This window comes from Hyperolius riggenbachi, chromosome 1 (genome assembly GCF_040937935.1).
Source record: "Hyperolius riggenbachi isolate aHypRig1 chromosome 1, aHypRig1.pri, whole genome shotgun sequence".
Taxonomy (NCBI): domain Eukaryota; kingdom Metazoa; phylum Chordata; class Amphibia; order Anura; family Hyperoliidae; genus Hyperolius; species Hyperolius riggenbachi.
The window spans coordinates 663,374,609-663,446,697 of NC_090646.1; the positions used below are offsets into that span (position 1 = coordinate 663,374,609).

Below are 72,089 nucleotides of genomic sequence, written 5' to 3' on the forward strand. Positions count from 1 at the left end.
TAGTCAGCGTTCCTGCTTATGTCATATATCGGTTCATTGCCGATATATACATATGTTAGTCAGACGTTACAAATAGTTTCATTGATAGCTGTAATTGTAATACGCTAGGAAAACATACTTATTGTATATTTGTCTGTGTTACGTTCATCTATCTTAATCCTGCTATTTTCTGACTATCCTGTCCTGTCTTTGTGAGGCACGCCATCGCCGCAGCGCATTGGCTGCCTCATTCCAGTCTGTCTGGTTTTGGACGCTTGCTGTCGCTAAGTAGCCGCTAGCTAGCAAGCGTTCATTCTGTCTACTTGTTCTGATCTCCTCAGTCCTGGTTTATGCGCTCAGCGCTACTTTGCGCTGAGACGTTATTACGAAAGCATTGTTTGTGGCTGTCAGATCTGCACCGGCTCTGTGCGCCACAATCTCCTATTGCAGTCAGTCCTCCCCTCCACTATACTAGGGATAGCCTGTTTCCTGGTGCTAGTGTGTGTACCTCCTCCACGTCAGCTCATGCGTTGCATGCTGACTGTGGAGAATACACCACCAAGCGTTACAATAGCCTTACAATCACATATGCATTAGAAATCTTAAAATAACAGTTATATTTAAAGCGATATTTTAGTAACTATAATCAACGCATTAGAAGTGTAAAAACAAAGTTAATACCATAAGCGATGTATTTCTAATACAATCAGGTTGAGAAACGTTATTTAAGCATTATACATATGAAAAGGAATTTTAAATGATAAAAGAAGTGTAAACGAAATTTTAGTTGTTATAGTTTTGTAAGCGAAATTTTAAAACGAAAAAACTAGTTAAAACTCATATAAGCGAAATTTACAAACGAAAAAATAACTATAATACAAAGTCAAAACGAACTTGTAAACGATATTTGTTATAAACTTTATCCTGTAAACGAAAACTTTTGTTAACACGATCCCTGTAAACGCTATTTCTCGTGCGCCCTTTTTTCCTGTCGGGCGCCGAATAGCCGATATTTTGCATTGCAGTCTATGCCTTTTTGTCCACTATCCCTGTGCGCCCTTTTTTACTAGCCCGATTTTGCAGCTCTGCGTAATATGTTGGCGCTTTATAAATACAATAAATAATAATAATAATAGTGCCTATGGGGCACCCCAATAGTCCATTGGCCCCAAGTGCCCAAATTTCCTGCTTTACAATATTTGCCCGACCGCTTGCACTTTTCTATAAGCACAGATGTGACCTAGAATGGACATATACGCGTTGGGTGATCCCACACATTATGCAGAAGTCATTATTGTCCAGTAAATGATGACACCACCGGCCTCCCTCTGGTGTATTTTGCCGTCCCATCGTGCTTTGATCCTCCATAAGTGATTTCTGTGCGACTCTTGGAGTTTATTGAATTCATCTTTTTATATTTCTCATTAATCCAGCAGCTTGTATTAAGTGCACAAGATAATTAACTGCTTACTAGACATCAGTAATTGGCCATTAATTGAAGCCCGCGATGTCCCACGCCGCTCGTAAAATTGGTGGCTCTCTGACAAGCTCTCTCATCCTTTCATTACAGAAATGGCGTGTAATAGATCAACCAGGCCAAGCACAACACTCCTTAATAATAATTATCCAGCCATAATCGCAGCATTTTATGCTTTTATACTCATACCCGGGTTAAACGTCTACATTGTACTGCCTTATAAGAGAGAGAGAGGGGAGGGTGGACAGATACACTGAAATGGAGGGCGGAGTGACAGAGTGAGTGTCAGGTTAGTGTGGTCAATCAGTGGTGTGGACACGAAGCAACGTACATGTATGCAGGAACTGCGCATAGCTACGTCTACACAGGTGTCAGACTCCCCATTTTGGAGTATATGTCCTTTGGGCACTTAGCCCCCTTGAATACTGCCCCTGATTTACCTGCCGCCTTCCCTGACCTCTGCCTGAATGCTGCCACTGATCTACTTGCTGCTTGCCCCGACCTCTGGATGAGTTCGGATGCATGATGTTGTAGCGTTGCAGCCATGCACAAGCAAGTCACAGATGACAGACAATTCCCTCAGTAATCAGGCAGCAGCTTTCACAAGAAGCATAGATCTCACCAGTTAATGCAGGTACAGTACTAATAGTGTGCTCCTCTGTCCACGTTTCTGTGCAGCCTGGATGATGTTGTAGCGTTGCAGCCAAGCACAAGCAAGTCACAGGTGACAGACAATTCCCTCAGTAATCAGGCAGCAGCTTTCACAAGAAGCATAGCTCTCACCAGTTAATGCAGGTACAGTACTAATAGTGTGCTCCTCTGTCCACGTTTCTGTGCAGCCTGGATGATGCTGTAGTGTTTCAGTCACGCACAAGCAAGTCACAGATGATAGGCAATTCCCTCAGTAATCAAGCAGCAGCTTGCACAGGAAGCATAGGTCTCACCGGCTGGTGATTTTGAGGTGATCCACGCAGGCCCAGAGTAGTGTGCAGATAGTGAGCAGGCTACAAGTCGCTGCCAGCCCAACCAATGACCATGGCTCATGGGTCTCCGAATGATGTATGCCCCGCCTACTTTCCACTATAGCTGGATACAGAATACCGTAGGTGCCAAAAACTACTATACGAAAACAGAAGAAGTTCTATTATATCAGGGTTTACTATATCAGGCGTTACTCCCATATGCGTATGACTGGGCTTGGCCAGGACCTGGACACTTAGTTTACTATACCCAAATGTTTACCATATCAAGATGAATACATTTACTATATATAATTACTTACAATAACAAGATTATACTGTACTAACATTAAAAAAATAGATTTAGGATTTATATTTGTACAAGCTCACAGTGTTGCCCGCAGCAGCCTTGTATTATTAGATCCCAGAAGAAAATAAAGGTTTTCATGCTAGAATTATACACACATTTAAGAACATAATAACAACCTTAACAAACCCAGGATAACAATCAGCTGTTGCTCACAATTACACAGGGGGAGGTGTTTGAAAGATGCACCCCCACCACAGGAAATGCACCTAGCTGCGGGGCTGCCACACCGCTTCAATGGTACAAGTTGCTTCTGAAAAGGTGATCAGAGTTCAAAGTTTTGCTCATTCTGTCCATCGTGTAAATCCATTTGCAGTTCAGTTGAACCAAAAGCACAGCCGGGATCTGAAGAAATGTTGTGTGGCGTTCTCATCGCCTACGAAAATCCCTGACTGACCTCAGATAAACACAACACAGCGTGACGGAGATTTACCTCTCCTGCAGCAACCTTCTATTAGCAGATTCCAGAAGGAAATACAGATTCTAACTGCCGGAGCTACGTAAACAGCAAAAAGTACATAACACCGACCCCCATATAGCGTAATATAATCAGGCGTGGGTACAGATTACACGGCAGGAGCGCTTTGAAGGTCGCACAGTGATTAACAGAGACTACATGCTATCCCAGCCGCACAGCGGGCGTGGCCTGTGAAGTGTAAACCGCTTCTGTACTTACCGACTGCGTCGTACAAATTATGAATTAAACAGCAAATTTCACCTTGACTTTTAGCAAGAAGCCAGAGTTTCTTCAATTAACGTCAGACTCCCGGTGCCTCAATGCCGATAGGCAAGCAGGAATTCTGCCCCGGTGACTATTATGCATTCATGCAAAATGGGCACCAGAAATAGCGGCTAGTAAAGTATCGGTTACATTATCAACAATCTACTATTGGGCAGTGGCAATTCCTGTAAAATATCTGTATACTAACCCTATTCTCACACAAGCTCTCCCTCTACCGATGCTTAACCCTAACCGATATCCCTCCCCCCTCCCACACACACACCAAGTCCTAACCTTAGCTGGACCCCCCACCACCACCGATGCCTAGCCCTAACTGAACCCCCCCCCCACCACCACCACCGATGCCTAGCCCTAACCAAACCCCCCCCACCACCACCGATGCCTAGCCCTAACCAAACCCCCACCACCACCACCGATGCTTGCTTAACCCTAACCAATACCCCCCCCCACACCGATGCCTAACCCTAAGTGACCTCCCACTGATGCCTAACCCTAGCCAACTCCCTCCCCCCATCACCACTGCCTAAATTTAGCTTCCCCCCCCCCCCACACACACACACACACCCATGGCTAACCCTAACCCTCCCCCACCACAAACTCCCCTATGGACCACCACACACTCCTTACACTAGAGACCCCCACCTCCTAACCCTAACCCCTAATGTTAAAATTGGGTAGTAATAGCCACTATTAGTGTTTATAGCCCTTTTTGTCACTATTTACTATTTCAAGCCGCCAATCAGTGCTTTTAACATTAAGGGTTAGGAGTCCTTAGGGGGTTAAAGAGACTCTGAAGCCATTCTAAAATCATTTTTTTACTTTCTATTTATCTTAAGGGCTGCTCGGATACTCCTTTTCAAAATCCGGATTGACCCGGATCCAAATACCCAGATATCCGGATCCAGATCGGATATCCGGATCTGACCTTTTGGGTATCTGAATAGAATCGGGTATCCGACCCCAGTATCCGGGATATCCAGGCAAATTCAGATATCTGGATAGAAAAACCAGAAGTGGCCTTTAAATTGCTTTAAAAACATTTTTTAAGGTATATGAGGCATGTAGCTTCATTATTTTTTAAAGGGGAACACTAATTGATGATGTGGGGACTTAAAATTCCCCCCCCCCCAAAAAAAAATGGCTGTCAAATAACATCAGGCCTAGGTTCCAGACAGCAGTCGTGCAGCCCACATTGTGTCCAAAGTCCAACCGCACAACTGCGACATGGCAGTTTTCAGCCCAGACACCTCCAAAAATTACACAGCAATTGTGTTTTGAGTTAAAGAGAAACTCCAACCTAGAATTGAACTTTATCCCAATCAGTAGCTGATACCCCCTTTTACATGAGAAATATAATGATTTTCACAAACAGACCATCAGGGGGCGCTGTATGACTGATTTTGTGCTGAAACCCCTCCCACAAGAAGCTCTGAGTACGGCGGTACTCTGGGCAAACTGCCACAATGTAACAATGTTCACAGACAGGAAATGGCTGTTTACAGCTGTCTCTAACAGCCAAAACAGCTAGGAGCAGCTACATAACCTGCCCACAGTAAAAATGTCACCATGTAATACATGTCAGAATGTGAATCTGGGAGAGGAAAGATTTTACAATGAGCAAACACTGACTAAATCATTTATCCATAATTATGGTAAAAAATGAAGCACTTTTTTTACTACATTATTTTCACTGGAGTTCCTCTTTAAATATAGGTGGTATCAGCACAGCAGCAGTTGCCTGTGGCACCCTGGCGGTGTGAGCAGCACTGGCAGCAGGAGCAGGGCAATGCAGCAGCAGCAGGTGTAACGTCTGCCAGGAGCATGCCGGACGTGGCACTTGGCATGTAGCACTTGGCACTTGACACATGGCACTTTAGGTTTATCACTGTGTAAGCACTTGATAGGCCAGCAGCGCTGGAGCATGTCTCTCAGTGAGCATTCACAAGTAAGGACGATATGTCTCATCATGGCAGCCCTCCTTGCGTACATCAAAAAAGGGCGTCGGGAAAAAAGGGCGCGTGGTGTAAACGATAAACAGTATTATCGTTTATAGAAATATTGTGTAGAATTTCGTTTAGAAATAGTGTTTTAAGAATTTATAAATCACTAAATAATGTGTATGAGATCAGCAATTCTTAAAACGTTAATCTTCCCTGTTTGTAAACTGAAACTTATATTTACGTTTGTTAAAAACCCTCCCTGTACCTATCCCTGACCCCTAGACCCCCTGTTGGTGCCTAAACCTAAGACCCCCCTGTTGGTGCCTAAACCTAAGACCCCCCCAGTTGGTGCCTAAACCTAAGACCCCCCTATTGGTGCCTAAAGTGGCAGTTGGTGCCTAAACCTATGACCCCCCTATTGGTGCCTAAACCTAAGACCCCCCTGTTGGTGCCTAAACCTAAGACCCCTCTATTGGTGCCTAAACCTAAGACCCCCCTGTTGGTGCCTAAACCTAAGACCCCCCTGTTGGTGCCTAAACCTAAGACCCCCCTATTGGTGCCTAAACCTAAGACCCCCCTAGTGGTGCCTAAACCTAAGACCCCCTATGGATAATAATGTTTTACAGACATTAATAAATAAAAAATGTAAATAAAAAAATGTAAATAATTTTTTTGGGTGGATAATAATGTTTTAGAAATGTTTTAGAAATAGTGATTTAGTATCTTTATAAACGTTATTCGTCACGGGCTCATTTTGTAAAGTTAAATCATCACAAACATAGTTATAAATCCTTAAAAATCTCCGGGCGCCGTTTGTTAAAATGTTAATAATCTCCAGCGCCTTTGTTAAAACGTTAATAATCTCCAGCGCCTTTTTTTCCCTGTTCGGCGCCCATTAAACGATATTTATAATGGGAGTGAATGGGGCGCCCTTTTTGTCCACTTGTCTCATGCGCCCAAATCTGCTGCTTCCGCCCTCCTTATTACCCACGGGTAGTGTTGTCCCGATCATGAACGATTTGGATCTTTGATCCGAATCTATTTTGTGAGTCGAATCATCCGAATCATCAAAATGAGTGATTCGGATCGCAAAAGGGGCGGGGCCAGGAGCGACACGCCCCCTCTCAGCGGGCAGCGGGGTCCTGGAAGCAGAGCTGAGATGGATCGCTCTGTTGGATGGGAGCCAGCCTTGCAGGGAGACAGGTAGATGAGAGAGAGGGGACATGGGTGCCACTACCAGATATGTGTAGAGCACACATACACTGGCTGCAATGTGCTGCTCATTACAGGCTGTCTGTTCCGTAGTGCTGCACAGTGATCACATGGGAAGCTTTTGGCTCAGCTCAGCACAGCTCAGTAACTTTGCAGGCACTGTGATTGCAGCGCAATATGATCCTCCCAGACTCTGCTCTAAACAGCTGCACTTTACTTCTGGGAATGCTTTCTTTCACTGTGCAACGTTTGCATTCAAAGTGCACAGATGAGCATATACATAGCCCCCAACCGTCCCGGATTGGTCGGGATTCTCCCGATTTGGGGGGCCCTCCCGCTGTCCCGGGCCCCCCCTCTTGAATCCCGGCTGGCTGGGCAGAAATGCTGCGCTCACTCTGCCTACAGGGAGGGGTGACACAGACATACATAGGGGGGTATTCAGAGAGAGGGAGGGAGGGAGAAAGCAGTGAAGCTCCCGCATCCCTCATTACCGCGGCTGGAGCCTCGATCAGTTTATCAACCTCATTTCTGCCCAGCCAACCTTTCCCCCTCCCAACCTAAAGTGGCACCCTCCTCCGCACCCACGGGCATTCCCCCTACCACCCTCCTCCCCAGGTGTCAGTGCACCTTGGCTCCTTCCCCAGGCACCCAGTCCCTGTCCCTTCACCAGGCAACCTGCACCCATCCCCTGGCACCCTGGCGGCGCCACGCTGGGGCTTACCCAGGCTTAAGCCTCAGCTGGCAACTCATTAGCCCCCCTCAAAGCCCCCCCGCCGCCGCCGGCTGTGTCCGACCCGACCTGGCTCGTCGTCACTCTCTGGCTGCACTGCAGTGAGTGGAGCCGAGGGCTGCCTGGGAGTCTGGGACTCTGGGAGGAGGGCGACTGGGCAAGGGCTTGGGCTGGCACCCACCCCAGCAGCGATCCCACGGACCCACCCACCCTGGCCGGCCGACATGTCCGCTTCCGTTCTTCTGTCCCTGGGCCGGGCGCAGGCTCAGCTGAGTGAGTCACGCAGAGCGGCCCGCCCCAGGGGTAACGTGGTGGTGGCGACTCGCCGGCGCCGCGTATAGCGGCGTTATAAAAGTCACAGTCACACTCTCTCTGCGGGGCGGGCTAGTCACGCTGCCTGTGTGTGACACAGACACGGACACCCAGGCACCGACACACGGACAGCGGCAGCGGGGCTGGACTCTGGACCTGACAGCCAGGCTAGCCAGGCAGCAGGAGCAGGACTTGAAGTCGGAACTCCGCGAAAAGGTGGGTGCGGTGGGCGGTGGCTGTCCTCTCCCAGTCAACTGCTAAATTGTCCTTCTGCCGCAGCCCCCCCAGGCCTCCTGAGCCTAGCACCAGCAGCACCACCACCAACAACCCCCAGGCCTGACTCTGGGGCCCCAGCCCACCTACCAGTCCACCAGCCAGGCCTGAGCTGCCCTTGGGCCCCCCCTCCCACCATCACCAGCCAGGCCTGAGCTGCCCTGGGGCCCCCCATCCCACCACCACCAGCCAGGCCTGAGCTGCCCTGGGGGCTGGGGCCCCCCATCCCACCAGCCAGGCCTGAGGCCTTCCCACCAGGCCTGAGCTGCCCTGGGGCCCTCCATCCCACCACCACCAGCCAGGCCTGAGCTGCACTGGGGCCCTCCATCCCACCACCACCAGCCAGGCCTGAGCTGCCCTGGGGCCCCCAATCCGACCACCACCAGCCAGGCCTGAGCTGCCCTGGGGCCCCCCATCCGACCACCACCAGCCAGGCCTTAGCTGCCCTGGGGCCCCCAGCCACCCACCACCAGCCAGGCCTTAGCTGCCCTGGGGCCCCCAGCCTCCCACCACCAGCCAGGCCTTAGCTGCCCTGGGGCCCCCAGCCTCCCACCACCAGCCAGCCCTTAGCTGCCCTGGGGCCCCCAGCCTCCCACCACCAGCCAGCCCTTAGCTGCCCTGGGGCCCCCAGCCTCCCACCACCAGCCAGGCCTTAGCTGCCCTGGGGCCCCCAGCCTCCCACCACCGGCCAGCCCTTAGCTGCCCTGGGGCCCCCAGCCTCCCACCACCAGCCAGGCCTTAGCTGCCCTGGGGCCCCCAGCCTCCCACCACCAGCCAGGCCTTAGCTGCCCTGGGGCCCCCAGCCTCCCACCACCAGCCAGGCCTTAGCTGCCCTGGGGCCCGCCCAGCCTACCACCACCAGCCAGGCCTTAGCTGCCCTGGGGCCCCCAGCCTACCACCACCAGCCAGGCCTTAGCTGCCCTGGGGCCCCCAGCCTACCACCACCAGCCAGGCCTGAGCTGCCCTGGGGCCCCCAGCCTACCACCACCAGCCAGGCCTTAGCTGCCCTGGGGCCCCCAGCCTACCACCACCAGCCAGGCCTTAGCTGCCCTGGGGCCCCCAGCCCACCACCACCAGCCAGGTCTCAGGCCTCCAGCCCACCACCGGCCAGGCCTGAGGTGCCCTGGGGCCCCCAGCCCACCATCACTAGCCAGGCCTTAGCTGCCCTGGGGCCCCCAGCCTACCACCACCAGCCAGGCCTTAGCTGCCCTGGGGCCCCCAGCCTACCACCACCAGCCAGGCCTTAGCTGCCCTGGGGCCGCCAGCCTACCACCACCAGCCAGGCCTTAGCTGCCCTGGGGCCCCCAGCCTACCACCACCAGCCAGGCCTTAGCTGCCCTGGGGCCCCCAGCCTACCACCACCAGCCAGGCCTTAGCTGCCCTGGGGCCCCCAGCCTACCACCACCAGCCAGGCCTTAGCTGCCCTGGGGCCCCCAGCCCACCACCACCAGCCAGGTCTCAGGCCTCCAGCCCACCACCGGCCAGGCCTGAGGTGCCCTGGGGCCCCCAGCCCACCATCACTAGCCTGACTACATATACTGGGGACAGCTATACGCCTGGCTACATATACTGGGGACACTGGCTGTCTGTCATTATGTGCATTAACTGGTGAAACGCTGTCTCTCATTACATGCATTTACTGGGGAAACGCTGTCTGTCATTATGTGCATTAACTGGTGAAAAGCTGTCTCTTATGTGCATTTAATGGGGAAACTCTGTCTGTCATTACGTACATTAATTGGCGAAAAGCTGTCTCTTTATGTGCATTTACTGCAGAAACGCTGTCTGTAATTACGTGCATTTACTGGTGAAAAGCTGTCTCTTATGTGCATTTAATGGGGAAACGCTGTCTGTTATTACATGCATTTACTGGTGAAAAGCTGTCTGTCATTACGTGCATTTACTGGTGAAAAGCTGTCTGTCATTACGTGCATTTACTGGTGAAAATCTGTCTGTCATTACGTGCGTTAGCTGGTGAAAAGCTGTCTCTTATGTGCATTTACTGGTTAAAAGCTGTCTCCTATGGGCATTAACTGGTGAAAAGCTGTCTGCCATTACGTGCGTTAGCTGGTGAAAAGCTGTCTCTTATGTGCATTTACTGGTTAAAAGCTGTCTCTTATGGGCATTAACTGGTGAAAAGCTGTCTCTTATGGGCATTAACTGGTGAAAGGCTGTCTGTCATGTGCATTAACTGGTGAAAAGCAGGCTCTTATGTGCATTTACTGCAGAAACGCAGTCTGTCATTATGTGCATTAACTGGTGAAAATCTGTCCCTTATGTGCATTTAATGGGGAAACGCTGTCTGTCATTACGTGCATTAACTGCTGAAAAGCTGATTCTTTTCCAGCCCACCATCACTAGCCAGGCCTTAGCTGCCCTGGGGCCCCCAGCCTACCACCACCAGCCAGGCCTTAGCTGCCCTGGGGCCCCCAGCCTACCACCACCAGCCAGACCTTAGCTGCCCTGGGGCCGCCAGCCTACCACCACCAGCCAGGCCTTAGCTGCCCTGGGGCCCCCAGCCTACCACCACCAGCCAGGCCTTAGCTGCCCTGGGGCCCCCAGCCTACCACCACCAGCCAGGCCTTAGCTGCCCTGGGGCCCCCAGCCTACCACCACCAGCCAGGCCTTAGCTGCCCTGGGGCCCCCAGCCCACCACCACCAGCCAGGTCTCAGGCCTCCAGCCCACCACCGGCCAGGCCTGAGGTGCCCTGGGGCCCCCAGCCCACCATCACTAGCCTGACTACATATACTGGGGACAGCTATACGCCTGGCTACATATACTGGGGACACTGGCTGTCTGTCATTATGTGCATTAACTGGTGAAACGCTGTCTCTCATTACATGCATTTACTGGGGAAACGCTATCTGTCATTATGTGCATTAACTGGTGAAAAGCTGTCTCTTATGTGCATTTAATGGGGAAACTCTGTCTGTCATTACGTACATTAATTGGCGAAAAGCTGTCTCTTTATGTGCATTTACTGCAGAAACGCTGTCTGTAATTACGTGCATTTACTGGTGAAAAGCTGTCTCTTATGTGCATTTAATGGGGAAACGCTGTCTGTTATTACATGCATTTACTGGTGAAAAGCTGTCTGTCATTACGTGCATTTACTGGTGAAAAGCTGTCTGTCATTACGTGCATTTACTGGTGAAAAGCTGTCTGTCATTACGTGCGTTAGCTGGTGAAAAGCTGTCTCTTATGTGCATTTACTGGTTAAAAGCTGTCTCTTATGGGCATTAACTAGTGAAAAGCTGTCTGCCATTACGTGCGTTAGCTGGTGAAAAGCTGTCTCTTATGTGCATTTACTGGTTAAAAGCTGTCTCTTATGGGCATTAACTGGTGAAAAGCTGTCTCTTATGGGCATTAACTGGTGAAAGGCTGTCTGTCATGTGCATTAACTGGTGAAAAGCAGGCTCTTATGTGCATTTACTGCAGAAACGCAGTCTGTCATTATGTGCATTAACTGGTGAAAATCTGTCCCTTATGTGCATTTAATGGGGAAACGCTGTCTGTCATTACGTGCATTAACTGCTGAAAAGCTGATTCTTATGTGCATTTACTGGTGAAAGGCTACCTGTCATTATGTGCGTTTACTTCATTTTTTTCCATGTAACTACGTTAGCTGGTACAACTACATTACAGTTAGCCCCGCCCACATGACATCATGACCACGCCGCAATTCCCCCCCCCCCCCAAGCCCGGCCTGCCAGCCCTCGTGCCCCCTTTGAGCCCCCCCAAAAATCTGAAGCTGGAGCCGCCACTGCCTGTACCCTTCCCCAGGCACCCAGTCCCTGTCCCTTCACCAGGCACCCTGCACCCATCCCCAGGCACCTGGCACCCTGTACCCTTCCCCAGGCACCCAGTCCCTGCACCCATCCCCAGGCACCCTGTACCCTTTCCCAGGCACCCTGCACCCTTTCCCAGGCACCCTGCCCCCTGCACCCTTTCCCAGGCACCCTGCACCCTGCCCCATGTACCAGTCACCTTGCTCCAGGCACCCTTCCCCAAGCACCTGGCCCCTGCACCAGGCACCCTGCCCCATGTACCAGTCACCTTGCTCCAGGCACCCTGCACCCTTCCCCAGGCACCTGGCCCCTGCCCCAGGCACCCTGCATCCTTCCCCACGAACCCTGCACCCTTACCCAGGCACCCTGGCCTCTGCACCCTTCCCCAGGCACCCAGTCCCTGCCCCAGGCACCCAGTCCCTGCCCCAGGCACCCAGTCCCTGCAACCTGCTCCAGGCACCCTACCCCTGGCCCCTGCACCCTTCCCCAGACACCCAGTCCCTGCCCCCTGTCCCAGGCACCCAGTCCCTGTCCCAGGCACACAGTTCCTGCCCCCTGAGCGTCACCCTCCCTGCCTCTGAGTGTCACCCTCCTCTCTGCCCACTGGCACTCTCCTCTCTGCCCACTCGCACCCGCCTCCTCTCCACTCACACCCTCCTCCTTCCCACTGGCACTTTCCGCCCCCACCCACTGGCACCCTCCTTTCCACCCAGTGTCACCCTCTCCCACCCACTGGCACCCTCCCCCGCAAACTCCCTCCCATTGTCACCCTCTTGCAAAAGCAGGGGTGTGGCTTAAGGCCGCACAAGGGGCGTGGCTTAAGTGTCCCTCTTTCACATCTTCAAATGTTGGGAGGTATGGCATATAGGTGAAATATATGTAAAGCATATGATTGCAGCATGTGGGTATTGTGTGCAAGCAAACATTTCTGCTCTCTGCTCGTCCCTCACTCCCTGCCCTCTGTCCATCTTCTCCCCTTCCCTGTGTGTCCACCCCCCTCCCCTTCTCCTGTCCACAGCAGGGAAAGACCTGTCCTGCTATTCATTACACCCCCGAATGCTTCGGTAGTAAAATGATCCGAGATTCGGATCAAAGATCCGGATCTTTTCAATGATCTGATTCGAATCATCCGGATCATTGAAAAGATCCGAACTTCCCATCTCTACCCACGGGGGCTGGCCAGTGTTCCTTTCTGTTATTGGGTGCCAGGGCTTAGGCTGGGAGCCCTCTGATTGGCTCAATTAGGTCAGGTGGGGCTGGCCAGGGTTCCCCTCTGTGATTGGTTGCTAGCAGAGGCGTATCTAGGGATACCAGCGCCTATGGCAAGCATTGAAATTGCGCCCCCCCAAGATATTCAAAAATACTATGGAGCAGAACTATATGACGGCGCTTAAGTATGCGATGACGAATAAGCTAAGCGTGCACTGTTCTCCCGCAATAGTCGATGTTCTTTTGGCCGACCCACATAACCTAGAACCAGGACATACTGTGCTGCGTATGTACAGTATGTCCCCTGTGCACGTGCCAAATGATGTCCCTATACAGGAGAATGCTCGCTACCCGCGCTCCACTGCAGTGAGAGTACACGCAGGACAGGAGTTAGCGCGCTCCTGTATAATGACATCATTCATGCACAGGGGAGAAGGACATACTGTGTATACACAGTATGTCCGGGTCATGCGAGTTGCCCAAAAGAACATTGATTATTGCAGGAGAACAGCAAGTGAGGGACAGGAAAAGAAAGTGGTATTTGCTTATACCACCATACCATTACCACAACATATGCCTATTTAACCAGTCTTTCGGCTCTGGTATTCTATTTGGTCAGTGGACACTGGACAGTGGTAATCAATCAGTTCTTATTACCTTATAATATTTTAAATTTCACTGCTGCCACCAGCCAGATGTGATCTCTGCTGGACTGCTGCCCATGCCCAATGCCTCACTGACACAATGTGCACACTCACCGCCAGCGCTATTGTATAGGTCCGCCGCCTGCCCGCCGCCCGCAGGAGGAGAGGAGAGGCCAAGGGATTCTGTGACATTTACTGCTGTGCCGGTGACCTGCCGTTCTGTGCCCCCCACGTGTCACCTAACCGCCTGGTGCCAGCTACATCCACGCACTATTTCCTGCTAGTGAGTCTCCCCTCCCACCTCCATTACATATGCGGCCAATCAGGAAGGGGAACGAGGATACAAGGCAGCGAGCAGCACCGCAGTTGCTATGGCGACCAGAGACGCTGCGGGGACCTCCGTCCCCGCAGTGTTTCTGGTCGCCATAGCAACGCCGGCGCCTTCTCGCTGCCTTGTATCCTCAAATCCGATCCCGCTCCTGATTGGCCGCATATGTAATGGAGGTGGGAGGGGAGAGACTCACTAGCAGGAAATAGTGCGTGGATGTAGCTGGCACCAGGCGGTTAGGTGACACGTGGGGGGCACAGAACGGCAGGTCACCGGCACAGCAGTAAATGTCACAGAACCCCTTGGCCTCTCCTCTCCTCCTGCGGGCGGCGGGCAGGCGGCGGACCTATACAATAGCGCTGGCGGTGAGCCAGCTAATACAGGGGGGATTAATTGCTTGTTGGGGATGCGCCCCCCCACAAGGGGGCGCCTATAGCAGGTGCCCCATGTGCACCCCTACAAATACGCGTCTGGTTGCTAGGACTTCTGCTGGTAGCCCTCTGGCTCAATGACGTCCTGGACCTCTTACAGTATCTCAATAGTCGGATTTTTGCGGATATCCGCATTGCCAGCCAACTATCCGCAGATAGCTATCCGGATTTCGGACCAGGTATCCGGAATCCGAATCCGGTCGGATAGCTGAAAAAAGTTTGGATATCCAGATGAGCACCCCTGTTAAGCAGTATGAGTAGACCTGAAACGCTGCATTCCCGCGGCAAAACAATGGCTTTATTCCCCCCAAATCCCGGGGCAAACATCCACGACTTTCAAAGTCACTGATTTTGCTGCCTGGGGAGGCAGAGCTTAGTGCTGCAGCACTGCCTCTACTGCAGTCAATCTCCGTGCGGATCTCTGCCTCTCCTCTCCCCGCCCCTCTCAGTGAACAAAGATTGAGAGGGATGAGGAGAGGCGGCAATCGGCGGAGATTGACTCCAGTAGAGACAGAGCTACAGCACTAAGCTCTGCCTCTATAAGGAAACGCTGCCCACATTTTGCCCCGGGGATTTGGGGGGTAATAAAACCTCATTCTGCCTCTGGAATGTGGCGTAAGTGTCAGGAAGGTAGTTTGTGTAGGATGGGGGAACAGTTAGGCTTTAGGTAGGAAGTTTGTGCGGGGGAAGGAGGTTAAGGTTAGGCGTCAGGTATGAAGTTTGTTCGGGGTAGGGGGAGGCAGTTAGGGTTAGGCATCAGGTAGGAATTATGTGCAGGGGGGAAGGAGAGGGTGCGGTTAGGGTTAGGCATCAGGTAGGAAGTTTGTGCGGGGCGGAGGGGGCGGTTAGGGCTAGGCATCAGGTAGGAAGTTTGTGCGGGGGTAGGGGGGCGGTTAGGGCTAGGCATCAGGTAGGAAGTTTGTGCGGGGGGAGGGGGGCGGTTAGGGCTAGGCATCAGGTAGGAAGTTTGTGCGGGGGGGGAGGGGGGCAGTTAGGGCTAGGCATTAGGTAGGAAGTTTGTGCGGGGGGGGGGGAGGGGGGCAGTTAGGGCTAGGCATCAGGTAGGAAGTTTGTGCGGGGGGGGGGGGGCGGATAGGGTTAGGCATCAGGTAGTTGGGGAAGTTTGCCCCATAGTGTACTTATACACTATTCTAAACTTCCATAGGATTACGTTGGATGTGGTATACAGATCAGCATACATTATCTGCACACAGAAAGGAGGGGAAGGAGGAAGATAAGTGACTATAAAGTAGCTGCAGAACAGAAGCCGGTTCTCTATTCATCTCGTTTTCGGGGAGAGCTCTGGCTGTTCCTGGCTCAGTCATGGTAAGCAGCTCCTCTGCATGGAGACGGTAATTTAGGAAGGTTTCGCTTTTCCGCTTTGTCGCTTTTCAGACAGATTAAGCCCCCGGACGCTCTGGCATTTAAGCATTCATTTAAGAGAAACTTAAAGGAAGTTTTTCTTCCTCCTCTGTGGTTTATTAGCAATTATATTGGGCTGCCTGGCTGGGATTAGGTAATATCTGCAGCCTAATTAGCGGCACAGAGAATCAGCTGTCAGAGCGCATCGCGCAGCCCGTCCCGGATTAACCTCTGCTGCACCGGATTCAGAAAAACTTACCACAACCACCGTAACCTGTAACTACCCCACAACTCTCGGCAGCTGTCACTACGATCTGATGTGACCCAGGTGGGAGTGGTAAAGCGTAACCACTCAAAGGACATCTCCATGAAGAGCCATCCGACCGAGTGCTCAGCGATTGCTGTGCAACTACAGTTGCCCTTTACTGGCAGAGATGGTCAGTGAAATGATAATTATTTCAAGTTGATGCCAACTGCATGTAAATTTAATGCAAATCCGCGTACGTTAAAAAAGGGCGCTGGGAAAAAAGGGCGCAGGGTTTTAAACGATAATCATGAATAACGTTTATAAAAAAAATTGGGGCTATATTTCGTTTAAAAATAATGTTTTATAAAGTTATAAATCATTAAATAATGTGTATGAAATGGGCAATTTTAAAAACGTTAATCTTCCCTGTTTAAAAAGTGAAATTTATAATAACGTTTTATAAAACATTAATAAGAATTTTACTAAAGCTATACCTAACCCTACTCTCACACAGAACCCTCCCTGTACCTATCCCTAACCCCTAGACCCCCCTGTTGGTGCCTAAACCTAAGACCCCCCTGGTGGTGCCTAAACCTAAGACCCCCCTGGTGGTGCCTAAACCTAAGACCCCCCTATTGGTGCCTAAACCTAAGACCCCCTGTTGGTGCCTAAACCTAAGACCCCCCTGTTGGTGCCTAAACCTAAGACCCCCCTGTTGGTGCCTAAACCTAAGACCCCCCTGTTGGTGCCTAAACCTAAGATCCCCCTGTTGGTGCCTAAACCTAAGACCCCCCCTGGTGGTGCCTAAACCTAAGACCCCCCTGGTGGTGCCTAAACCTAAGACCCCCCTGTTGGTGCCTAAACCTAAGACCCCCCTGGTGGTGCCTAAACCTAAGACCCCCCCTGGTGGTGACTAAACATAAGACCCCCCTGTTGGTGCCTAAACCTAAGACCTCCCTGGTGGTGCCTAAACCTAAGACCCCCCCTGGTGGTGCCTAAACCTAAGACCCCCCTGTTGGTGCCTAAACCTAAGACCTCCCTGGTGGTGCCTAAACCTAAGACGCCCCTGTGATAAGCATTAATAACGTTTTAAAAAAAATATGGTGGACTTCCGGTTCCGGCGCTGAGAGGAATGGTAGCATAGGCGGTGAGCTCCGCTGCAGATCTCCTCCTCACTAATCTCCCCGATCATACAGGAAGAGTATAGCAGCCAAAGATCCATGTCTGATACTGCGGGCTACCCCACCATGGACCGGTTCCTCACTAGAGCCAGCAAGGAGAAGGGGAAGGAGAAACGACAGCCGAAGGTAGGCCGCGGAGAACCGCGTGATTCTAAGATGGCGCCGATAGACTCGGAGCATGAGACTTCAGATGCGGAAACGGAGGCCGATACTAACCTTAAACAGGGACTTGACCTAGACTACCGACATCTTGCTACTGAGGTAGTGTCCTTGCTGCGCCCGGAACTTTCCACCTTGATAACGGAGGCATTGGGACAACAGATGCGTAAGATACAGGAGGAAGTCGCGACACACCAGGCCAAAATAGTTCAGCTCGAACAGCGGGTGAGCGATGTGCATGATAAAGCGGAGGAGGCAACGACCCTGGCACAAACTGCTTGTAACAAACAAGTCATTATTTTCGACCGCATAGATGACTTAGAGAACCGATCACGGAGAAATAACCTCCGCGTGATTGGTCTCCCTGAATCGGTAAAGGCGGATGACTTGGCGAATATATGTGCGGCTGATATTCCTAAAGCACTGGGCATGAATATGACCCTCAAAGTTGAAAGGGCACACCGCATCGGCCCATTGAGACCAGAGAGAAAGACACCACGCCCGGTAATAGTGAGGTACCTTGATTATTCCGAGAAAACATTACTTTTAAAAGCTTATCGCACACAAAGGTCTTTGGAGCTTCAGGGGAACAAGCTACTTTTGTTTGCAGATTATTCCGCAGAAGTCAACAAGGCCAGAAAGGCTTTTAATCCTGCTTGTCAAACCCTAGTAAAACAAAAAGTGCGATTCTTCTTGAACTATCCTGCCACTTTGCACATTTACTCCGAGGATGGGAAAGTTACAACATTTCTCTCACCGGTCGAGGCGGAGAAGTTTATTCAAACCCTGGGAAACCGCGCTACACAATCCCCACGCTCAGAGAGAGCTAGTAGTCACTCTTCTCCCAGACAAGGCCATGATTCTCCACCCAAGCTTGCCAGCATGCCACCTAGCCAAGACTCGTCCGCGTGGGATGAATGAACCTGACTTAAAGTGTTTTTTCATTTTACACCTTTCAAATTTATAGCTTCAAACTTACGCTATCTCTGACATAGAGGCATATACGTTCAACGCCATAGGGGAGATGAACATTTATCATCTATGTGAATTTACATATAAGCACAGGATAAGACTTTGTCTGTGATATAACATGGTTAAGAGCTATTCCAGTGCCTTGGCAACAGGAGGAGACTGGGAGTGTGATGCTCACAGAAATGAAAAATAGGGAGCGAGGGAAGCTCCTGTCTTTATTTTTCTCTGCACATACTGCAATTTCATGTCTTTCTGTTATGCTTTATATTAATGCCTATATGGTTTAAATCTAAGTTCCTTTCAGAAAAAAGGAAGTCGATAAGAAAATGGGTTAATGTGTTTAAAGAGGAAAAGGGGGATGCACTCATTCCTTCAGATGCACACTGGCGTTTAGTCAGCTTTGGTGCTATTTGCAGGAATTGGATTTGCTCCTTGTTCCTGACTGCTATGTATATAGTTCTTTGTTTGGTCTCCCCTCTCCCAACCCCCCTCCCAGGTCTGAGGACCTCTCACTGCTCATGTAATGGTTATTTTTATCTCTGTAATACTTGTTCCGTCAGGTCTAATATAGACTGGTGGGATGGATGCTGCTGGGACATTCACCCCACACAATCAAAAGTATCGGTAATCTTGTGCTGTTTGGGGCCCTCCACACTTTTTTTATATAAACCACCATGAAAATTGTCACGTGGAATGTGAGGGGCCTTAGAACACCACAAAAAAGGACCCAGGTCTTACGACATCTTGATAAGATGAAGGTAGACATTGCTATCCTCCAGGAATCACATTTAAAACAAAAAGATTTTGCATTGATGAAAAAATTCTGGGTAGGCCAAATTTTGGGGACCCCATCCGAGGGAAGAAAAGCTGGGATTATTGTACTTGTACATAAAAGCTTCTCAGGTATGGTATCAGTGGACGACACTGATCTTGAGGGGAGATGGATAAAATTTAAGGTTTCTATCAATAATTCTCTATTACTTGTCTGGGGAATATATGCTCCTAACTTAGATAACTCAACTTTTTTTCAGAGGCTGGCAAATGACATAAATAAAGTCCCTAGTCATACCAAAATATTGGTCTTGGGTGACTTCAATGCGGTTCCAAATCCCCACATAGACAGACAGTTGCCTCAGATGGCCATCCCCTCCCAAAGAAAGCAGGACACAACATTATATTCCTTCATTCAATCCACAGATTTAGTGGACGTTTGGAGACAAAACAATCCATTTGAAAAAGATTATTCACATTTCTCACATGTCCATAGTTCCCACTCGCGTATTGACAATATTCTCGCTTCCTCTAACTTAATTACGGCATTTCAAACAGTAAACATCAAAGCGCTGGTAATCTCTGATCATGCCCCTATTGCAGCCACTATTCATTGTTTTCCCAGACAACCCATAAATGAATGGAGATTCCCAACTTTTCTCTACACAGACGAACAATTCGCTGCTGACATAGTCTTATGGTGGAGAGATTACTGTTCTAATAACAAACAACACTGGAAGCAACCTATTTTATTCTGGGAAACAGCAAAAGCGGTACTCAGAGGACAGATTATGTCATTTGCCAGCTCACATAGGAAAAAAACTTTGGAAAATTACAACAGAGTATGCGAGGAGGCTAGACAAGCATATGTTTCATACCTAAACGACCCCAGTACTACTAAACGAGACAGTTGGGTAGCAAGTAAAAAGGAAGCGGATATTTGGCTAGAAAAATATGACAAAACGTTTAGATCTTACAGAGCAGCACATTTTTATAAATTGGGGAACAAATCGGGGAGAATGTTGGCAAATTTAACTAAACCAAAATGGACAAGATCAGTGATACCTCAAATTAAAAATCCTCAGGGGAAACTTTGTAAAGACCAAAATGAGATATTGGAAGTATTCCACTCTTATTATCAGAATTTATATCAATCAAAAACTTCAAAAGAAGTCAGTCAAAGTCAATATATACAATCTATATCTCTCCCTAAATTATCGGAACAGGACCTGACATTACTAAATTCTCCTATCACACCACAAGAAGTCTTTACAATAATCAAAAATTCCTTTTTGGGCAAGGCTCCAGGCCCAGACGGCCTTTCCATAGAATTCTACAAATTATTGAAGAAAGATGCTGTTAATACATTAGCAGCACAATACAACCATATCATTAAGGAGAATCAATTTCTCCCCACAGCCAATGATGCTAGAATTAAGCTGATTGCCAAACCTGGAAAGGATCCCTTAGAACCCTCTTCCTATAGGCCAATTTCCTTATTGAACAATGATTTCAAAATAATGTCAAAGATCATGGCCGACAGATTGGCAGAAGTTCTTCCTGATCTTGTCCTAAATAACCAGGTGGGCTTTGTCAGAGGGAGAAGTGCTGTCATAAATATCCGTAAGACTTTGGCGATTTTGGAGTATGGTAGAACACATGGGAATTGGAGGGGGTCGGAGGCCTTCTTGGCACTTAATGCCGAGAAGGCCTTCGATAGCATAGAGTGGTCTTGGCTATTTGCAGTTTTGAAATCGTTCGGATTTGAAGGAAACTTCCTCACATATGTGGATTTAATGTATGCTAATCCAACTGCTAGGGTGTCTATTCCAGGGGCCCTGGGCCCCGCCTTCTCCCTGGGGAGGGGCACGAGACAGGGATGTCCCTTATCCCCATTATTATTTAATTTAGCTTTGGAGCCCCTGTCTCGTGCCCTTTCCCTTTCGAAGATTTTTGAGGGAATTCGGGTGGGACCCAGGGTCCTTTATACATCTCTCTTTGCAGATGATATTATGCTGTACATGGCGAACCCTGAAAGGGATTTACCAAAGGTTATTGAGTATATCAATATGTTTGGCTCTGTGTCGGGACTAGCCATTAATTATCACAAGAGTGAATTATTATACTTAGGTGCTAGAAACTCTGCCCCGGCACGCACTATATGTCAGGTAAAGTTAGCCACATCTCTTATAACCTATCTGGGCATCAAAATACCGAGAGATATAACTCAACTATATGGTCTAAATTTCTCTCCACTCATCACTAAAATATTAAAGGAACTACAAAATTGGGAATCATTGCCAATATCATTAATGGGAAGGGTCCATCTAATAAAAATGATGAGTTTCGCTAGATTATTATACCCTATGCAAACCTTACCCATGCTTATTAAACATAAAGACATCCAACGACTAGAAAGTGCATTCTCTAAATTTATATGGGCCTCAAAAAAACCGCGAATCGCCCTCTGCAAATTGAAAGCCCCAATCCACCATATAGGCCTCAACTTACCAGATATTCGTCTTTATAACTTGGCAGCAATTTTCAGACATATTAGAGATTGGCTGGGGGATACATCTTATGTAACCTTAACTGACCTTGACAAAATCCTGATAGCTCCATTCTCCTTCCAAGGAGTTTTACACACAAAGCTGGGATCATTACCGCAGCATATCAGACAAAATGTAATCATTAGGGACACAGTAATATGTTGGAGAGAGGTGAGGAAAAAACTTCGACTGCATGGCCATCTCACACCTAAAATGCCATTTCTACATAATCCAGGATTCCCACCAGGTTTATTGCATTCTGCCTATATGCAATGGGCTGAGGCTGGGTTAGATCAATTACAGGGAATATTGGCCCCAGATTCTTCTCTGATGACACTTAACCTCCCTGGCGGTAAGCCCGAACTGAGTTCGGGCTATGCCGCCGGGAGGCACCGCTCAGGCCCCGCTGGGCCGATTTGCATAATTTTTTTTTTGTTACACGCAGCTAGCACTTTGCTAGCTGTGTGTAACCTCCGATCGCCGCCGCTACCCGCCGATCCGCCGCTATATGCGTCGCCGCAGCCGCCCCCCCCGCAGACCCCGTGCGCTGCCTGGCCAATCAGTGCCAGGCAGCGCCGTGGGGTGGATCGGATTCCCCTTTGACGTCACGACGTCGATGACGTTCTTTGAACGGGATCTCTTGATCTCCGATCGCCGAAGGCGATCGGAGGGGCTGGGGGGATGCCGCTCGGCAGCGGCTATCATGTAGCGAGACATTGTCTCGCTACATGAAAAAGAAAAAAAAAAAAGAAAAAAAACGTATTTGCTGCCCTTTGGCGGATTTTAATAAACCGCCAGGGAGGTTAATGATATGAAATTAAAATATCCTACATTAAAGAAACATGTATTCTTCTATAATCAAGTATCTAGTTTTATAACTTCAACATTGGGAAGAGAAGGGAAATTGGGAACCCACAAAATATTTGATGACATCTTAAAAAACCCACAAGAACAACGATCACTTTCTTGGCTCTACTCGGTTCTAAGAGAATCTGCAATAATTCCTAATCGATACAATAAATATTTAGATAAGTGGGCAGATTTTCTGTCGATTTCAAAAGAGCAGTTTATAGAGACCACACAAAGTAGTTGGCTAGCGGTGAGGAAAGTAATGATGAGTGAAGACTGGAGAGAAATGTTTTTGAAAATTATCCATAGAGCCTATATTCCAATTCAAGGCCCTTTTAAACATGACCATATGAAAACTGGAGAAAGTACAATACAACCACAACTAGATCCAGCATCCTGCCCGAAATGTTCTGATACTGTCCCTAATCTAAATCATATGCTCTGGGATTGCCCGGGGGTTAGAAGTGTATGGGAAAATGTTCTGCGAGATATGAACAGAGTAACGGGGTACAAGAGGAAAAGTGACCCACTTTTTTGCTTATTTCACGCTAAAGATCTGCAGAGTGAGAAGAATTCTCCACCAATTACCAAGTTTGAACATATGTATTTATTAGCAACCCAAAAAGCAATATTAAAACATTGGATAATGCCCGAGCCCCCTTCGATGACATTGATAAGGGAGCTAGTGGACTATCTTCTCCAAATGGAAAAGTTGAATCTGGAAAAAAATAATAAAACAAGGATACAAAAGTTTTTCAAAACCTGGAGGAAATATGTTGAAACCTTTTATAATACCTCCCAAATTTATCATCTTATGAAACCATTCGAGAACACAACATGGTATCTCCTAAATAAAATAGGGGGAAACCTGGGAATTTTGGAAATATGAGTTGGCCAGATATTACTGGCGGGACAGATATACTTGAGCTAGTGAGAAAGGGGAGGAGTGGAGTGTTGGGAGAGGGGAGGGGGTTATTTTGGTTCTGTTAAGTTTCATGGAAGCTTAGAGATGATAATGTTATGTGATAATGCAACTGATATGTGATTATTGAGATAAGATAAACAGGAGAGGCATTAATAACTTGGGACTATTATTTGGATAAGGACTGACAATGAAGTGCCCGACAACTCACAAAGTCTTGAACTAAAACCATCTACCTTATTCTTTGCCCTTATGTTTTATAACTCTCCAAACAATATAACGATGTTATAACAACATACTGTTTGAGAAAAAATGTAATTGTGTGTTAATCTCTTTTCTTTGAGTGCACCAATAAAAATGTTTTGAAAAAAAAAAAAAATATGGTGTGGTTTTTCGTTTAAAAATGTTTTTTTTAAAAAAAAAAAAAGATTGTACGATTTTTCGTTTAAAAGTAATGTTTAAAAAAAATATTGTACTGTTTTTCGTTTAAAAATAATGTTTAAAAAATTATAAATCATTAAATAATGGGTAATCATGAGAAGCAGTTATAAAACATTAAAAGTCTCCGGGCGCCGCTTTTAAAACGTTATTTTTCTCCGGCGCCCTTTTTTCCTGTTGGGCGCCCATTAAACGATATTTATTATGGGAGTGAATGGCGGCGCCCTTTTTGTCCACCTGCCTCATGCGCCCAAATTTCCTGCTTCCTGCAAATCCACCCATAGAATCATCGGCTATTGCATTTGTTTAGTCAAGTTAGCTTCAAATTAAGGTGAAACTTACATCAGCATGATCAGCTTGAAATTATTATTATGTCTTTGGCGTTGTTTATGGGCAATCTATTAGCTGCACGCTTCTGAAGGACAATTTGCTTGACAGCTGTAAGGACAATAGTGTTATAGACAATAGAAGCTGCCCTCTGTTTCCCATTCCCATGAACCAAGATAGGGGCTAGACTACAGATCTCAATGTTCAGATGTGTAAATTGCATTGCCAGTATCTGCACCCTGTACAACACCCCTGACAAAGTCCACCCACACACACACTTCTATGTTGATGGGGGAAACACGTTGGGTTTGTAGGTTATGTAAATAGATGTATAGCACTGGACAAGGCCGTCAAACATTCACACCACGCCCCTCCCGCCATGCAGAGCAGCACGTGTAATATTACCTGCTTCCAGTGCTGCGGGTCTCCTCCGTGCATCACATGACTGATGCCATTCACGTGATTGGGAGCTTGGTGAAGGGCAGCAGAGAGTGCTTCTGCTGTGATGCATAGAGACCCGTAGTGCTGGAAGCAGGTAAATATAATGTTCCCTGTGCTACGCTGTATTAAGATGACAGGAGGAGGGGCCCCTTAAAGTGGTATAAAACCCTGACATAGTATTCAATAAAAACATGTTTTCCTACTTTTTATATACCATATGGTTATCATATTTGCTTTTGTGCATAAGTATTAATATTCATTTAGAAATTACAAGTTCACAAAGTACAATTTTTTTTACTCTGAAAGCTGACTTTGCATTTTATTCATAAATGCTTTACTCATCTTCTAATGAAAGCAGAAATGCTTTCTGAGTGTCTCACTGTTTTCAGGAGAGTCTGCAGTGTCAGAGAACTGTTTACATTCCTCACTTGATACAATTAAGTAAACACAAGATAACATTATCTCCAGTTCAGATGAGTCCATCTTTCCCTGCAGGGAGGTAGTAATTCTTGTGTTTAACCCTTTAAATGCTGTTCTAGTGAAAAAAATGGTAGTAGTATATAGTATGCTGTAAATAATCTATTAGAGCAAAGAAGAAATGCTGGGTTTCATTCCGCTTTAAGCCCCTCGTGGGTGTTGCAGGGGCTATTGCTATGCCCCTGCTGCCACTATAAACAAGCATGTTGTCCAGTAAACACACAGCATGTTGTGCAATACTCTGACGGAACCCGCCGCACTGCAATCAGTGTGATAGCCCCATAGGAGCAGATATGTGATCTACTTTCTTACAGCCAAGCATCGACGCTGGAACTGGTCCCCATACCCGCAAATATGTATTGCTGTCTACGAGGGCGTCATGAAACGACATGCGCCGGTGCATCAGAAACAACGGCTTCGTATGCTGCAGTATGTCCTCCTCTGTATATTGTACAGCACCACAGAAGATGCAGGCGCTACGACAATCTATATTAATAACAATAACACGATTTGGAAGCTCCTGAAATAAAGTGGACTGAAGCAGCGCGTGTTTCCTTGTTGCTGACAAGTTTATTGAATTCCGTATAATGAGCTATGCGGATACGCTGGCCTGTAATCTGATAATGGCCACTTCTGGGGAAATGATTTGCCTTAATGAGAGGAGCTGTGTCCATTGTATCTAATGGACATCAGTTACGTTATTCCAGGGGCTGCCAATAAACCTGTAATGAGCCGATGATCCCCCATGATGCTCGGCAGGAGAGGCCAGGGTGACGCTGGCACGTCTGATGACAATATTGGGATCCACGCGGTAACTTTACGTCTTTCCTCTTGTTATTCGCGGGAGAGTAATTGGGTTCACTGTAAGAGCAGCTAAGTGCTCTCATCCTTGCCGGAGGGCGTAATGGCCTGTTTCACAAGCATCGTGTGCCGCAGCTACTATCCATAAGTGCACCTGAGTATGACAGCCATGGAGAGCGCCGGGCCTATATTTTACCCATCATCGGTAGAAGTGGAACTCTGAGACTCATTAGTATTTTTAATCCATTATGAACAGAAATTGAGCACTTACGAATCAAAATCATACAGCTCCTGCTATGGCCGGTACAGCTCATTATATTCCATTTCCCCCTATTATTATAAGTGGTATCGAGAGTCCAACATAAGTCCCCCCCCCCCCCTACAGTCCACCCGTGTGGTGGGATAGTACTTTTTGAATGGAGAATAGCCTTAATAAGGAGAGGCCAAGAAGTTTCTTGTGATCAGTGGTTGGCAGGGTGGCACCTTCAGGGTTGAGTTGTGGGTGAGACGGAAGTTGGCCACTTAGTTCACCCTTGAATGGTTTTGTGTTTCTAAGGCCTCTTTTCCATCAGCAGCTGACAGGTGGTGAATTCACCGCCTGTCAGCTACTTCCATTCACCAGCCAGAATAGCGGTTCCCTTCAATGCAATATACAGGAAGTAAGTACTTCCTGTATATCCCATTACCACGGGAACCGAAATTCCATTTCCCTGCACAGCAGCCGGGTCTTGCTGCTATGACAGGCTGATGGCTGATCTGCACATCGGAAGTCTTCTTCCATGGAGAAGAGGGGCTGGGGAGGAACATAGAGGAAGTGGCCACCGCCGCCAGCTCAGAAGGTAACAGAGGCGCGGCCGCGGGGGTGGAGAGGGGAGCGGGCAGGCACTGGTGGAAACTATACTAGCTACCTACACTGGGGGGGGGGGAGGCGCATCATCAAAAGTTTGTCTCAGGCGGCAAAAAGTCTAGAACTAGCCCTGGCCATGACATAGAGTAAAGACAGGGTCTGGAACCCCCAATATACGGCCAGGGATGACAAAGCTTTTCTTGATCACATCCCAGATGTGAGCTGATAGAATAATTTTGATCCATTTGCATGGTCCACCAGCAGACCTGAAAGGAGAAGAACAATAGTTGGTGAGCAAGTAAGGAAAGAGTAAAAGAATTGGGAGGGAGAGGGGTCCACCTATAGCCTGGTCAGTAGAACTGCATTCATAGAGGGTTGTTTCTGTTTAATCCAAGGGTCCCAGACTTTAAAGAGCTTGTCATGGGAGTCTTTGAGGATGCTGTTTTTGACTTATGTGAAGTCAACTGAGCACTTTTCCAATTCTTAGCCATCGCCATAGTCAATGGCCAGTAGCACTAGAAGTCCCAACTTGTTTTGAGTCTCAGTTTTCTAATGAAGTAGGACTTCCATAGATTCTTTTTTGAAGACATTGCAGCAGTGTGACATCTGATGAATGGTGAGCCCCTGTCTTCCCTAACTGTAATGACCTATGTGGAACATGCAACAGTGGTGGAATCTTTACTGTGTAAAGTACAAATGTTGGCTGCAAAATGTGGAAGCAGCTCAAAGGCCTCGGGGTCTCTTGTCGACCTTGAAAAGAGGATGAGGATGTCTCAAATTGCATGGCATTCCAGTTTGGTTTCCACCCATATGAAGACCTTGGGGAGTTAAATATGGGAAGGACGGTAATGCTAGGCTACATTGGAAAGAAAAGCTGGATGCTGGAACTTCAAAGGTTCAGCTATGGAGGAACTGCAAGCTGACCTCCAGAGAAAAAGTTGCCATGTTAAACACTTGTTTCCAACCAATTACTTATGCCAGTAATTTCTCCATGGCCAGAATCTCTGTTTGTCAATTGTCAGTATCTGCAGCCTATTCGGCCAACTCACGATGGGAGAGCCAGATAAACCCAAATAGGACTGGGAGTACTTACTTGCAGAGGAGCGTAGGATGTGTTGAACTCAAAGATGATTTTGGTTCCATGTTTTTGGTTTCTAATGTGTACATTAGCAGGGATGCTCTCCAGATGAATTCCGAACAGACTTCATTCGGAATTTATCCTAAAAAATAGAGCACCTGAGTGGGTGGGTGAAGGAGGGTTAAGCTTACCCAGCAGCCATGTTCTTTAATCTGTCCCATGGCAGCAGGGCCGGCACTACCATTAAGGCAAGGGGGGCAATTGCCCCCAGAGCCCAGGGGGGCCCCCAAGCATCTCTTATTTAAAAATAAAATTTGTCTGCCGGGTGCCATGAGTGGTGCGGGTGATGAAGGACATGAGGCAGCAAGGACAGTCAGGGTCTTCCCGAATGCTCCCCCATCAGCAGAGATGCGTAACGGAAAGCAGCAGTGTAACTCACCTGTCAGCATCGCTTGGGAAGTTCAACAAGTCTTCTCAACTTTACACAGTTTAACATCTGCTCTCTGCTGCCCTCTAATGGCACCTCTCAGTGCTGCATCGCTGGAGGAATCAGATAGGACAGGCTGTGACTGTGCGACATGGAAATGATTTGCTGAAGTTCACGGTGACACTGACAGGTGAGTTGTATCATCACTCCTCACTGCTCTGCATGGGGGGGGGGGGAAGAGACTACCTAATCCTGGGGTAAGGGCACATCTATCTACCTACCACGGGACACCATCTGGCTATCTATACTGGGGGGGAGAGAAGGGTTGTCTAATCATGGAGTACATATCTGGCTGTCTATACTGGGGGCAGCTACCTAATCATGGGGACACATCTGGCTATCTATACTAGGTGGGAGATTACCTTAGGGGGTGGGGGTTACAGCAGTGGTTGGGGGGTAGTTAGAGGGCCCCCAAGTTATTTTTGCTCCGGGGGCCTCACTGGAACCGGCCCTGCACGGCAATAATGGATCACCCTGCTGCTGCTGAAATTCCGGGTAGCGTTAATTACTGTAGCCCCCTCCGAGTCGTTGCAACTCAGAGGTAGAAGTAATTTGGGGTCCGACAATCACCGGATACCTAAATTACCCATGAGTGGGCCACAGCTATAGTACTGCTATATAGTGTGCTATATATAGCTATATAGTGTGCTATAGTGCCAAACTCAGGCACTACGTGGCATGCGGTGTGTGCAGAGAGGCCCTTCCTCGTTAATTTTGGAAATCTGATCTTGAATGAGGATCTCCACAGGGTTAGAGGTGTCAAGGCGGGATTTTACCTGTTGCAGACTCCTGGATACATGGTGGGGTATTTAAAGTTCCCCAAGCATATTCAAATAAAAATTTAGCTACTTACCTAAGGTGAGGGAAGCTGGTGCAGTAAGGTTATGATTGTGCATGAAAAGGAGGGCAGTCAGGATCTGAAGGAGGATCCAGGCAGCAGCGGTGGTCTCCAGGTGGACACGGGAAGCCTCCAGAGGATCCTCAGAGAATTCATAAAATGAATATAGAAACATCCTAAGTACGGTAATTATGTAATATCGCCACTGGCAGCTGGGCCGTGTCCATCCTCATCTCCCATGACATATCTACTGTATGTACGGAAAGCAGACACAACATCAGAACTTAGGTAAATTGAGAGTCTTGAAATTAACAAATGCTGAAACAATGAGAAATTATAGAGAGACGGCCCTCCATGCAGAGTTTTAGTAATTCCAGGGCAAATGTTGGACTTTCACAGCTGATTCTGATGCAGACATGGATGGCTTTAGATAGAGTTGACAGAACAGAAGGTCTTGAAAAGTTTGGACACACGGTGGCAGGAACTCCGGGGGCAGGAACACTGAAACACATTTACAGAGCACTGAAAATCTGCAGTACACTACTGGGGGCACCAAAGTTGTATGGCTGGCATGTCTCCCTATCCAGTTTGGGTTATTTTGCCCGCTCATGCTAAATGGCCACAGTGCCTGCTGGACTGAAATATTAGTTTTAGGCAGAGTGTCCCTTTATATAAGTGCAGTGATATTAGACTCTTTGCAGCCAGGTGGCGGGGCCATTCTGTCTGCTGGCGCGACATGTTATTTTGGGTTCGGAATGAGTTTATCACCTTCAAATCTAAAGTCACATTTAATATACTTGAAGTGACAGTTCCATTTAGCATTTGCAGACGTCTTGGCAGGTATCTCACTTAGAAAATGAGGGCTTTCGTGGCTCTGACGGGAAAAAAATACAGCAGGAAAAATAAATGCCATCTGTTTAATCACGCTCTGCAGATTTATCACCGCGATTACTCACTCAGGTTAGGAGTTAATATTGGACTAATGAAGTTATTTCTCATGGATGGTTCGAAATGTGGCGGAGGGAACATTAACCCTTTCACGCCGGCTGTATCTCAATATTCTGATGCCCCAGGTAAGACGCATACATGTAATTACATGGAGCCATGTATCCTACTATTAGGCTCTATGAGATTATAATAGCACACTATCTGTAGTCTTTACCAATATTTTACTATCACCTAACCTGTGTTATAATTTAAGTATTATATGTAGGCCTCAGTTGCCTGAACTGATGTTAGGTAAAAGGCTTGGTTCGCTGAGTCTACCTTTAAGACGGGTTTCTCACAGAAGAGATGATGCAGTCAGTTACCAGGAATATGTCCCTGGTGGAAGGCCATAGGTCTGAGCTGCCCCAGACCGTTAGTCGACAGAAAAGGTAAACATAGCCAATATTTACCAAACATGGCATTCCTTGTAACTGGGTTAGAAAGCAATCGGCATATGAATTAAGTAGGTGTGTGTCATGACACCTCAAGGGGTCTGAGCCAATTGAAGGTTTGGGGGGATGGCTCAGATGATGTCATAGTTAATTCTTTCCTGGTTGGTATTAAAACCACTGACGGGCCTACAAAGAGGCACTTCTTCTCTTTGCTGGCTCTCAACCTTTTACTCTTATTTATGTTTTGTCATTTTATATAACTGTATGCTGTATATACGTAGTGTAGATGGAACGTACGATAGACATAAGAGGACACCTGATTCCATGCAAGGGAATGAAGAAGCTGCACCGCAAAAGACTTACTACAGAATAATCTGCTTGGCTAAAGATGTAACGAACTGTACTGTGTTATCTGTTGACTGAATAAACTCCTAAATTCTGAGGACGCCTAAGACGTTTATCTCCTATGCTGTTGGTGTGATGAGAAGCGAGTTCTCGCACTTCCTGTGAGTTGCAGCTCTAAGGTGTTGCTGGTGTTGTCCATAGCAACCAACGTATAGTTTCTTACAACCTGTTCCCAATTATTCTCTCTATCAATTCCCAATTCTAAACATCCTCCCCCCCCACAAACCAATAACTAACTAACTGAACCTCCAACCAATACCTAACCCTAACCAACCCGGTAACAATAAATTCGGGCGCCTGAGGCAAGTGGACAAATCGGGCGCCGCCATTCACTCCCATAATAAATATCGTTTAATGGGCGCCCGACAGGAAAAAAGGGCGCCGGAGAAAAATAACGTTTTATAAGCGGCGCCCGGAGACTTTTACTGTTTTATAACTGCTTCTCATGATTACACATTATTTTATGATTTATAATTTTTTAAACATTATTTTTAAACGAAAAACAGTACAATCTTTTTTAAAACATTATTTTTAAACGAAAAACAGCACAATATTTTTTCACACGTTATTAATGCTTATCACAGGGGGGTCTTAGGTTTAGGCACCCCCAGGGGGGTCTTAGGTTTAGGCACCACGAGGGGGGTCTTAGGTTTAGGCACCCCCAGGGGGGTCTTAGGTTTAGGCACCACGAGGGGGGTCTTAGGTTTAGGCACCACCAGGGGGGGTCTTAGGTTTAGGCACCACCAGGGGGGTCTTAGGTTTAGGCACCATCAGGGGAGTCTTAGGTTTAGGCACCATCAGGGGAGTCTTAGGTTTAGGCACCACCAGGGGGGTCTTAGGTTTAGGCACCAACACGGGGGTCTAGGGGTTAGGGGTAGGTACAGGGAGGGTTACTTACTATTTTTTTTTAAACGTTATTATACGTTTCACTTTTTAAATGGAAGATTAACGTTTTCACAATTGCTAATTTCATGCACATTATTTAATGATTTATAACTTTATAAAACATTATTTTTAAACGAAATATAGTACATTATATTTTTAAACGTTATCAATGTTTATCGTTTAAAACCCGGCGCCCTTTTTTCCCAACGCCCCTTTTTAACGTACGCAACCAACCCCCCCAAACCAATATCTAACCCCAACTGAGCTCCCACCCCAATCCTAGCCAATATCAGCCCTGCCTTTTATTGGGCGGTGGGTAACTTTGGGTGGAACCATAAATGTCCATGTAAATTGCTACGCTTAGCAGCTATAACTGGACATTTGGACTCCCTGGTAAAGTGGGGATGGGGGAGGGATGCTGTACTGGGGCGGTCTCATGAAATGGTTGCGGTGGGTCCCATGCGTTGTAGTTACACCCCTGTGGATGAGGATAGAAACTTCAGCCTGTCTCTGATGTTTTTTTTCTTGGAGAGAAGTGGCTTCTTCACCTCACTGTCACTGAGCATGCAGATGCACTCACACCTGTCTGCTGCCTTTCCTGAGCAATCTCTGCACTGGTGGTGGCACCACGATCCCACTGCTGAATCATCGTTAGACAACGCTCCTGGCACATGCTGGACTTTCTTGAGTGCCCTGAAGCCTTTTTCAAAACAATTGAACCTCTACTTGAAGTTCTTGATGATCTGATAAATGATTGATTTAAAGGGACACTGTAGGGGGGTCAGGGGAAAATGAGTTAAAGTTACCCGGGGCTTCTAATGGTCCCCCGCAGACATCCTGTGCCCGCGCAGCCACTCCCTAGTGCTCCGGCCCCGACTCTGGTTCACTTCTGGAATCTCAGACTTTAAAGTCTGAAAACCACTGCGCCTGCATTGCCGTGTCCTCACTCCCGCTGATGGCACCAGGAGCGTACTGCGCAAGGCCCAGTATGGTCTGTGCCTGCGCTGTGCGCTCCTGGTGACATCAGGGGAAGCGAGGACACGGCAATGCAGGCGCAGTGGTTTTCAGACTTTAAAGTCTGAAATTCCAGAAGTAAACCGGAGGCGGGGCTGGAGCATCGGTGAGTGGCTGCACGGGCACAGGATGCCTGCGGGGGACCATTAGAAGCCCAGGGTAACTTTAACTCCTTTTCCCTTGACCCCCCTACAGTATCCCTTTAAGTGCAATCTTACTAGCAGAAGTATTCTTGCCTGTGAATCCCTTTTTATGGAATGCAATGATGACGGCATGTGTTTCCTTGCAGGTAACCATGGCTAACAGAGGAAGGACAATGATTTCAAGCATCACCCTCCTTTTAGAGCATCCAGTTGGCTATTCTAACGCACTCAGCATGACAGAATGGTCTCCAGCCTTGTGCTCGTCAGCACTCTCGACTGCGTTACCAAAAAGATAACTGATATGATCTCAGCAGGTGCTTTTTGTGGCAGTGCTGAAACGCAGTGGAAATGGTTTTCTGGTGTAATTAAGTTCATTTTCATGGCATAACTCCCCAAATTACCAACGTCCGACATATGAACGACCTGCTAATGCGAACGAGCCATCGAACCCGTCATGTGACGTTGGGGACTCCATTCACCCTGTGCTGCGCGCCGTGTGACCTACCTCTCTGCTTACAGCTCACTCTAGTGTCCGGCATCACCTAATGCATGACACGTGTAATTATGTGTTATTCAGGAGGAAATGCCGGGCACTAGAGTGAGCTGTAAGCAGAGAGGAATGTTGCACAGCGATGGAGTCCGGCAGGGAGGTGAGATTACATCTGCCTTATACTCAGAGCACAAGACGGGAAAGTAAGAGGCAGTAGACACGGAGACAGCTCAAGGGCAAACAGAAGACACGAAGGATGAACAGTGGGGCATGAAGCAGGCACAGGGGGACACAAACGATAGACTTGGAGACACAAAGGAGGCACAGGGGGACAGAATAATGTACAGTGGGACAGAAAGGAGGCACAGGTGGACAGAAAGGAGGCACAGGGGGACACAAACGACAGACTTGGAGACACAAAGGAGGCACAGGGGAACAGAATAATGTACAGTGGGACAGAAATGAGGCACAGGGGGACAGAATAATGTACAGTGGGACAGAAAGGAGGCACAGGGGGACAGAATAATGTACAGTGGGACAGAAAGGAGGCACAGGGGGCAGAATAATGTACAGTGGGACAGAAAGGAGGCACAGGGGCCAGAAAGGGGGCACAGGGGGACACAATAAGGCACAAAGGGACACAAGGAAGCTCAAAGCAGAACACAAGGAGGCACAAATGGGAATAGAAGGAGGCAAACAGAGGGACACAGTGGAGGCAGAGGGGGACACTGGAGACAAAGTATGGCACAGAGGAGGCATTGGGGGCATAGATGGCACAGAAGGGGATACTGGAGGCAAAGGGGGCACATAGGAGGCGCAGGAGACAGAGAGAGGTAGAACAGCGTTCTGACTTAAGAACAGATTCAGGTTAAGAACAAACCACAGCCCCATCTCGTTTGTTAACCAGGGACTACCTGTATTTGCAAATTGCCATCATAAAAACTGAAGCAGCCAACTTGGTGAAATCCAGTATCTGTGCCGATCTCAAAGCTTTCGGCCAGCACTGTACAGTGAGGAGACGTTTGCTGCTGTCGGTGTGTGCTTTTCACTGTCAAACAATCGAATTCACTTAGCAGTCTCAGGTCAGTGTTCCCCATAAAGAGAAACAAACACACGCCTCAACAATCGTTTCCCAATCTTTTTACAATGAGACAAAGGAAATGAATTGTAGCAGAATGACATTTTATTAGCGGACATGTGTTCCTACAGGCAGATCCCGCGTCATGTGTCATGTGACCTCAGAACAGGCCTGTGGTATTGGTGTGAAGTCTGGGGATAGCAAGGGAAGCTGGACAGCCTGTCTAATGCTTCTCTTGTATCATCTCCTCTGGATATCTCCTGGCAGGATGATCCCAGCACCAATTACCGGATTATTACAGAGGAAATGAAGGCAGTGTCCTGCAGAGGGGAGGGAGGGGGGGGGGGGGGGGCAGACAGTGCTGAGGACAATGAGATAAGGAACAGCAGACAGTTACATAAGGAACATCTTCTGATATCATGGATGGCAGCCAATGAAGAACTTGTTATGTTTATGTTGAAAGTTTTCTGCAATACTGGGCAGCAGAGCTTGCAATTCATGTTGCGTTAAAGAGGACCTGAACTCAGAAATTTCTCTCTGCTTGAAAAAGATACACAACAGCATAATAACCTTTAAATAAAAACATTTCTTTGTTACAGCTGATACAGATCCTGCAATAAATCTGCAGTGTGTCTACCTCCTGCTTTCATGGAAGCAGACATGGGTTTAACATCCTGTGCTTACAAATTTGCTACTCTGCCGTGGCAGAGGAGATTTCTGAGTGGACACAGCTAAGAGATCAAATTACATTGGTGATTAGTCACAGATGAGGGGGGATTAGACAGGCTAAACTTTATAAATACATACAGGGTACATTTCTCTCTGCTTTCCTTCTGTCCTGTGCAACAGTTCAGGTCCACTTTAATACTGAAAAACAAATCACTGCTGGGAGAGAAATTGGGGTGAAATTTTACAGTTTCCTCGAAGGATCCAGATTGTGAAAGACGTCCTGCTTGCCACATTGTGTGATGATTCTTGGGATGGAGTACAGAAGCTACACTGATCTAGCATCTACCAATCTCCATAGGTAACTGAGGTTGTACTGTACATAGGGAGCAAGCTGGGCCGTATTTACCATAAGGCATGGCAGGCACGTGCCTCCAGGCGCCTGATTATAGAAAGGCCACTCACTTCCTTCCCCGAGCGCCTCCCGAACAGAGCATATGTGGTGCCTGGATAGTGTACTGGTTAAGGGCTCTGCCTTTGACATGGGAGACCAGGGTTCAAATCCTGGCTAGGTCAAGTACCTATTCAGTAAGGAGTTCAAGGCAAGACTCCCTAACACTGCAGGGTGGCCCCCTGAGCGCGCCCTTAGTGGCTGCAGCTCTTGAGCGCTTTGAGTCTGACAGGAGAAAAGCGCTATACAAATGTTCGGATTATTATTATTATATGAGAGGTTACTCACCCGGCTTTCTACAATCCACTGATGAAATTTCCCTACAGCCGGGGGCATCTCTAGCTACTTAAAGGGGAACTGAAGTAAGAGGTATACGGAGGCTGACATATTTATTTCCTTTTAATCAATACCAGTTGCCTGGTAGCCCTGCTGGTCTATTTCTCTGCAGTAGTATCTGAATAACACCAGAAACAATCATGCAGCTAGTCTTGTCAGATCTGACTTTAAAGTCTGAAACACCTGATCTGCTGCATGCTTGTTCAGGGGCTATGTCTAATAGTATTAGAGGCAGAGGATCAGTAGGGCTGCCAGGCAACTGGTATTGATTAAAAGGAAATAATTATGGCAGCCTCCGTATACCTCTTACTTCAGTTCCCCTTTAATGCTTAGGATGCTTCTTGTTACCTAACACTTATTGGCAGCTGTAGCCACCTACGCCAGGCAGGAAAAGTAGGGGGAGGTGACAGCTGAGACAGACAGCAGTTTGGTGGGGGTTTGTGGATTTTTGCAAAGGGTGTCAGTACAGGTTCCTGTGATGTAAATCCGGGCCTGGGAGCAAGTATACTTGCTGTTATTTATTTAAAAACATGTCCTTTAAGCGTATCCAAGATGAAAAACTAACTATAACAAGTAACTTGTCGATATATCTTATCTAATCTCGGATCCACTTTAAGTGATGTGAATGTCGCAGTCGGTACCTGTAGAGTAAAATTGGCATTGGTAATGGAGCAGACCATTTATTCTGCAGGGGAGTGTCAGCAGGGCCGGATTTGTACTTCTTACCGCCCAAGGCCGACTATTACCAGCCGCCCCAACCGAAACCGTATCCTACCACCTCTCTCCACACACACACCCACCCAAACTTTTTTGAGCCGATGGTGTCCACTATTGGGGCTAGTGCCGAGGTCTCCATGGCAACGTGAAGTGAATCAATCATGTCACACGGGGGAACTGGTCAATCAAGCGATCTACAGGTGATGGGCGTGGTGGGAGCTGTCCACCACACACACATAGTCACAAGTGGCTCACAATTGGACATTGGGTGGGGTCAGCAACACGTAAAAGTGAGTCCTGTACCCACTGCTGTCTCCAGGGTAACAGCGCTAGCCAATCAATAATTAAGAAATGGGTACTGTGAGAGGCTGCCTTCTGTATTCTGTACTATTTGCTGGTGCTGCCCCTGGTCCTTTCATCACCCACACCAAGTGTGTGAGACCCGGCCTTCTGTAACTGCCTGCAGCTGCTGCTATGTCATTGGACAAGGTCTGGCTTTTTGCTAGTTGTTAGAAACTGTTCTAAAACACCTTGCTTCGACACCATCAACTTCTTATAGTTGCGTCTCACGGACTGTGAGATAACTTGACTCTCAACACAGCAAGCAGGAGATAGACTTTTCTCAGGCTTCTTCAATGTGTACAGAGTTTATTCAGGAAACAGAAATACAGATAGATACAGTTCATCATATCCTAGCCACGCCAATCTTCATGTTGCGTTACAAGCTTCTTGATTAAACTTCCTGCTGAAGTCAATCAGGTACCTCCTTTCTAACCTAAGTTACACTAAACTACCTATGTACAGCATACATTATATCAGATTACAGAAAATAATGAAATACTTAGAGGTCCCAGTCAGCATTGCGAGCTAGTGTGAAAGTAAGAAGCAGAGTGAGCTCCCATAGCTCACTCAGGCTTTAATACCGACTAGGAAAGAGTTAAATATGACATCATCTTCGCCATCCCCTAGATCAGACTATTGGTGGACCCACTCGTGGCGTCATCATACACACCTACTCGATTAATATTTAATGCGGCTTCTGACATACATACAGGAATGTGGGTATTTATAAAACATGGCTGATGTTTATTGTTTTAGTGGCGTACATGCCCAGGTCAGGGAGACCTGTGGCCTTGTCCATAGAACAGCTTCTTGGTATGTTCTAGTTCTGACAGAACTGAAGATTTTCTCTCTAAGAGAAAATCCCCTTAAAGGGCAGGTCTGCTCCTCAAGCCTTTTTGATGAACTCAGTCCAAATAACTGAGGCCTACTTAAATTATAACACTAGTCACACACTGTTCACAAACGTTTGGTTAATGGACTGCAGCTGCCTGTAGCACAGCACAGGCAGATGCCAGCTGGTACTAATAGTGCAGTTATCCTGACCACTTTCATTTGTTTGGACACTTGCAAATAATTCCCACTGTCTGCAGGCCGCCCCTTGTTTATCTGGTGCCCTAGGCCATGGCCTATGTGGCCTTGCCAGAAATCCGGCCATGAGTGTCAGCAATAACATGGACTGCACACAGGCCTCGCTAGACTACTTTAGGGGACCCAACGGGAATCTCCATAGACTAGCGATGCTCACTCCTTGACGGAATGAATTTCTGCCCTCTGGATGCAATACGGTGATCTGCAAACTTGGCTCTCCATCTGTTAAGGAACTACAAGTCCCACAATGCATTGCAGGAGTCTGACAGGCACAGTCATGATTCATAAAAGCAAATGCATTGTGGGACTTGTAGCCTCCTTAACAGCTGGAGAGCCAAGTTTGCAGATCAAAACCAAGTAAAAATGACATAGACCTGTACAAGACAAATTTCCCTGCAAATTCTGTTTCAAATGTTGAAAAAAAAAAACAAAACAAAACAAAACAATACTCTCCAAGTACGAGCTGTCAGAAATACCAGCGTTCCCTGTCCAGCAGCCATATTGCCTCATCACTCAGACATTCCTGCTTTGGAGGCCAGCCAGCAGTGTAGAGGAAAAAAAATATCTTATGCCAGAACTTGTGCTAGCACTCCACCTAGTGGTGGTAAATGATAAAATGATTATTCGTTTCAGTGATTTTTTTTCATTGAATTACTTAAAAAAACACTATTGAGGAAAAAAAATGTAAATATTTAAATACACGTAAACACACACAAATAAAAAGTATGCTTATTCTAGAGTAAAATGAGCTATAAATTACTTTACTCCTATGTTGTTGTCACTTATAGTAGTTAGTAGGAATCTGACAGGTTTTTGACTAGTCCATCTCCTTATGGGGAATTTTCCGTATTTAGTTTAATTTTTTACAAAAGTACTTCCTAGAAAAGATCCATACAGAGATGCAGCCACAGCCTCCACCTGTTTGCAAACCATTCTGGCAGTAGGAGTGAGTAACTGACATTCACTAAGTGCTTTTAAAAACAAAGAAAACCCTGAGAATACCCCATTAGGAGATGGACTAGTCCAAAACCTGTCGGTTCTTTCAGATTTCTACTGCCTACTGTAAGTGGCAGCAACATAGGAGAAAAGTCATTTATGGCTCATTTTACTCTGGCAGAAATGTACTCTTTATTTATGTGTTTTCTTGTATTTTAAATTTTTAAAATGTTTCACCATGGTGGTCTTTTAAGTCAACCTCTTTATTGGAATCATTGTCCCTTTGGTCGCTTGCTTTGCTTGCTGGGCTGCAGGCTCCGCCCTCATTTTACTCAGACAACTTTTTATTCCTTTCTTTATGTCCACTTGGATAGTGGAGATTGCACGGCAGGACCCGCTCGCAGGGTTGCCCCAGCCCTATTTTCCAGCCTGAAACCCAGCAAATTGGGCAAGGGCCCTGGTGTGCAATCTCCACTATCCTGGCAGCTCATACTAAGTATTTTTTTCAACATTTTTAACATAACTCATTAGAAAAAATTGTCTTGGACCAGTGTATGTAATTTTTATTTAGTTTAAAAATTGATGCGTGGGATGGAAGGTCTCACTTATCGAGAAAGGTTAGATAAACTGGGTTTATTTAGTCTAGAGAAAAGACGCCTTAGAGGGGATCTAATTAACATGTATAAATACATCAGAGGGCAATATAATACCTTGGCGGATGAGCTTTTTGTCCCTAGGCCTTCTCTAAGGACTAGAGGACATGATCTGCGCATGGAGGAAAAACGTTTTAACCATTTATTTAGGAAAGGGTTCTTTACAGTAAGAGTGATTAAGATGTGGAATGCATTGCCACAGGAAGTCGTTATGGCAAACTCTATACCTGCATTTAAAGGGGGCTTAGATGCTTTCCTTGCGTTGAAAGACATCCATGGCTACAAATACTAGGTAATGCCTAATGATGTTGATCCAGGGATTTTATCTGATTGCCATCTGGAGTCGGGAAGGAATTTTTCCCTTTAGGGGCTAATTGGACCATGCCTTGTAAGGGTTTTTTCGCCTTCCTCTGGATCAACAGGGATATGAGGGAGCAGGCTGGAGTTGTACTTTATACTGGTTGAACTCGATGGACGTATGTCTTTTTTCAACCAAAATAACTATGTAACTATGTAACTAATACCTCTGGCAGGCAGCAATTTGTTGTGAAAGTCATTGAGCAGTGCTAGGTCTAGGGGGATTCCCACTGGGTCCCCTAAAGTAGACTAGCGCCATAAGAGGGGAAGAGTTAAAGAGAATCTGAAAAAAACAGCCCCTGCGGGATACTTGCCTTGGTAGGGGGAAGCCTCTGAAACCTAATAACGTTCCCCCCGTCCTCTTCCCCCTCCGGGATCCAGCACTAGCAGCCCCCAAACAGCGGACATGTAAATATTTACTTTCCGCACCCCAGAGCAGGCGCAGTAGCAGCTTTCCGAATGGCTGCGGCAGAATTAGCCGAGCCCAATGGGGTCCACTCTACTCTGCAGGCACGAGTCGCCTGTGCAGTAGAGCAGCCGTTGGAAAGCCGCTACTGCGTCTGTGCTGGACTGCAGAAGGGAAATATTTCAGTTACTACTGCACCTTCGCCACAGCCGACATCCTTGTTGTCTGATTCTCCGTGGGGTGCCAGCACCGGATCTCCTGGACAGAGGAGGTCGGGGGAAGCCTCATTAGGATCCAGAGGCTTCCCCCTCCCAGGGACTGTTTTTTTTTTTTTATTACAGATTCTCTTTAAATGTTTGTGTTAGTACTCTCATTTGGGAAATTGCAGATCCAGACCAGAATAAAAATTATTTTAAAGAGACTCTGTAACAAAATTTTCAGCCTTATTTCTTCTATCCTATAAGTTCTTATCCCTGTTCTAATGTGGTCTGGATTACTGCAGCCTTTTCTAGTTGCACTGTCTCTGTAATAAAGTTAATCTTCTTTTCTTTGTCAAGCTTTGTCGACCCAGGGAGGAATGCACTGCCTCTGCTGTGATAGGGAGAAGTTATGCACGCCCCTTCCAGGCTCTGTGTGTGCTCTGTTTACTGCTCTCAGTTTCACCTTGTCTGTAGACTGGAGTGCAAATAATTCACTATGTAATAAAAACCCGCAGTAACGCATGCTGTAACATGATATAGAATATATATATATATATATATATATATATATATATATATATATATATATATATATATATATATTACACATTCATCACTTCCTGGTTAGCAGCCATGTTTTTTGTTTGTAAACACTGCCTTAAACTGGCGACTAAAAGCCAGGATCGCTGCGGGGTGCGGCGGAAACAGCCAAGAGGGACCCAGGAGATCACAGTGACTCGATTAGTATTTTTCTTTTTATTGTACAAATCGGACAGTGCAGATTCTCTTTAAAAAAATACAGATCATTTTGCTAGAGTTCTTCTTTAATGCCATCTCTCTACATGCCCCTCTTGGCACCCCGGTTATATTCTGCTTTCTGAGGTTACAGGCAGGGGTCATTTTCTTGTCATCTTGCAGCACAAATCATTGTCTGTCCTCGGGGGCTTCCGGCTCTGAAACCCGGAGGAATAATTAGCGGCCTCAGTTCCAGCGAGATGAGAGGTGACCCGAGCCTTCTCCGCCATCCGGCACAAAGACTCAGACGCAGCGAGCAAGAAAGTGTGTAGACTTCTGACGGCAGCGGCGTGACACGGCCACACAGAGTTCCTGTTTTCTGTTCCCAGAAGAAAAGGCAAATGTGAAATGTCAGCTCTGCTGACTGCTGAGGACGACCTGCCGCTACTCAGAGCTCTCGTAAACCCGCATTGCTGCTTAAAGGGACACCATGATGAAAAAGTGTAACATTTAAAATACATATGTACACATGGGTATATGATGTACATTTTTCCCAGGGTAAATGCATTGTAAATGACTTTCTTTCTAGGTAGATGTCACACAGCCAGGGTTTTTAGTCTGAGGGTCAGTTCACACTTGAGTGAATGCAAAACAGACACGGTAAGGGCATCCACTGAGAGCATGTGCGCCATCCATTTTGCATCCATTGTGCGCCATCTGCTTTGCATACGCCCGTCTGCTTTGCCCGCGGTCACCACTCATGTGTCCCATCGCCAATCGCCGCTGCTCGGGCCCTCTATACCAGGGGTGTCAAACTCAAATACAAGGTGGTCCAAAAATTTAACACTGGGACCAAGTCATGGGCCAACCTCAATGTCTACTGGCCACCTTACTTCCTTATAGAGTTCCCTGGTGTCTAATGGCCCCCTCCAACTCCTATACAGTTTCCTGATGTCTAGTGGCCCTCACCTTTCCCTATACAGCTCCCCAGTTTTTGTGCTTTTCCCCATACCTCCCCCATATGGCTTCCCTGGTGCTCTAGGGCTTCACCTCCACTATAGCGTCTCTGGTGGTCTAGAGTGGGCCAAACATAATACAAAGTGAGGAAACCACTTGAGGGCCAAATTTAATGGCTCTGAGGGCCAGATTTGGCCCACGGGCTGAAGTTTGACATGTATGCTCTATACTCAGCCCAGAGATTGGCAGGAACATGGGGCTCTCCATGGGATGTAATAGACCAATTCTCCAAAACAACAGGAAGAACGTCCACCATGACCAATGAGAAATCTCCCTGTTGCTATGGGCCCTTTCACACTAGAGGGCTTTTTCGGCGTTTTAACGCCACGGCCAAAGTTGGCGTTTTTCAAGGTAAAATGAAAGTCCATAGACTTTCATTTTACCTTGAAAGCTTAGATAGAATCCAGAGGATCCAACTACTGAGGTTAGCATCCCCCAGGGGAATTTTTTTTTTTTATTACAGATTCTCCTTAACCCTATGTCTGCTTCCATGAAAGCAGGAAGTAGACGCACAGCAGATTTATTGCAGGCTTTGTATCAGCTGTAACAAATAAATGTTTTCCTTTAAAGGTTATTATGCTGTTGCTTATCTTTTAGAGCAGAGAAGAAGTTCTGAGTTCAGGTTTGCTTTAAGAGTGGAGTGCGGGGTCCTATATATAATATTTATATTATATACATTATATATACTTATTACAAATAAATAGCCAAAAATGGGCAAAATCACCATAGAAAATTATCTCCAATCTCAAAATGTTCTTTTAAAATAAAATCTGTTTTCTTTTATTACACTTTCATTACAATACAGTGTCTGCTCCCATGTTGCTGATGTAAAACACAATGTTCTCCATTCTCCCGGTACACTTTGCACATGATTCTCTGTAATAAGCTGACTTTTGGCCTCAATGCTTTTCTGTTCATGGAATAATGCAGGATGGGAGTTCAGGGAAGATAACATCGTGTTCACATCTAATAGCGTTTCTTTCTATAGGCGGTCTCTTTTCTTCGCCTGAATAATAAGGGAGATCACACACCTCCAGCTCTGCAGCAGATACAGGATGAATGGCATGCTGCTTACTCCAACATACACATGTCAGTCCATTCATGTGACTCCACACACAGGCAAGGTTTTGTGCAGGGTAGGTAAACCTAACAGCTGATACAAGCAGAAAAGACACAATAGCTATAAGCACAAAGCAACTTCTACTCAGTAGAATGGGGGAAAAAAAACGCTACTCATTCTGCATACCAAGCAAGTCCGCAATGCCACAATGAAAGCCGTATATGATGCACTGTATAAAAGGACCAGCTTTCTGATGTCAGTCACCAGTGCCAAGAGAGGAGTACAGCGACACAGCAAGCAAAATGGGAAAGGTGAGTACCCAGCCATATGCGTAATGCTAACATTGCCCTCTTCCTTGACGAATCGTAACCTTACCCCTTATGCCATACGCTATCCTCCCCCCTCTTACCTGCCTAAACCTAGCCTCATCCCCTACATTATTTATACTTAACACTAACCTCTCCCTTGTTACAAATGTGTACAACAGAAGTTAAGCTAATAATGAAATTAACCAGTTCACTGCCACAGGTTATTTCCACTTAAAAACCAGAGCAATTTTCACATTTCAGCGCTCCTCCCATTCATTCGCCAATAACTTTATTGCTACTTATTAAAAAAAAAATGATCTATATATTTTTAATTTCACCACAAAAGAGGCTTTCGTTGGGTGGTACTTTTTGCTAAGAATTAATTAATTTATATCTATTTTAAAAGGAATAAAAAAAATAAATGAAATCATTATTTCTCAGGTATCAACCATTAAAGTTCTAAAACAAAATGTGATATAACAGAAAAAAACGCACACGTTTTATTCCCCCATCTGTCCCGCTTATTACAACATTCAAACAATGTTCCTAGTACAATGTGGTGATATTTTATTTGGAAATAAAGCTGTATTTTTCCTGTTTAAATACAAGCCATTTCGTGTTTAAATACAAGTCTAAATACAAGCCCTAATTTGCAAAAATAATAGTGATATACCTTAACGACATACATATTAAAGGTACCTAAGGTAATGTTTTATGGATTTTTTTTTTATGCTGTCACTTAAAAAAAAAGTGTTTTATTTTGATAATTATAGGGGAAGGGGAAATAAGGGGTTTAAATTAATGGGGGGATTTAAACTTTTTATTTATTTTAATATATGTTAGGTGTATTTTTACTTTTTGGCCACTAGATGGCCTCACACTAACCTGCGTACTGAATAGTACACCAGAAGTAGTGTAAGCCTTTTTTTTTTAATTTTCACTCTGTAAATGACTTCAGGTATCTCATTCATGTCGGTGCTCATTTACAACATGCACTTTGATCAGCTTTGGGAACATATGTTCCCATTCACTGATCAGTACCTTGGCATGGGCGGGGGTCATGTGTATCTATGCCCATACATGTATCTACGCCCCTTTTGCTGTAGTGAGGTCTACAGGGGGTAGACACACAATACAGCGGAGCTCTACCATTCAAGACCTAAAGGCCACTGTTGGTGAAATTAAAGAGGAACTTAGTGAAAATAATGTAATGAAAAAAAATGTACAATATTAATTTCTAAATTATTAAGTTAGTGTTGCCCTGAATTACATTCTAAAATGTATCAGAGGTGGCCACATCTTTAGTCCTGTCAGGTGATCTCTGTGGAATGTTTATGTACTGAGAGTTCTAAAGTGAGTAGAAAGTATACCTAGTCTCCCACAATGCTCTGGGAGGAGAATTCTGAATAACTAAAAAGCCTAGACAGAGCATCACTGGGAGGGTGGGGCTAAATACCAATCTACAGCAATATACAGATGTAGGAATTACATTTTTCATAAAAGTGGGTAGCCTGAATAATTTGCTGCATTTTACTTAAAGGGGCAGTTTAGTGAAAATTATTATTTACATTAATAACATATCAGTTATTTAATATGGAGAGCATATCTTTCTCCATAGACCTTGTGTTAAAGAGAGTCTGAAGCGAGAATAAATCTCGCTTCAGACCTCATATATAGCAGGGGCATGCGTGCCCCTGCTAAAACGCCGCTATCCCGCGGCTTAACGGGGGTCCCTTCTCCCCCAGATCCCCTCCGTGAAGCGGGGGAGCGCTTCCGCATTAAGGCAGGGCTAACTGCCGCAGCCCTGCCCCATGTGCGTCTGTCAGACGCGTACCTCCGCCTCTCCCCCGCCCCTCTTAGTCTTCCTTCACTGAGAGGGGCGGGGGAGAGGCGGCGATGCGCGTCTGATAGACGCGCTGTGAGGCAGGGCTGCGGCCGTTAGCCCTGCCTCTAGGAGGAGCAAAATCTACGACCAAGTTGGTCGTAGATTTTGCAGGGGTGGGTTTGGGGGGTCAGGGACCCCCGTTTAGCCGCGGGATAGCGGCGTTTTAGCAGGGGCACACGTGCCCCTGCTATATATAAGAGCTGAAGCGAGATTTAGTCTCGCTTCAGTGTCTCTTTAAAAAAAGTAGATGCTATCACTTAATTTTGCTTTGGCAGAGAGCTGAGCTGGCTCATTAGCATACTATGCATGGGCTTCAGCCTGCTTATAGCAGACACTCCAGCTGATTTATAACGCTGACTCACACACTACAGAGAGCTGCTGTTCTGAGTTCTCTGTAACTAGCTAAGTGAATAGATAAAGCAGGCTGCTAATTAGTTACTTATGTAGCAGCCTGTTTGTTTATTTACTTAGCTAGTTACAGAGAACAGCAGCTCTCTGTAGTGAGTGAGTCAGCGTTATCAGCTGGAGTGTCTGCTATCAGTGAAGTCCGGTCCGTTGCATAGTGACGCAGCTCAGCTCTCTGTAGTGTATGAGCCAGCGTTATAAATCAGCTGGAGTGTCTGCTATAAGCAGGCTGAAGCCCGTCGCATAGTATGCTAATGAGCCAGCTCAGCTCTCTTCCAAAGCAAAATTAAATGATAGCATCTACTTTTTTTAACACAAGGTCTATGGAGAAAGATATGCTCTCCATATTAAATAACTGATATGTGATTAAAGGCTACTCTTGGTGAAAAGGGAATTTCAAAATGATTAGTAGTGATGTGACCTAAGGCTATGTTCACATTATAAATCGCCAGCGCTATTGCTATTGCAAGTGATGAGCGATTTATTGCGATTTTTCAAATCGCTTTTCTCTACGCTTTCTAAGCGCTTTTGCAGAGCAATTCTTTTTTCACTTCCTGAAGTCAGTCAGGAAGTGAACTCTTTCACCCGGAAATGAATAAATACAATGTATTTATTCATAGAAGCGCTCGGGAAATCATTATACAAAGCGCTTTTCCATGCGCTTTGCGATTTCCCTACACCTGCCATTGAGCCAAAGCGCTCAGAAAATGGTACAGTCAGCGCTTTGGTGAGCGGATCGGAATCGAACCACTCATATGTGATCACTCTCATAGGAAGTCATTGCACAAGCGCTTTTAGGGCGATTTCTAAAATCGCCAGCGCTTAAAAAAATTCGCAAACGCTCATAGTGTGAACAAGCCCTAAAAGTAAATGTATGTGAAACGCTGGAGTTTTCCTGTTACTCTATGATGCCACACTATACTGTTAGGGGGAGGAGAAGAAGAAGAGGGAGGGGCGAAGACCTGAATCAGAGGGAAGAGAACCAAAAGGAGGGAAATGAATATATGAAAGAGAGGAAAGAGAAGAGAAAGGAGAGATAGAATGAGGGCAGACAAGTACTGGAGTGATGGAATAAGAAAGGAACTAGAAGGGAGAGAATGAAGAAACATAAAGTAAGAGAGTATAAAACATGGAGAGGAGAAAGGAAAGACAAATAAAGCAAAGAGAGAAGAGAGTGGGACCAGAGCTAATGGGGAGAGAAAAGCAAAAAAAACAAGGAAAAGAAAGATAAGCACTGCCCATCATTTGCCACCATGCACACCCATCCCTGCAAAAATGTTTGCCCTCATTATACTGCCCAGATAAGTCCTCTGACCTTTAAGACCATAATAATGACCTTGAGTAGCAGCATTATGACTTAACCCAGTAACATTTTTCTTCTTGACTTCACAGATCATCTTCTACGAGGACAGGAACTTCCAGGGACGCTCCTACGAGTGTAACGGTGAATGTCCTGACATGACTTCCTACTTCAACCGCTGCAACTCCATCCGGGTGGAAAGTGGGAACTGGATCCTGTATGAGCAGCCCAACTACAGAGGCCACCAGTACTTCCTCCACAGAGGAGAATATCCTAACTTCCAGCAATGGATGGGCTACAATGACTCCATCAGATCTTGTCGTCTGAGCCCCCAGGTAATAAGACACAGGCTGCTAGTTTGCAAGACTTATGACCCTTCCTCAAGCCATGCTTAAATGGAACCTAAACTGAGAGGGATATGGATGTTTCCTTTTAAACAATACCAGTTGCCTGGCAGTCCTGCTAAGCTCTTTGGCTGCAATAGTGGCTGAATGACAGACCTGAAACAAGCATGCAGCTAATCCAGTCTGGCTTTAGTCAGAGCACCTGATCTGCATGCTTGTTGAGGGGCTGTGGCTAAAAGTATTAGAGGATCAGCAGGAGAGTCAGGCAACTGGTATTATTTTAAAAGGAAAAATCCAGATCCTTCTCAGTTTAGGTTCCCTTTAATCAAGAGAAATACACTTCCAAAAACACCTAAAGTAAAAACGTAGGACAGCTTTATTCATTGTGCTCAGAGGGACAGAAAGAAGGTTTCTGGGGGGAAGGGTGATAATGAGTAAGAGGAGCCCCCTGCAGAGACTACAACCTGAAGAACCATAGAGATTGGTTATTAATGATTCAACTGGATGGTTCACTAGTAATGTTATCTGGGGCTGACACTGGATTTCAGAATGGTCTTTCTATGAAGGAAACTTCCAGCTGATAATCAGCTGAAGACCATCAAGAGTCCACATGGTTTACAGCGACCCGAGCACCACTGTAAACATTTTTTCTAAATTGACCTTCCTATAAGGAAGTTCTAAACGGAGTGTTCTTTGGGGGAATGGTGAGCACCATTACTTACCTGCAGTGTGTTGCTCCTCTGGTCCCCCGTCGATTCGGGATGCGCCATTTTATCTTCAGATGGCCACACCACTCGTAGTTTGTATCTCCCGGCAGTGTAGTGAGCGTCAGCACAAAGCATGCCGGAAGATGTAGTCCTGTGGACGCTAATTACATTTCCGGTAGATATAAATTGCAGCCGTTGTGGCTGTCTGAAGAGAAGATGGCACATCGGGGGAGGACAGGGGATCAAAGGAGCAGCAACCCGTAGGCAACATTGTTCCCCCCAACCTCCCAAAGGCACTCTGAGTTTAGAACCTCCTTTATAGGGCGGTTAATTTAGAAAAAATGTTTACAGTGGTGCTGGGGTCACTTTAACCCTTTCGGGACCGGCCGCCTAACCCCCCTTCAGGACCAGGCATTTTTGCAGAAGGGGGGGGGGCACGTTTGGGGGGTCAGGTAGTCGGATCCCTGCAGGGTCTGGCTGGGCTGTCTCCCCATGTTTGGCCAGGTGTCCCCCCTTGTCAACAGCAATCACTCACCTTCCAGGTTTCAGCGACGAGCCGCAGCGGTCCCCCCCTGACGTCATCAAGCCGGGACTGGCGCTAATGTCAGAAGGAGCAGAGATGCCGGCCAGAGCGGAGGGGGCACCGATCGTCGCGGGAACGGTAGGGAGGTGAGTGGATCTTCTTCTTTCCCCCCTACTGCCGCACCTGTCAAATTCATTACTATGATCTGACGGCGATCACGTGATCAGCAGCCATACGCAATGGCTGCTGATCAGTGAGGGGAGATGCCAGCTGTCATATGACAGCTTAATCTCCCCTCTCCGGTGCACACAATCGCATCGGGACGGTTCGTTAGCGTGGACGTTGAATCAACGTCCAGTCCGAACGGTAGCACTACCTTTGGACGTTGATTCAACGTACTTGGTCCCCAAAAGGTTAAGAATTAAATATTTACACAAGAGCTGATGATTGAAGGGAACCCGCGGTGAGAGGTATATGGAGGCTGACGTGTGTTTCCTTTTAAATAATGAACATTGCCTGGCAGCCCTCCTGATCCTCTGCCTCTAATACTTTAAGCCATAGACCCTGAACAAGCATGCAAATCAGATGTCTATGACAAACCTGCAAGATTAGCTGCATGCTTGTTTCAGGTAATTGTCATTTAGATACTACTGATGCATTAAAGATCAGCAGGACTGCCAGGCAACTGGTATTTCCTAGAACAGTGATCTGCAAACTTGGCTCTCCAGCTGTTAAAGAGAATCTGTACTGTGAAAATCTAACATAAATAAACCAGCCTGATTCTAGTCTTTTCCTAGCTCCCCCCCCCCCCCCCCCCCCCAAGACATTTTCGCTGTTCCTGGTGCTTTCTTGGTGATCAAATCACTGTTTTATTCATTGTTTTTGTAAACAATGAAGATGCCCACCAAACAGGAAATACATCATCAGAGCAGGTGCCTGTTTGCAGAGGCTCCTCTCAAATGTGACTTCACTGCTGTAATATTTCTCCCACTTGTTGCCTGTTTGTCTGGTCTTGAACTGATCTTTCTGCACTCACAGCTGTTCACAAGGTCACAGACAGGTTGGCTGTGAGCAGAGCCGCTGTCTGTGACTAATAAACAAAGCACACACACAGAGCCTGCAGGGGGCGTGGGGGAGGTGTGCATAACTTCTCTCTATCACATTCCTCTCTGGACTGACAAGGCTTGACAAAGGAAATAAGATTAGCAACAATACAGAGACTGTGCAACTAGAAAAGGCTGCAGTAAGACAGACCACATTAGAACAGGTATAAGAACTTATAGGATAGAAGAAATAAGGCTGAACATTTTGTTACAGAGTCTCTTTAAGGAACTACAAGTTCCACAATGCATTGCAGGAGTCTGACAGCCACAGTCATGATTCATAAAGGCATATGCATTGTGGGACTTGTAGTTCCTTAACAGCTGGAGAGCCAAGTTTGCAGATTACTGGCCTAGAAAGAAATAAATATGGCAGCTTCCATAGATCTCACACCCCAGGTTCCTTTTAAAACCTCTGATTAAGTGTTGCTCTATTTCATGGTTCCCTGTCTCTCTTGGACATGTCAATTTGCAAAGGCATCATAGGGTTTAAACTGAGGGGAAAAAAAACAAAAAACAAAAAAAAATCCTTCCTGTACTCCATGACCTTTGGCCTTTGGACACATCATGGCTATGCAGGGAGCTGTTCCTATTCTTCTTCCCCACCATTCATTGTATGACTGCTTAAACATCAGGGATCTGTCATTGATCAGTTTTCTCAAGGTCACGTCTTCTTTTATTGTTCCATCCTTTATTTTACCAGCACCAAGGCTCCTTCAGAATCAGGATCTACGAGAGGGAGGACTTCAGAGGTCAGATGATGGAGTTTACTGAAGATTGTCCCCATGTCCATGAGAGGTTCCGTTTCCATGACATCCACTCCGCCCACGTCCAAGATGGCTACTGGATGTTCTATGATGAACCCAACTATAGAGGGCGCCAGTATTACCTGAGACCTGGAGAGTACAGGAGATACAACGATTGGGGAGCCTCAAGCTCCAGAGTTGGCTCCTTTAGACGTCTCCATCATGCCTATTAAAGTCATAGAAACCTAATTTAATCTTTTGGCAATAAATCTGTTAAAATATAAATTCTTGTTTGTGTAATTCTTCCTGAGTTGTGTGGGAAATGTGCCTTTATGTCAGTGGAAACAGCAGCTTAAAAACCTTTATATTTATTAGTCAGCATTCTGCACCAGACAAGACACAAGGTAGACATACATTACTCGGTTTACCATCGATTAAGGGGTTATTTTTATTGGGCGATGAACTGCAGCGGGGTTGATCAAAAGTCAATTGACTAGTGGCCCACACACTGCAAGCAAGGTCTTGGAGATTATCCTTCACTATTGATCTGAATGTTGTTGTGCCTTCATGCGCTAAAAACAAAAACAATTCTGTTTTGATTAAAAATTATGTGAACAGTAGCCACTGGTTGAGCAAAACCTTCCATCTTGTACAATCGAGTACATTGGTTGATTCGACCAGATATTGTGCCATTCCCATCGATCAAACAGAACGGAACACAATCTATTCTCCCTCGATGCGATAAAATAATAGATTCCACTGGTCAGTCTTGCGGGACAGTTGAGTAATGTATGGCTGCTTATAGTCAGGAGAAGGGGTGGGGCTTAGCCAGTGGAGTGTGGATCTTCACTGTGATAGGGCACTGAAATGCTGAAGTGGTGTTCCAGAAAAAAATCTACATTTTTTAACCATTCAAATGACATTAAATATTCACCAGTTTGTCTTCAATCTGGAAAACCTCCTCCCATATTACACTGCATGTACTGATAAGATTAAAACAATGTCATTCTCTTTGACCTGCTCCTCAGTTTCATCTGGCAATCAGTCAGAGAAGGATGGAATGGGGGCGTGGATCAGTAGACACTATTGTGCAAATCATGGAGGCCAGATATAAAAAGTGTAGCCAGCTTGTTGTGTACACACTTCAGACTAGATGCAAAAAGGACAGGAAGACAAAACGTATACATCCATGAGTAACTGAGAGAATCGTGGCGGACAATGTTTATTACTTTTCACATAATGACAGCAATCCATTTTGAGTTTGACAGGGAAAAAAGTGCCATACAAACATTAGCATTGCATGTCATGATTACCGATCAATGTATAAACAGAAGTAATCATCTACTCACAGATCTTCAGGTATACCATCTGCATGCACGAGACTGCCTTACATCTCTTAAGATTGGTACACACATTTACTGGCCAATCACTGAACAATTTTAACACCTCCATGCGTAATGAAAGTCAATAGATGAATGGGGATAATAAGTAATAAAATGGCCACCCCTATAATGAATGTCAAAACTATGAATAAACAAAAAATTAAGTGAAGGTTTTAAGGCCCCTAGATCCTATTCAAATAGTATTAAACTTTTAATTACAAACTTTGTAAATGCAAATATGTGACAACATATAATAAAAAAAACAGTCCTTGTGTCAGGTAACAATATCAACTAACACACGTTTTGCGGCTATAACGGTAGATGATTCTTGAGACACAAAGCGTCATAATATTTACCACTTCGCATCCAGACCTTGTTTCCCCATTATGGACCAGAGCAGTTTTGACATTTTAGCTATGTCCCAATTTAATCAGCAATAACCTTATCCCTACTTATGACACCTAAATGAAATAAACTGTACATACCGGCGTATAAGACGACTTTTTAACCCTTAAAAATCTTCTGAACAGTCGGGGGTCGTCTTATACGCCGGGTGTCAGTTTTTTAGTGTGAGGCTGGCGGTTGTCATGCAGAGCTTTAAATTACCTGATGCCGCACTGTGCCCTGAAAAGAAACATAGATCTCACTTTCTGTTTTTTTAAAAAAAACCTCGTCACCTGACTGGTGATGTGTGCGCTCCACAATACATCCCGGCAGTCTCTTCATGTGTTGGCGTCATCAGTGGAGCTCATACTTCACCAGTCAGGTGACGCTGGAAGCCGCTCTGCTAACCGCGCGAGCAGCTGCTCCCAAGAATATGTTACAAGGGTTGTTTTTTTTAAAACAGAGAGCGCGATCTATGTTTCCTTCCAGCAGCACAGTGCAGCCTCAGGTAATCTAAAGCTCTGCCTGACAACTGGCACCCTAACACTAAACTGGGTAGTCTTATACGGCGAGTATATGTCAAACTCTTTATTTTAACTGGAAAAGTTGGGGGGTCGTCTTATACGCCGGGTCGCCTTGTACGACGGAATATACGGTATATAATTTTTTGCAAGACTAATAAGGCTTTCATTGTATGGCATTTTTTTCCCTCAAACAATTTTGCTTTCTATGCATTTTAATAGAAAAAAGAGGGGAAAAAATAGAAAAAAAAACCACATTATTTCGAAGTATTACCAATTCCAGTTTAAAAATAAAAAGCACTATTGTAGATAAAAAAACACAAATTTTGTTTGGCTATTTCTACAGTTTATCACAAAACTCTAACTACGTTCCTGTCACAATTTATATTGAAGATATTTGATTCTGAAATAATGCTACAGTGTGTATTTTTCACTACGAACGGAGGAAATAAAAGTATTTTTAATAGTAAAAATAAATCTTATTGGCTCAGGGAACATATATTCCCTTTCACCAATTAGCGCTGCATCAGATAGTGCCAGAGGTTTTGCTCAGGAGCATGCCCAATTGTGCACAGCTGTTCTGCTACAAGACTACTAGTAGACTACTACTACTACTATATCTACGTCCTCAAGGCTTAGATGAAGTCACAGAGGATGTAGATATACTGTAGTGGTAGAAAAGTGGTTAAAGGTTGTGGTAGTAGGCAATTAAAACAAAGTATGTGGGCTACACTATAACTCCATGACTCAGATGCCCCAGGTGCTATTTCTGTCTGGTCAGCAAAGTTCCAATCAGATTGTATCGATAAATGTTCCTTGTCAATGGTAATCACAAGAGGACTGATAATGAAATTTTAATGGTCCACTTAAATTAAGGGTCAAAAACAGTGTGGCCATCATCAAATAGTGTGCAGCTCAGGGAGACCTGTAGTAGGTCGAGACGTGGCCAGGTGGGCTGGAGGCTGCCTGGAAATGACACCAGGGGCATTTGAGTTGTAGAGTTATATTGTAGCGCAATTACTTTGTTTTGAATTGCCTACTGCCATGATCTTTGATATTATGACGCTTTGCCTCTGAAGAAGCAGCTACCTTTATAGCCGCGAAACGTGTGTTAGGCCATTGACGATATTGTTACATACAATAGGCAGGCTTTATATAAGCAGCAGAGACCTGTTTGGGAGTGAGTATTTCCCCTTTTTGTGTTTGGTAAGTTTCAGAGCAGTTGGGAACAGGTCCCTGGATGGTGGCAGCTCCAGGATTTGACTGCGCTCACATATGGTGTTACATGCTGGTTCTGGGGCCCCGGGCAGTGAGAGTTCCCGGGGCCCCAGGCTGGTGTGTGCACTATTGTTTTTAATTTTATTGTAGATTCCCATGCAGTTTAGTTAGGAGGGGGGCAGATGAGAGGGAATATCCTGCACGCTGGTGCCCCCTGCTGGCCATATAGCCATTGTCTATATGCAACTGAAGCCCTCTCCAACGACTAGCTGAGTAGCTCAGCCTCTGCTTAATTAATTACTGCAGACTAGGTGTAACGTGTGTGCACTTCTCATTGGCTTATAAGCAGCCTGCAGGCTTTATATAAGCAGCAGAGACCTGTTTGGGAGTGAGTATTTCCCCTTTTTGTGTTTGATATTGTTACATGGCACAAGGACTGTTTTTATTATATGTTGTCACATCTTTATATTTGCGAAGTTTGTAATTCAAAGTTATGTTTTATACTATTTGAACATGATCTAAAGGTTTTAAAATCTTCAGGTAATTTTTAGTTTGTTCATATTTTTGAAAGTCAATTGATATTGAATACTATGAGCAAGTTGTGCAAGTCACTTCAAAGGGGGCCTTCAAATAGCACTTGTTCCAGCACCCCTGCTGATTAACAACTCATCCATCTGCTTTTAAAGAGACTCCGTAACAAAAATTTCATCCAGTTTTCTTCCATCCTACAAGTTCCAAGATCTATTCTAATGTGCCCTGGCTTACTGCAGCACGTTCTACTATCACCATCTCTGTAATAAATCAACTTATCTTTCTCTTGTCAGACTTGTCGGCCTGTGTCTGGAAGGCTGCCAAGTTCTTCAGTGTTGTGGTTCTGTGATGCATCTCCCCCCTCCAGGCCCCTCTCTGCACACTGCCTGTGTGTTATTTAGATTAGTGCAGCTTCTCTCTGCTCTATTATCTTTTACAAGCTGGATAAATCCTCCTCTGAGCTGGCTGGGCTTTCACATACTGAGGAATTACATACAGGCAGAGCTGTCTGCACTCTGCAGGAAGAAACAGCCTGACATTTCAGTGGAAGATAGCTGCAGGGGGAAAGAAACACACAAACGATCTCTTGAGATTAAAAAGGAAGGCTGTATACAGCCTGCTTGTGTATGGATGTATTTTCTATGTGTGGACATACTGTACATCAATCTACTTCCTGTTTTGGTGGCCATTTTGTTTGTTTATAAACAAACTTTTTAAAACTGTTTTTAACCACTTTTAATGCGGCGGGGAGCAGCGAAATTGTGACAGAGGGGAATAGGAGATGTCCCCTAACGCACTGGTATGTTTACTTTTGTGCGATTTTAACAATACAGATTCTCTTTAAGGTTGACAGAAATCGTTAAGATCAGATTGAATGGGCACAAGATTTTCACTTTTCTCTCTGCCAGGAACTACAAGGGAGATTGTCTGATTCTTACATGAGTTGTACACACCGAGCTGCTTTTGCCAGCAACAGCTGACCTAACTGTATGGGTTACAGTAATTAATTATTGCCATATTTTCTTCATATCTGATGGGTTAGGAAGCTACTAGGTTGGCCATGTTTGCAGAGGTTGTTGGGCTCAGCCTGACACCGTTCTGGGAAGTATCCAGACAAAGTGGACCTTTTCCAAACCTGAAGTAACACTGTAATAGTACTCATGTCTCATATCTGCCGACTCATGGATCCCTGTTGAATGCAGGTATGCAGTCTGTTTGTCGGTAGTATTCAAGTGCGCTGAAAGAATCGTGTTCTGCCAGATTTCTACTCTTCAGTAAAATGGTTGGACTATCTACTCCTTCAGGGAGAGCCTCAGCTCTAATGTCGTACCCTCCCTTCAGGTTGAGATCTTTAAGAGTTTGTTACACTCATATCTTGGGCATCTTTTTGTTTTAATTGTACAATTCACAATTTCTATATATTTTTATAACTTTTATTATCATTTTTCTAACATATATTTTGGTGTTGGATTTGATTGGTATTTTGTATGTTATGCCTGTATGCCTCCTGCTTTGACCCAATTTCTAGCCATGGATCAAGCAGTAATGTTCATTTTTTGCTTTTATTTTACATTGTATGTATCCCTTCCTGTGTGTGGGGCTAGGGGTGTTTCCCTGGGCGTGTTCCCGGGGGCCACCCACCCCATCGGAGGAGGGTATATAGGAGGCTTTGTACCATTTGCACTCTGGCTATGATTAAGGACCAGTTGGTCCGAAACATGTCAGCTGGATTTATGTGTTGACCTTTCTTGGATACGTCCATAAATAAAGACCAAGGATCTTAGGAGCATTGTGCGGACCTTCTCCGTTCTTCAAGTTTGCATGGGATTAGCTACCCTGGTCTGGCACTGCTCTATCTGGGGTGAGCGGTTTCTACCTTCTCCTCTATCTTGGGCATCTATTGTCCATATTCATCATCTGTTGACGAATTGGCAACGTATGGCAACTGTGGCCATTCCATGTGCAGCCCCTTAGTTCATGTGTAACTTATACGTGCAGCAGCTTTCCTCCTATTCTGTGTGCAGCCCCCTCTTCCATGTGTAACATCTGTGTACAGCCACACCCCACCTTCCCCATTATATTCACAGCAGCCATCCTCCAATGCCATGTACTGCCCTCTATTGCATGAGGAACATCCATGTGCATAAGCCCCTCCCATTGCATGTGCTGCCCGCTCTTCCATGTGTAACATCCACATTCAGCAGCCCCGCCCTCCCCTTCGATGTGCAGCCCCTTCTTTCTGGTGTAACTTATTTGTGCAGCAGCTTTCCTCCTATTCTACAGTATGTGCAGCCCCCTCTTCCATATGTAACATCTGTGTATAGCTAACCCTCCCCCTTTCCCCATTATATGTGCAGCAGCCAGCCTACCATTTTCCAATGCCGTGTGCTGCCCCGATTGCATGAGTAGCATCCATGTACAGCAGCCCCCTCCCATTCCATGTGCAGCCCCCCATTCCATGTATAGCTCCCTTGGGCAGCATCTTCCCTCTTGGATGTGTTGTTACCCATTTGCAGCAACCCCTTTTCCATATAAGCTGCCCCTTTGGGCAGACCACCCTGATGGTCTAGTCCACCAGCCTCTCCTTACAGATCTGGCTTATATATATTGCTAATATTTTTCTCAGGCTATATCGAATTGGTGATATTCGAGGCAATTTGGCCTGAATCCGGCAAGCAACAATATGTCCGATATTTTATTTTGTTGACATTTTATGGATATTAAAGTTAAACTCCACTCATATAAGTAATTAGCAATCACTTTAGTACAGCTGTATACATTGCTGGGATTAACGACAAGCATTATTTTAGATGGGCATTGTGACATGGGAAACAGGGCTGACACAGTGCTGGTGAAGGGGAAGACTTCTACAGAACAAACAAGAGAAGAGGCGGGACCTAGGATAGGAAATTGTATACATTCATTATTATGCCTCTATAACATCTGCCCTCTATCACTGCAGAGGGAAGCCAAATATATCTGAGATAAAAGATACATAAAAACAGCTAGATCTCAGCAGAGATCGGTGAAGGTCTTCATTAGAGTTGGGCCGAACCTCCGATTTTAGGTTCGCGAACCGGGTTCGCGAACTTTCGCGTAACGTTCGGTTCGCGTTAAAGTTCGCGAACCGCAATAGACTTCAATGGGGATGCTAACTTTGAAAAAAAAAATTATGCTGGCCACAAAAATGATGGAAAAGATGTTTCAAGGGGTCTAACACCTGGAGGGGGGCATGGCGGAGTGGGATACACGCCAAAAGTCCCGGGGAAAATCTGGATTTGACGCAAAGCAGCGTTTTAAGGGCAGAAATCACATTGAATGCTAAATGACAGGCCTAAAGTGCTTTCAAACATCTTGCATGTGTATACATCAATCAGGTAGTGTAATTAAGGTACTGCTTCACACTGACACACCAAACTCACCGTGTAACGCACCGCAAACAGCTGTTTGTGTAGTGACGGCCGTGCTGGACTGGTGCGCACCATGGCGAGAGTGCAGGTTTTGGTGGCTTTACAGCCCATATGGTCGCCTGGCTGATGTAGCTGAATGACAGAACAGTGACTGTCCAGCTGATCAAATTTGGTCTGACCACAATGAAGCAACGACCTTATTATCTTTTGTGTGCCCCCCGAGACACTCATCGAGGCGCCGGTCATTGCTTCATTGTGATACGCAAGCCCCTTCACCACGGCAAGGTAATGATCACGAAGGGGAATGGGCGCATGTACATGCCTTTTCTTTTGTTGTTGCAGCTGCCCGCAGTGCAGCCAGAAAAATTAGGCAGTCATGTACACGCACCAGAAAAATTATTACAGTGGCCGCTGCTAGCAGCGGCCTAAAAAATTCAGCAATCCGCCTGGAGTCCCGGACCCTGTTGGTGGTGGCGGAGAAGGTAGTCAAGCGGCCTGCAGGCAGACATGCTGTGTGGAGGGACTGGGAGCTACTTAGTCTTCTTGGGGCAGGCCAGGCAGCCAGTCACACGGCGTGCAGGCAGAGATGCTGTGTGTGCGGGGACTGACTTAGTCTTGGGGCGAGCAGCAGCCCTCCGGGATCCATGCCTCATTCATTTTGATAAAGGTGAGGTGCTTAACACTTTTGTGACTTAGGCGACTTCTCTTCTCAGTGACAATGCCTTCAGCTGCGCTGAAGGTCCTTTCTGACAGGACGCTTGCGGCAGGGCAGGAGAGAAGTTGGATGGCAAATTGGGACAGCTCTGGCCACAGGTCAAGCCTGCGCACCCAGTAGTTCAAGGGTTCCTCATCGCTGTTCACAGCAGTGTCTACATCCACACTTAAGGCCAGGTAGTCGGCTACCTGCCGTTCCAGGCGTTGGTGGAGGGTGGATCCGGAAGGGCTACGGCGAGGCGTTGGACTAAAGAACGTCCGCATGTCCGACATCACCATGAGATCGCTGGAGCGTCCTGTCTTTGACTGCATGGACACGGGAGGAGGATTAGTGGCAGTGGTACCTTGCTGGCGTTGTGCTGTCACATCACCCTTAAAGGCATTGTAAAGCATAGTTGACAGCTGGTTCTGCATGTGCTGCATCCTTTCCACCTTCAGGTGAGTTGGTAACAGGTCCGCCACTTTGTGCCTGTACCGAGGGTCTAGTAGTGTTGCCACCCAGTACAGCTCATTCCCCTTGAGGTTTTTTATACGGGGGTCCCTCAACAGGCAGGACAGCATAAAAGACGACATCTGCACAAAGTCGGATCCAGTACCCTCCATCTCCTTTTGCTCTTCCTCAGTGATGTCACGTAAGTCAACCTCCTCCCCCCAGCCGCGAACAATACCACGGGAAGGTTGAGCAGCACAAGCCCCCGGCGACGCCTGCTGCGGGTGTTCTCCTGCCGCCGTCCCCTCCTCCTCCTCCTCCCCCAAAGAAACACCTTGCTCATCATCCTCTGAGTCTGACTCATCTTCTGCACACGACTTCTCTTCTTCCTCCTCCTCCCCCCTCTGTGCTGCCGCAGGTGTTGAGGAAACAGCTGGGTCTGATGAAAATTGGTCCCATGCCTGTTCCTGCCGTAACGGTTCCTGGTCACGCTCATTCGCAGCTTCATCCGCCACTCTACGCACAGCACGCTCCAAGAAGTAAGCGTAGGGAATTAAGTCGCTGATGGTGCCCTCACTGCGGCTCACCAGGTTGGTCACCTCCTCAAACGGCCGCATGAGCCTGCATGCATTTTCCATCAGTGTCCAGTTGTCGGGCCAGAACATCCCCATCTTCCCAGACTGTTTCATTCTACTGTAGTTGTAGAGGTAGTGGGTGACGGCTTTCTTCTGTTCTAGCAGGCGGGAGAACATGAGCAGGGTCGAATTCCAGCGAGTCGGGCTATCGCAAATGAGGCGTCTCACCGGCATGTTGTTTTTCCGCTGAATTTCTGCAAAGCGTGCCATGGCTGTGTAAGACCACCTCAAATGCCCACAGACCTTCTTGGCCTGCTTCAGGACATCCGCTAAGCCAGGGTACTTTGCCACAAATCTTTGAACAACTAGATTCATGACATGTGCCATGCAGGGTATGTGTGTCAGCTTCCCCATATGCAAAGCAGCAAGCAGATTGCTGCCGTTGTCGCACACCACGTTGCCTATCTCCAGGTGGTGCGGGGTCAGCCACTCATCCACCTGTTTCTTAAGAGCAGCCAGGAGAGCTGCTCCAGTGTGACTCTCCGCTTTGAGACAAGACATGTCTAAGATGGTGTGACACCGTCGTACCTGGCATGCAGCATAGGCCCTGCGGAGCTGGGGCTGTGTAGCTGGAGAGGAGAACTGCCACTCAGCCAAGGAGGAGGAGGACAGCAAAGAGCATGTAGCAGGAGGAGAGGAGGTGGCAGGAGGCCGGCCTGCAAGCCGTGGAGGTGTCACAATTTGGTCCGCTGCGCCCTGCTTGCCATCGTTCACCACCAGGTTGACCCAATGGGCTGTGTACGTAAAGTAGCGGCCCTGCCCGTGCTTGGCAGACCAGGCATCCGTGGTCAGGTGTACCCTTGACCCAACGCTCTTCGCAAGAGATGACACCACTTGCCTCTCAACTTCACGGTGCAGTTGGGGTATGGCCTTTCTCGAAAAATAAGTGCGGCCTGGCATCTTCCACTGCGGTGTTCCGATGGCCACAAATTTACGGAAGGCCTCAGAGTCCACCAGCCGGTATGGTAACAGCTGGCGAGCTAACAGTTCCGCCACGCCAGCTGTCAGACGCCGGGCAAGGGGGTGACTGGCCGAAATTGGCTTCTTCCGCTCAAACATTTCCTTTACGGACACCTGACTGCTGCTGTGGGCAGAGGAGCAGGAACCGCTCAAGGGCAGAGGCGGAGTGGAGGAGGGTGCCTGTGAAGGTGGAAGGGAGAAAGCGGCAGAAGCAGATGATGCACCTGAAGGAGGAAGAGGAGAAGGAGGGTGACTTTTCTTTTGTGTGCTGCTGCTGCTTTTGCTCAGGTGGCCATCCCATTGCTGTTTGTGCCTTTTCTCCAGGTGCCTTCGTAAGGCACTTGTCCCTACGTGAGTGTTGGCCTTTCCACGGCTCAATTTTTGTTGGCAGAGCAAACAGATGGCTTTGCTCCGATCTGAGGCACACACATTAAAAAATTTCCACACCGCTGAGCCACCCTGGGATGTGGGCACTATGGGGACCTCAGCAGCTGATGCTGAAGGGCAAGTTGGCTGGCTGTACATTGGTGGCGATACATGGTACCGGACACTGCCACCAGCTGTTTCTGACGAAGAGCTGCCCCAGCTTCTTTCAGCAACTTCTCTCCTCCTACTACTCTCTGACTCCCCCTCTGAACTGTCCCCCTCTTCATCTCCTCTAATGGGAACATACAGAGGATCCCTATCATCGTCATCATCGTAATCATCCTGCCCAGCTTCGCTTGCCTCAGACAAATCCAAACATGCACCATCAGTAGGTCCTTCATCCTCCTTACACGTTACATCCATAGTGTTGCCGCGTAACTCAGACATTTGAGCTGGTGAAAATTCATCTGGCTGTAACAACAATGGCTGTGCATCAGTGATTTCAACACTAAATAATTCTTGCGGAGTGTCAAATGCAGCGGAAGTGGTGCTAGTAGTAGCGCTGGTGGCTGAGCAAGATGAGGTGTTCTGTGTCGCTAAATACTCAACCACGTCCTGACAATCTTGGGAGGTGATGGGACGTGCCTTCTTCCGAGCACTGTACTGTGGGCCAGGTCCACACGAAATTACATTTACACGACCTCGCGCAGACCTGCCGGGTGGCCTTCCTCTGGCTCTGGCACTACCTCCTCCTCTACCTGTTTTGTCCATATCGGGTATGCACGGAGTGGTATATCACACTGCGTGCACTCACGTAGGTAGGTAGGTGGGTTCACTTAACTGCACAGGTATGCGCACTGATGCGGTGGGTTCACTGAACAGAACAGGTATACAGTGGCGGGTTCACAGAACAGGTATGCAGTGGCAGGTTCACTGAACAGAACAGGTATGCAGTGGCGGGTTCACTGAACAGGTATACAGTGGCGTGTTCACTGAACAGAACAGGTATACAGTAGCGGGTCCACTGAACAGAACAGGTATGCAGTGGTGGGTTCACTGAACACAACAGGTATGCAGTGGCGGGTTCACTGAACAGTACAGGTATGCAGTGGCGGGTTCACTGAACAGTACAGGTATACAGTGGCGGGTTCACTGAACACAACAGGTATGCAGTGGCGGGTTCACTGAACAGAACCGGTATACAGTAGCGGCTCCACTGAACAGAACAGGTATGCAGTGGCGGGTTCACTGAACAGTACAGGTATACAGTGGTGGGTTCACTGAACAGAACAGATATGCAGTGGCGGGTTCACTGAACAGAACAGGTATGCAGTGGCAGGTTCACTGAACAGTACAGGTATACAGTGGCGGGTTCACAGAACAGGTATGCAGTGGCAGGTTCACTGAACAGAACAGGTATGCAGTGGCGGGTTCACTGAACAGGTATACAGTGGCGTGTTCACTGAACAGAACAGGTATACAGTGGCAGGTCCACTGAACAGAACAGGTATACAGTGGCGGGTTCACTGAACAGTACAGGTATACAGTGGCGGGTTCACAGAACAGGTATGCAGTGGCAGGTTCACTGAACAGAACAGGTATGCAGTGGCGGGTTCACTGAACAGGTATACAGTGGCGTGTTCACTGAACAGAACAGGTATACAGTGGCGGGTCCACTGAACACAACAGGTATGCAGTGGCGGGTTCACTGAACACAACAGGTATGCAGTGGCGGGTTCACTGAACAGTACAGGTATGCAGTGGCGGGTTCACAGAACAGGTATGCAGTGGCAGGTTCACTGAACACAACAGGTATGCAGTGGCGGGTTCACTGAACAGGTATACAGTGGCGGGTCCACTGAACAGAACAGGTATGCAGTGGCAGGTTCACTGAACACAACAGGTATGCAGTGGTGGGTTCACAGTACAGGTATGCAGTGGTGGGTTCACTGAACAGGTATGCAGTGGTGGGTTCACAGAACAGGTATGCAGTGGCAGGTTCACTGAACAGGTATGCAGTGGTGGATTCACTGAACAGGTATGCAGTGGTGGGTTCACTGAACAGGTATGCAGTGGTGGGTTCACAGTACAGGTATGCAGTGGTGGGTTCACTGAACAGGTATGCAGTGGTGGGTTCACTGAACAGGTATGCAGTGGTGGGTTCACAGTACAGGTATGCAGTGGTGGGTTCACAACTTCACTGAACAGGTATGCAGTGGTGGGTTCACAACTTCACTGAACAGGTATGCAGTGGTGGGTTCACAGTACAGGTATGCAGCCAGGAACAAGCTATGCCTAACTAATCTTTCCCTATGAGAGAGAGTCTGCAGCAGCTCGCCCTACTCTCACTAACGCAGGCACACGAGTGAGCGTAATGGCCGCCGCTGCCTGCCTTATATAAGGGGGGGTGGGGCTCCAGGGGCTAGTGTAGCCTAATTGGCTACACTGGGCCTGCTGACTGTGATGTAGAGGGTCAAAGTTGACCCTCCATGTGCATTATGGGGCGAACCGAACTTCCGCAAAGGTTCGCCTGCGGGACGCGAACGCGAACCACGGAAGTTCGCATGGAACCGTTCGCAGGCGAACCGTTCGGCCCAACTCTAGTCTTCATGGGTGGGTACTTTTCTCTCTAAATACCTCCTCCTTCTCCTGCCCCCAAGGTTCTTTTCATAGATACGAGGCAGGGTTCAGGAGTTCAGGCAACAGAAGACACTCAGAAATGGAACTAGTGGGATACTTTTTTTTCACCAAATGAGCAAAGGCAGCAGCTAGTTTCTGATGGAAGAGGAGGGGCACTCATACAGACTTTAAAGAGAAACCGTAACCAAGAACTTCATCCCAATCAGTAGCTGATACCCCCTTTCCCATGAGAAATCTATTGCTTTTCACCAGGGCCGGGCCGAGGCAGAGGCTGGAGAGGCTCCAGCCTAGGGGCGCAGTGTAGGAGGGGGCGCACAATTCATTCAGTGGTCATTCCCAATTGTGTTTGAAGCAGAAAGAAATAAGAAAAGGGGATACATGACAGTGACTGCAAGCCAGATAACTAGATATTAAGGTGTTGGGGAGGTTGGGGGCCCTGTGGCGCCTCTTAGTCTAATAGCAATCAGTGTGCGATGGCTGGGGTGGGAGAGATGGAGGGGCGCACTTTGGTGTCTCAGCCTTGGGTGCTGAAGGACCTTGTTCCGCCTCTGCTTTTCACAAACGGATCATCAAGAGGCTCTGTATGGCTGATTTTGTAGTGAAACCCCTCCCACAGTGTGATGTCAGTGCTTCACAGCACTGAGGTACTGACATCACACTGTGGGAGCCTTGTTGCATTGTGGGAAATAACAGCTGTTTTCAACTGCCAAAAATGCAAGCAGCATCTCCTTCCAGTGACATCACCTGCCAGCAGTAAAAATGTCACCATGTGATAAATGTCACAATGTAAATCAGGGAGAGGAAAGATTTTACAATGAGCAAACACTGACTAAATCATTTATACATAATTATTGTAAAATGTTATTGTAAAAATTATGCACTTTTTTATTACATTATATTCACTGGAGTTACTCTTTAAAGGATACCCAAAGTGACGTGCGACATAATGAGATAGACATGTGTATGTGCAGTGCCAAGCACACTAATAACCATGCTGTGTTCCTTTTTTTCTTTCTTTGCCTGAAAGAGTTAAATATCAGGTATGTAAGTGGCTGACTCAGTCCTGACTCAGACAGGAAGTGTGCATGGAGGAAAAACGTTTTAGCCATTTATTTAGGAAAGGGTTCTTTACAGTAAGAGTGATTAAGATGTGGAATGCATTGCCACAGGAAGTAGTTATGGCAAACTCTATACCTGCATTTAAAGGGGGCTTAGATGCGGGCTTAGATGTTTTCCTTGCATTGAAAGACATCCATGGCTACAATTACTAGGTAATGCCTAATGATGTTGATCCAGGGATTTTATCTGATTGCCATCTGGAGTCGGGAAGGAATTTTTCCCTTTTGGGGCTAATTGGACCATACCTTGTAAGGGTTTTTCGCCTTCCTCTGGATCAGCAGGGATATGTGAGGGAGCAGGCTGGAGTTGTACTTTGTTCTCTGGTTGAACTCGATGGACGCATGTCTTTTTTCAACCCAAATAGCTGTAACTATGTAACTACAGTGTGACCCTCACTGATAAAAAATTCCAACTATAAAACACTTTCCTAGCAGAAGATGGCTTCTGAGAGCAGGAAAGAGATAAAAAGGGTCAATAGGTCATTGATTTTAGCTCTGGCATAATTTAATGAATGTGTCATTGAGCAAAAACAATTAAACCTTCAAAAGTACATTTACATATAAAATAAAACTGTGGAATATCTTAAAAAGTCATGTTTAGGAGAAGGAAGATAGAGACAATAGTTTATTTCATTAGTTTATTTTCGCTTCAGGTGTCCTTTAAGGACTTTGATGAACTTTTAGGTGCAGACTGAACACAATGCGGTTGATTAATTAAGCTGAGCTGCTAAAGTGCAGCCTAATGAGAGAAGCGCGAGTTATGCACACGCTACGCACGGTAGTGCAGCATAGCATGCAATGCTAACCTACTACCGCTCCTTCTAAGTACCGCCCGCTCCACTGAACCTGCCCTGAGCTTCGGCTGGTCCAGTGGCTTTAATGGACGTGATCCAAGCACTATGATTAGCCCAGTAGGCTGCCTGTTACTTGCATCAACCCCAATGTCTAATAATAGGCTATTACATTACTGCCTAGCCTGATGGAAAGCAGTAATGTCCTATTTCATTTTAGGTGTCCAACTGTCCATATCACAACCAAAATGTAAGCAGACTTCATAGAATCAAGCAAATGTTGTGTTGTGAGCTGACGCACCCCTCAGACCTCAGATCAGATTCATTCTGTTATCTAGGGAACATGGCTACTTAAGGGATACTTAAGCCTTACATAAAAAAAAATCAGTTTTTCTCACCTGGGGCCTCTACCAGCCCCCTGCAGCCGTCCCGTGCTCTCACAGTCACTCGTGGATCCTCCTGTCACACTCCGCCAGCTAGTTTCATTTTCAGCCGACAGGCTTACTGCACCTGCGCAGGCCTGGCACGCATCTCCTTCTTCTGATGCGCATCTGTAATAGTGCCCTGCACAGGATGCTATTGCAGATGTGAACATGAAGAAGACTAGGCGTGGCCGGGCCTGTCGATGAAACTAGCTGGCGGCGGGGGACAGGAGGATCCATGAGTGACTGTGAGGGCATGGGACGGCTGCAGGGGGCTGGTAGAAGCCCCAGGTGAGTAAAACTCATTTTTTTAGGGTGCACTTGGCTTAGTGTTAGAATGAGATATTTTCTGAAAAGTAACTTCAGCAATATCCCGAGCCAAAAAACACAGGCAACCATAATAAATGTACGCCATAAAGGATGCTGTTTTTAGAGGGGAAGGGGGCTCTGACCAGGGAGGGTGACATTTAAGTGTTTGTTATAGGCTCTAGATTACCCGGATACACCCCTGCTAATGAGTCACATGACCCCGGAAAGGGGGGAATATCTAGTTCGGCTGAAGTTTGACATTCTTCTCCTTGGTTATACTCACTTTTGTTGCAAGCGGTTTAGACATTAATGGCTGTTTGCTGAGTTATTTTGAGGGGACAGCAAATATAAACTGTTATACAAGCTGTACACTGACTGCTTCACATTGTATCACAGTGTCATATCTCCAGGGTTGTTCCATGACAAGATATAATAAAATATTCACAAAAATGTGAGAGGTGGGCTCACTCTTGTATGTTGTAGGCAGCTAGATGTAAAGCCCCTCCTCCACCACAAGTACAGGTAGTACTAGTCAGCATCATCCACAATGTTATTAGGTAGCCAGATGTACCCCCCCCCCCCTCCTCCCCAGTATAGGTAGCCAGACCTCCCCATTATGCAGAGAACTATTTGGCCTCCTGGTCTGCAATAGCAGCAAGAAAGACAGCTGTGTGTCTCCCCTGGACGATGAGTCTCTTTCCTCTCGCTGCATTGTGCGCTCTCTGCATATGTTGCACTTCTCCCCTCTCCATGCCTCTGCTGCTCCTGCTTCTGTACCCCAGTCGGTGACCAAACTCACCCGGGCTGAGAAATGGAGGTGATATTAGTATAATGTATATATTTACAAAAAGGGCTGGCACCACAGAATAAAAATAAGCCCTTTATTGAAATGCTATTAAAATGACATGATTGTCAAAAAAAAAAAGGCTTTGGCGGCAACAGCCCGCTGTTCCGTTAGCTCTTTCTCAAGCTACTCAGCCTAAATGCAATCAAAACCACACCTGCTTAAATGATCACAAGTGATCGTATTAACCAATCAGATTAAAATGGCAATAGCCAATCACAGTACATAGAAGAGAAGAGGACCTGATGGGGAACTAGGTCAAAAAAACACACCTGCAAAATAAAAAGCCAATCAGGTGTCTCCCACTGCTGCAGGGCAAGAGCATCTGAATAACTGCAACAATTACCGGCAGTGATGTCAGGAGGGGGCGGAGAAGCACAGCATAATGTACAAGCAGCCAATAGAAAATAAGGTTAACCATACACCGATCACGGTGCATCATGTGTGCGCCAATCCAGGTGCATCATGTGTGCGCCAATCCAGGTGCATCATGTGCGTCAATCCAGGTGCATCATGTGTGCGCCAATCCAGGTGCATCATGTGTGCGCCAATCCAGGTGCATCATGTGTGCGCCAATCCAGGTGCATCATGTGTGCACCAATCCACACGCATCATGTGTGCGCCAATCCAGGTGCATCATGTGTGCGCCAATCCAGGTGCATCATGTGTGCGCCAATCCAGGTGCATCATGTGTGCGCCAATCCAGGTGCATCATGTGTGCGCCAATCCAGGTGCATCATGTGTGCGCCAATCCACACGCATCATGTGTGCGCCAATCCAGGTGCATCATGTGTGCGCCAATCCAGGTGCATCATGTGTGCACCAATCCAGGTGCATCATGTGTGCGCCAATCCAGGTGCATCATGTGTGCGCCAATCCACACGCATCATGTGTGCGCCAATCCAGGTGCATCATGTGTGCGCCAATCCAGGTGCATCATGTGTGCGCCAATCCAGGTGCATCATGTGTGCGCCAATCCAGGTGCATCATGTGTGCGCCAATCCAGGTGCATCATGTGTGCGCCAATCCAGGTGCATCATGTGTGCGCCAATCCAGGTGCATCATGTGTGCGCCAATCCAGGTGCATCATGTGTGCGCAAATCCAGGTGCATCATGTGTGCGCCAATCCAGGTGCATCATGTGTGCGCCAATCCAGGTGCATCATGTGTGCGCCAATCCAGGTGCATCATGTGTGCGCCAATCCAGGTGCATCATGTGCGTCAATTCGGACGCATCTGATGCTAACAACTGCGTGCAAAATCCCTCCCCCAACTGCCATGACAACAGGCATACATATAAACAAAGCCAGATCAAAATATCCAGCAGAGCAAGTACACAGAAGTGACTTATGACATATAACGCACACAATGGGCTCTATTCACAAAGCATTACTGCATTCGGTAATGCTGAAAACAGCTGATTCTACCCATCACCTTCCCAAGTTACAATTCACTAAACCTGCTACCGCACACAAAATTACAGTTCCCGACTAGTGCGGTAACTTACCGACTTCTGAGCTAATGACCTCAGGAAATGTCAATTAATGTCAATTAATGTCAAACTACCGAACTTCTGCCTCATAGGGGAAAAGTTTAGTGAAAGTGTAAAATACTGCATGAGGTATTTTACCTCCAATTTTTTTTTACCGCACTGCTTACTGTGAATAGAGCCCAATGGGCCCGACCCTCAAAAGGGTGCCAACCAAGCCAGCACGCCCAAAAGCTCCGGACGTGCAAACCAGGGCACTAAGTAGTCCGCACGTCCAAAGCTGTTACTGTTGCGCGTTAAGTTGGTGCGTGCGAAACACCGCACCCGCTCGCCCGAAACGCCGCACCAGCGTGCAAAACGCCACGCCGCCGGTGCGCAAAACAGCCTCTCAGGCCATTCCGCACGCGAATGCCGCGACGCCTCACCGGCTTTATTCCGAATTGCTGTTTTGTGGCCAGACATTCTTAGTGAGAATGTCTGGCCACAAAACAGCAATTAGGAATAAAGATCTCACCCAGGCAGTTTCAAACCATTTCACAGAAGCTAGGCATAATCTGTCACAATTACGTGTGCAGGCGATCGATAGTGTTCCTATAAATTTGCAAGTTTGCAAGAACTTTTAAAACGTGAAGCAAGGTGGATTAAGAAACTGAATGTTATGGGCAGGGGAGGGTTAAACCGGGATTATGACCTGAGTTTTTTGTGTTTAATCGTTGTTAGTATTTTTATTCTAGGAGATGATCACTGTGGTGTATGTTAAATCAGTGTAGGAACAAATATATGTATGGCTAATTATATCCAATTGGAGGATGAAGTACTTTATCAGTATGTATGTATTATATTTTTGTACTGGGTGGTGTAAATACTTCCTGCTTTTTTCTTTATGTCTTCTTTTTATAGCCGCAGGTGTCTGACACTAGAAGTATGACGGGAAAGCTTTTAGAGCGCATGTTGGCCTTGATTCACTGGGGGGTGGTAAGTGTTGGCACGCCAGTGAAAAGGCACTTGGGACGCAAAAACGCTTGCTTTGCGCACTGATATGTGCGCATGTGTTTGCTTGTGCGAAGGTTGGCACTGCGTGGTGCATCGCACCTGTGCACGCAGGGCATCGCGTCGTTCACGTGCGGAATGGCCTGATAGGCTGTTTAACGCGTGATCAGTAACAGCTTTGGACGTGCAGACTACTTAGCGCCCTGGTTTGCACGTCCGGAACTTTTGGGTGTGCTGGCTTGGTTGGCACCCTTTTGAGGGTCGGGCCCATTGTGTGCGTTATATGTCATCAGTCACTTCTGTGTACTTTCTCTGCTGGATATTTTGATCTGGCTTTGTTTATATGTATGCCTGTTGTCATGGCAGTTGGAGGAGGGATTTTGAACACAGTTGTTAGCATCAGATGCGTCCGAATTGACGCATGTCTGATGCGCTCAAATCGGCGCACATGATGGGCCCGGATTGGTGCACATGATGGGCCCGGATTGGTGCACATGATGGGCCCGGATTGGTGCACATGATGCGCCTGGATTAGCGCACATTATGCGCCCGGATTTGCACACATGATGCGCCCGGATTTGCACACATGATGCGCCCGGATTTGCGCACATGATGCGCCTGGATTGGTGTATAGTTAGCCTTATTTTCTATTGGCTGCTTGTACATTATGCTGTGCTTCTCCGCCCCCTCCTGACATCACTGCCGGTAATTGTTGCAGTTATTCAGATGCTCTTGCCCTGCAGCAGTGGGAAATGCCTGATTGGCTTTTTATTTTGCAGGTGTGTTTTTTTTACCTAGTTCCCCATCAGGTCCTCACTCCTCTATGCGCTGTGATTGGTTATTGCCATTTTAATCTGATTGGTTAATACGATCACTTGTGACTATTTAAGCAGGTGTGGTTTTGATTGCATTTAGGCTGAGTGGCTTGAGAAAGAGCTATCGAAATAGCGGGCCGGCGCAGCCAAAGCCTATTTTTTGACTATCATGTCATTTTAATGGCATTTCAATAAAGGGCTTCTTTTTATTCTGTGGTGCCAGCCCTTTTTGTATGCATGCTGTATGGGCCTCATTGGTACTGAGGCCTTTGGCTTGGGCATGCAGGAATTTCTCCTTTTACTGAGTGCTCCTCCACTCCACGATTTTTATAATGTATATATATTATGGTCCACAAACTTTTGTTGTTTTTTTTCTTGTACGTGATTTCTTAAGTTTACAAAACTTTCATAATTTACCCATTAGAATTCTGTGAATTGCAAGATTTCGATGTGAAAGTTAGAATCTGGAATTCTGCTAGATCCCTGCACTCATCCCTAGTCAACATAACTGCAAAATAAGGGAGAGGAAAGGCGAATGACCTTTCAGGAGAGAATAGTATACGGTTTTATAACCATAGACCAATGATGACAAATCTTTTAGAGGCTGAGTGCCCAAACTGCGACCCAAAATCTACTTCTATATCACAGAGTGCAAACACGGCGATTAATACTGAAAACTGTGGTTTTAGTTAAGAAAAAACAACTCATACATGAAAGGCCACTCTACATTTAAAATGCAGCAACCCATTACCCCCACGTATGAAATGCAGAAATTACCAATTACTCAAGTGCACTTCTGTCTTTTGCTGTTCCGGGTCAGAACTATAAGTTAATTGTCAGGAGGGCAACAGGAAGGTATCATACGCAGTGAGGTGGCAGGTGAAAATATAGTCCTCTTTAACATGCTTTCCTCTCTTTGTTGACGAGAGGTATTCGGAGGGGAGAGGGAGTAACGGGGGAATTATTTATTTTATTAATGAAAAAGAAAAAGAGCAGCAGTGGTGGCCAACAGCATGTCTACCCACAGAGAGGGCTCGGGGAGCCAGCTCTGGCATAGGTTCGCCACTGCTGCCATACAGTCATTTTTAATATATGCCCAGAGTGAAGAAGTGATTTTTTACTGCCATCATTAATTGACTGGAGCATCTAGAACTGAGCATACCAGGTAATATGGGTGTCACACACCTCCACAACAGATAATATAATGTGCTGGGAATGCTTACTCGAATCCACACGTCAGTCCATTCATGTGACTCGACACACAGACAAGCTTTTGTTCAGAGTAGGTAAACCTAACAGCTGATAC

At 46.7% G+C, this 72,089-nt stretch overlaps 1 protein-coding gene across 1 annotated transcript; it reads left to right on the top strand.

Annotated features, from left to right (window-relative positions):
- Positions 1-43,764: 43,764 nt before the first annotated feature.
- LOC137560989 (gamma-crystallin-3-like) lies at positions 43,765-51,100 on the top strand. The gene is made up of 3 exons (XM_068272189.1): positions 43,765-43,808; positions 47,488-47,730; positions 50,773-51,100. The coding sequence occupies exons 1-3, from the start codon at positions 43,800-43,802 to the stop codon at positions 51,046-51,048; spliced, it is 528 nt and encodes a 175-aa protein (XP_068128290.1). The 5' UTR covers positions 43,765-43,799; the 3' UTR covers positions 51,049-51,100.
- The last annotated feature ends 20,989 nt before the right edge of the window (positions 51,101-72,089 follow it).

Coding starts and splice junctions, on each gene's coding strand:
- LOC137560989 (XM_068272189.1), top strand. Junction 47,731..50,772: donor CTTGTCGTCTGAGCCCCCAG/GTAATAAGACAC, acceptor TTATTTTACCAG/CACCAAGGCTCCTTCAGAAT.